This window comes from Vulpes vulpes, chromosome X (genome assembly GCF_048418805.1).
Source record: "Vulpes vulpes isolate BD-2025 chromosome X, VulVul3, whole genome shotgun sequence".
In the NCBI taxonomy this organism is placed as follows: domain Eukaryota; kingdom Metazoa; phylum Chordata; class Mammalia; order Carnivora; family Canidae; genus Vulpes; species Vulpes vulpes.
This window is the reverse complement of record NC_132796.1, coordinates 94,773,110-94,845,198: the sequence shown is the minus strand read 5'-3', so window position 1 is coordinate 94,845,198 and position 72,089 is coordinate 94,773,110. Positions and strand designations below refer to the sequence as shown.

The window sequence follows — 72,089 nt, the reverse complement described above, 5'->3', positions numbered from 1 at the left end:
TTTTTAAAAAAAGTATATTGTCATTGGGGCACCTGCATGGTTCAGCCAATTAGATGTCTGTCATCAGTTCGGGTCATGATCTCAGGGTCCTATGATTGAATCCCACAGTGGGCTCTCTGCTTGATGGAGAGTCTTCTTCTCCCTCTCACTCTCCCTCTGTACACCCCCCCCCCCAAATAATTAAATAAAATCCTAAAAAGAAAACATTGTCATCATTCATCTGAATTTCTACAATGCCTTCTTTTCTTTTTTTTTTTTTTCTACAATGCCTTCATAACTGATCTATCTCCATTCAGTCTGGCCTCCCTCCTCTACTGACATTGTCATACTACTCAGGGTAAATATAATCAGGTCACGTTACTCTCTTCAGTAACCCAAAATAATTATGTTTCCCATTGCATAGAGAATAAAATAAAACTGCTCACAACACTCTGTTGGCATTACATGATTTGGCCCTGCTTACCTCTCCAACAAATCTGAGATCACTTTCTTTTCTTTGGGCCGGAAACTTCAACTACAATCTCTATTTTCTTCAAATAACTAATCTCACAGTCATGCTACCTCAGTACCAATGCACTGTATGTTTTCTCTGTCAGTAATGCTCTTCCCTCCCACTGGGTCCTCTCTATGAAGAACATAGCTCAAGTATCAACACCTCAGTGGGTCCTTTCCTCACAACTTTATGTAAATTGGCTCTATAAACCTGAGAAGGTGACTGCCAGTCATTAGCACATAACCATGTTTAATTCCTTAATTACACTTGCCACTACCTGAAGTTATTAGTTTATTTTATATTTACTTGTTATCTGCCTTATTAATCAGTATATTTCCAACATATGGCTCATAGTAGGTCCTTTGTAAATACTTGATGCATGAATAAAATAAATGAGGGATTTGAAAAGTGATACTTATAATGTTTCCCCTATCCCTACTCTGTTCAATTCCTGTAATTTAAGTTTGCTTGAATTTTTCAGTTTTAATCCTATTATTAATTTACACACAGAAATCCATATGTGGGGGTAATTCCAAATATAATTTTCTTTTTTTTTTTAATTTTTTTATTTATTTATGATAGTCACACAGAGAGAGAGAGAGAGAGGCAGAGACACAGGCAGAGGGAGAAGCAGGCTCCATGCACCGGGAGCCCGACATGGGATTCGATCCCGGGTCTCCAGGATCGCGCCCTGGGCCAAAGGCAGGCGCTAAACCGCTGCGCCACCCAGGGTTCCCCAAATATAATTTTCTAAAATATTGTGCTAAGTCAAGAGAGAAAAGGATTGTAATTTTAATCCACTTTGAAATCATTCTGTTTACCTGTTGCATAAGGAGGATCAGGGAGATTGAATTGGTTCTGAACAAACACTAAACTAATTAGAGGTGATAGGAAAAATGTAATCTATCCTTTTATAATAACACTTTTAAGACTTCTATTATACACAAATTTGGCTAACATGGCAATATCTGATTTGGCGCTATGAGGGTAACATGAAATTTGAGCATTACTTTCCTTAAGTACTTTTTAATTTATTACTTAATCTGAAGGGATTGGAGCAGCTTTTATATAATGTTGAATTTTATTTCCTTATTTACACAGAACAGTTGTGACATACACAGCAATTAAATTTAATCTGTTCTCTGTTCTCATCTCATCAAGTGATATTCTCCAGCCCCAAATCAAAAAAAATATTGTGCGGTTTCTGGTATACTTTTTATTGGAGTTCATTTGCATAACATATAGTGTAACACCCACTGCTCATCCTGTCAAGTGCCCCCCGCAGTTCCCCACAGGCAGTCACCACATCGCCCCGCCAAACTCCCCCTTAAACTACCCCTTGCTTGTTTCCCAGAGTGAGGAGTCTCTCGTGTTCTGTCAGCCTCTCTGATTTTTCCCACTCATTTTCACTCCTTTCCCCTATAATTCCTTTCGCTATTTTATATATTCACCATATGAGTGAAACACCCTTTTTGAACTTGGCCACAGCAACTTCTTACAAGATACATCTATGAAAGCAAGGGAAACAAAAGCAAAAATGAATTACTGGGACTTAATCAAGATAAAAAGCTTCTGTACAGCAAAAGAAACAGTCAACAAAACTAGAAGACAACCTACAGAATGGGAGAAGATATTTGCAAATGACCTATCAGATAAAGACTAGTATCCAAGATGCATAAAGAACTTATTAAACTCAGCAGCAAAGAAATAAACAATCCAATCATGAAATGGGCAAAAGACATGAACAGAAATTTCACCAAAGAAGACATACACATGGCCAAGAAGCACATGAGAAAATGTTCTGTATCACTTGCCATCAGTGAAATAGAAATCAAAACCACAGTGAAGTACCACCTCACACTAGTGAGAATGGTGAATATTATCAAGAGAGGAAACACCAAATGTTGAAGAGGATGTAGGGAAAGGGGAACCCTCTTGCACTGTTGGAAATGTGAACTGATACAGCTATTATGGAAAACTGTGTGGAAGTTCCTTAAAGAGTTAAAAATAGAGCTACCCTACGACCCAGCAATTGCAATGCTGGGTATTTACCCCAAGGATACAGATGCAGTGAAACGCTGGGACACCTGCACCTTGATGTTTCTAGCAGCAATGTCCACAATAGCCAAACTGTGGAAGGAGCCTCGGTGTCCATCGAAAGATGAATGGATAAAGAAGATGTGGTCTATGTATACAATGGAATATTACTCAGCCATTAGAAACGACGAATACCCACCATTTGCTTCGATGTGGATGGGCCTGGAGGGTATTATGCTGAGTGAAATAAGTCAATCGGGGAAGGTAAACATTATATGGTCTCATTCATTTGGGGAATATAAAAAATAGTGAAAGGGAATAAAGCGGAAAGGAGACAAGTGGGTGGGAAATATCAGAGAGGGTGACAGAACACGAGAGACACCTAACTCTGGGAAACAAACAAGGGGTAATGGAAAGGGAGGGGGGCAGGGGGCTGGGGTGACTGGCTGATGGGCACCAAGCGGGGCACTTGACCGGATGAGCACTGGGTTTTATGCTGTATGTTAGCAAATTGAACTCCACTTAAAAAAAAAAAAAAAAAAAAAAGACAGACAGGTTCCATGAAAATGCAGTTTCCTTTTTCACAGCCACCTATGTAAGAGATTATCTATTCAAGGTAAAGTCAAATTACTAGTTTTCTGACTTCTACATAGCAAGAAAAATGGAAAAATACTTGCTTAAATAAAATTTCTGTGTATTTAATGGTGTATGTGCTATTATTCTTTCTATACTGCCTGTACTTGAAGAAGTAATGATGGTGCCTGCTAGTTTATTTGAAAGATTCTATAATGATATCTACCAATACCCCGTTTTCATAGGATCTATCAAAATGTATTTGTGCTTATAACTATCTGCTCGTGCTTTTTTCTAATATATGGGATTTATCTATTTTTAACATTTTCTTCAGCACAGAGCATTGTTCTCCACAGTGTGTGACTCCATGTGGAAATATTTCCTTATACTTTGTTTGCCTTTTTGAACCACACAATATGATAAAGTATACTGATAGCAAGCACAAAAATAATATATATATATATATATATATATATATATATTTAAAGTATCTCTGAATGTTATAGAAGGCCTGAAAAATATAATTTGTTGGGTAAAGTAGAAAATATTTATAAAATGAATGGGTAGAAACACAGCTGTTGAAATAAAATCTAGAGGGAAAAAATGCCCTCTGCATTTAGATTCATTACAAAATATTCCTTTTCCAGCTGAAATACACATTCATAACTAAATAAATGGTAATTTGTTTTTGTAATCATAAACTTGGAAAGTAAATATCCTAATGTAGAAACAACTGAAATAATTAGAAACCACATAACCAGAACCCTTCATTAACAATTACTCCAACTACTTTTTTTTTTTGCAGAAATGGTTAAATTTTAAAATATGTGAGTAAAGAGGTTTATCCACAAAACTTTTCCAGAGGAATGATATGAAATCAATAAGAATACAGCCTATTTTTTATACCTTCTGTATCCCCATCAATAGTGTTAGACAAACACATGCTCATTATTAAAATATTTGAAACAACAGAAAGAAGAAAACAATTACCTGACATTTCACCCATCCAAATTACAATTACTATCAATATATTCTTTGTATAATTACTTTCAATATTTTCTAAGTATATGTGTGTTTGTTTCTCCCTAGTTATCCACTGACCATAGCTAAATTTAAATTTAGCTTATCATATTTAGAATTAGTCAGGATTCATGTTTACAAGGAACAAAAACTGACTCTGAACAACAACAACAACAACAACAAAATACAGAAAAAACATATAACTGACAAAAGTCCTATCTCCAGAATGTATAAAATCTCCTACAAATCAATAAGAAAAAGGTAGACAATTCAATAGAAAAGTGAACAAAATACTGAATAGGCACTTCACAAAAGAAAAATCCAAATAGACAATAAAGATATGAAAAGTTTCTCAAAATCATTAGTAAATCATGACAATACAAGTCAAAACCATCCTCAGTAGATTGGCAAAATATTTTTAAAGTCATAAAAACATCAAAAAGTTAGTGCAGATGTGGAAGGAAAGAATATTTTTATACATTATTGGTGAGAATGTAAATTAGTTCCACCATTTTGGAAAATAATTTGTATTTACCTAATGATGTTGAAGAGATGTCTTGCCTTTGATCAGTGTTCCACTCTTAAATGTATACCTTGTAGAAATGCTTACATATGTACACCAAGATACATATATTATAATGTTCATAGCAGCAGCATTATTTGTAATGGTCCTGTACTAAAAACAACCAAATGTTCATAAACAATTGAATAAATACATATATTATAATATTTTTATGCAATGGAGTATTATAAGTCAATAACAATACATGAAGTATAGAGACAAACAACGTGCAGATAATTCTTATAAATAAATGTTAAACAAAAAAGGCACAAAATCATATGTAGATTCTTGTATCATTTTTGTAAAGTGTAAAACCAGACAAAATTAGACTATGCTATTAAGGATTCATATACAATGCTAATACTGCAGAATAAAGCAAATAACTGCTTATCATTAAAATGATGTTTCCTTCTGCAGAGTGTGGGATAGTTAAAGGAAACTGAGAAGGGATACACTGGCAGCTTCTGTAGTGCTGTCAATATTTTATCCATTCATTTGGATGGCTTTTATATGGGTGCTTGCTTTATAATCAATTACTGTATGTACAATTGTGTTTTATGCACTTTTCTCATACTATCTTACTGTAAGAGCAAAAACAAAAGAAAGATATATTTTTAAAAATTTTTTTTATTTATTTATGATAGTCACAGAGAGAGAGAGAGAGAGAGGCAGAGACACAGGTAGAGGGAGAAGTAGGCTCCACGCAGGGAGCCCCATGTGGGATTCGATCCCGGGTCTCCAGGATCGCGCCCTGGGTCAAAGGCAGGCGCCAAACCGCTGCACCACCCAGGGATCCCCGAAAGATAATTTTTAAAATGTAGAAAAGGCAACCCCCGTGGCGAAGCGGTTTAGCACCTCCTGCAGCCCAGGGCGTGATCCTGGAGACCCTGGATGGAGTCCCATGTCGGGCTCTCTGTATGATGCCTGCTTCTCCCTCTGCCTGGTATCTGCGTCTCTCTCTCTGTCTCTATGAATAAATGAATAAAATCTTTAAAAAATATAAATAAATAAATAAATAAATAAATAGGAGAAAGTAAATGGACAGGAAGCAAAGGAGGCTAAGCAATAAGTAATATGACCAAGCTCTCTTCATCAGTATTTTTTAAAAGCTACATAGGTGATTCCATCATACATTCAGAGTTGAGAATCAGTGTTGAGAAAAAAAAAAAAAACAATATCTTAAGTACAGTGCCTGACATATATATTAATGTCAATTAACATGTCTACACCTAAAAATGATTGACAATTCTTTCTGTTCATGTCTGAGCATTCAGGTTCTTGAGTAAATTACCAAAAATAACAGGGGTGCCTGGCTGGCTCAGCTGTTGGAGTGTATGACTCTTGATTTCAGGGTGACGAGTTTGAGCCCCATGTTGGCTATAGAGATCACTTTAAAAACAGGAAAAGACAATTATTTTAATGAGTTTATATCTATAATTAAACTTAATATAGACTTGGAAAGATGTATTTAAATATATTGTAGATGAGAGGGTTGTGGGAAATGAAAAATTATTTCTGATGGTGTATAATACATAAAGTCTCCAACAAAAAATAAAAATAAATATAAATGAATACATTCTAAAATCTTTCAAGTGGAGACTTTAAGATATAAATTGAAATTTTTAGAATTGTAAAAATTGTAATTACTAAGTCAAATATCAAGGGTTTTTTTATTAATCTTTGCAATGCTGACTGAAATGGCACTAAACTTTTGAAAGGCATGACAGTTTTTTTGACAAATGGTGAAGGGTGTCATGAGGTAATTCATCATGGTATTCTGTAATTAACATGTGATTACTTTTCCTAGACAACTTTTTTTTTTACTGTTATTGTTTTAAGGATATAGAAAAAAAAAAGATGAAATAAAAGCCACAGCATGTTCTTTAAAGCTATGAGGGTTTTTTTCCCCTTCATTTTGATGTCAAGAATTGTTTAAATATGGAAAGTTATGTTTAGCTGTGGCAAAGTTGAATTTTATGAGCAGAGACACAAGGAAGAAATTTCTGGAGAGCTTCATGAAGAAAAGCAAATGGAATCATGGGAGATATTGATTCAGCACCACACAATATCTCTTGTATTCAATAGGTCCATTATTTTCCAGCAGATGGGGCTGGTGAGGCAGGTGTGGAAGATCTGGGCCAAAAAATAAAATGGCCAATAATGACTGGTGAATCAGGGACATTATTTCTGCAAGGAGAACAGAAACTGGAGTATGCAGTGAATACTGTAGTGTACATTCCACCCCAGAAAGAAAAATGGCTATAGTAAATGATATTCCCATCGCAACTGTCATAGAGATTGACTCTTTTGTAACACATGCTTTATTCCAAAAGTGTTTGTATGAAGGTAAAACAAAATCACGATTGGTGCAGGGGTGGGAGTGAGATGTGGGTTCTCTATAAGCTGTATACAGGTAGTGAGAGACTCACTCTAGGAGATTTTTGGACATTTGTATCACAAACATTTATTTTGTGGGAAAAAGCAACTTATTATTTTTTAATATTTTTATTTATCTATTCATGAGAAATACACACAGAGAGGCAGAGACACAGGTAGAGGGAGAAGCAGGCTCCATGCGGGAAGCCCGATGTGGAACTCGATACTGGGACTCCAGAATCATGCCCTGGGCCAAAGGCAGGCACTCAACCACTAAGCCACCCAGGTGTCCCCATCTTAATTTTTTTTAATCAAGATTTCCACCAAATGCTTTTTATTATTAAACAGATGGTCTCCTATATGACTATAATAAATTGCCTTTCTATCTCCTTTTATAAATGAAAATTATTTACCAATACATCATTTTATCTGAACAAAGCTGTCTGAGATTTTGAAAACATCTATCTATAAATATTAGCTTATTGAATCTATAATATAAGTCTGGACAATGTCTACTACATTTTCTATACTATCAGTTCTAAACAATTAAAATACTACTTTAATGCTTAAAGACTCATTAAGAAGTAATTTGCTACAAAAGCACCCATGCACAAGAATTTATATTGCAGTATTTTTTATTGAAGTAAAAAACTATGAAAACTACACATTAATAAATGGATGCATTATTATACTGTGGAATCCTTTGCTGCTTAAAACTATGAAAATGAATGACTACAGCTTAATGTGTAAACATGATTACATGACAAAAATAATATACTGAGAAAGGCAAGTTCCAGAAGAAATCAGAGTGTAATTTTCTAATTCTTACTGAATACCTACTCTATACTTGGAATTGTGCTAAGGTCTTTAAATACATAATCTCACTTGATTATCTTCTTTGTTATTCTCATTTACAGATGATGAAATTGCAGTTCAATGACTTGTCCAATGTCACACAGTACCAGTTTGAGGAACCAGCATTTGAACCCATATTAGTCTGACACCAAAACGTGAACTCTTAAGCACTATAGAGTGAAAGCAATAATTAAGAGCTATTCCTCCCAGCATTCATGACAGACCTTCTTGTCTGGACCACCTAAGGTGTTTTCTTGGGGAGAATAGAACACCACAAGCCACATTAACTATATTCATATTCTAATAAGTCACGTGCATTTAAACTTACAAAAGATAACTTCTAATCTAGCTCTTCCAGGTTCAAGAAGAAATATTTATACTATATGAAGTCCAAGCATACCTGCAAAAATGGCCAAACACATTGCACAACTCCAGGAGAAATTTTTCTCACAAAATGCAGTGTGAATGGTGGCCTCGAGGTGGGATAGTGTAGAGGTCCTTCTGGCTTGCTCACAATATTTACTCACTACTGAATAAAGCACTCTATCATCAGGATACAAAGTCTACATTATACTACCATAAATAACATCTTCCTTGTATAAAATGTGCAGGTCTTTTTGGAATATATTTTGGTGTAATGCCATGGGCTTAAATTGAGGTAGTTTATAAAAAATATTTCTATGAAATTGATACGACTGTTTTATTAAGTAGCCATGATTTTATCACATTTTAAGTATTAAGTCAAGTGACTCTGGAGCTAGACTGATTAAGAATTCAGTTCTAACTGTTATTAGTTATATCTCAATGGTTAAGTTGTTTAACCTCTACCTGATTCCGTTTTCACATCTGTAAAATAGAATCTTTCTCATAAAGGTTTTGTAAGAATTAGGTGAGCTAATACTTGTAATGTTCCTAGACCAGTGCCAAGAAGATAGTAAGTACTACTTAATATTCTTTTTAGTGCTACCTAATTGATAGCCATTGTCTTTGTTGCTGTTAATATCATCGTTGTTCTTTTGTACCACTGAGCATCCTCTTTATGTAGAAGACATTGTTAGGACAAAGATTAGTATTACATGTCCTAAGGAATTGGTCAATATCAGAAGTGAGAGTCAAAACATTTAACAAGAAATCTGAAATGGGTCCTTACCCAATTAGAGGGGAGACCAGGTATGGTCTCTATGGCTATACTGGTGGACACTATTTTGAGTATCAACCCTGATTTATAATCTATGGACTCTACAAAGTGGAAAACTATCTTGGTTAGAAAGTGTATAAATTGTTGTGCTCAAACACAGCAAGTATCTAACACTTCAGGGTAGGAATACCCCTCATTTGTTTCTATTTATAAGCCACTTTTTAAATTCTGCCTTTGCAAGCTGTTGTAACCATTCTAGAAAAAGGTGTCAGAATGGTTTAGTTTTCCTAAGGTATTTCAGAAATATCCAAAATAGGTGAAATAGACCTCTGGCAACCCAAACCTTCATGTAATTAGAGAGAGAAGATGAAATATTTAAGCTGCATATTAATAACTTGCACTAAATTCTTCAGCTCAGATTGCATACATAAAAAAATTTATGGGTCGGTTGGAGAAGATGGCGAAGGAGTAAGGGTCCCCAACTCACCTGGCCCCACCAACTTACCTAGATTACTTTCAAATCATCCTGAAAACCTGTAGGTTTCATTCAATTCGACCTGAGATTTAAAGAGAGAACAGCTGGAACGCTCCAGAGAGAAGGGTTTTCGCTTCTAACAAGGTAGGAAGGCGGAAATAAATAAAATAGAATCAAGTGGGGGAAGGGCCCCACGAGGAGCCAGGCTAAGGCCAGTGGCAAGAGCCTCAGGGACAGGAAAGCCCAGCCCCAGAGAAGCAGGAACGTTCAAAAATTCTGCACCGGATTCGTCCTCAACGGAAAGGTGCTTAGCAAGGAAATTGAGCAGAATCTCAGGAGGGGCAATGGAGCCTCCAGTCTTCCAGAATCACTATTAGAGGAGGTGCGCCCTGGGGGAAAGTGAACCATAAACTGTGGGCTGATCTCTGTAAAGGGCTGGAGCGCAGGCCTGGTGGGGCCTCAGGGAGAAGCCAGTAGGTCAGGTGGGGGCTCCGGGTAGAGGGGGTTGCCCCCTGCTGCATTCAAGAGCCGCAGTCCCGGGAGCGCGATTCCAGCGCAGGCCCGGGATCCTAGGTCGCCAATAGGACACAGCCCAGGATCCTGTGTTCCACCCGGAACAGGCAGAGGCGTGGAGGGCACAGGACAAGGAGGACGCTTTTGCTGCCAGCGCCCCCAAGCTGTGCAGATCAGGGAACCTACGCCCTGGAAGCATCCAGGCCAGTGTGGAGTGGGACACTGCGGTAGTTACTTACAAGGAGCTGACTCCAGGGCTAGAGACCTGGCTGCCACCAGTGTTGTTGTTACTCTTTGTGTCACCTTGTGCCTGGGAGAGGCGGGGCCCCCAGGGAAGAGAGGCCTCATGGGGTAAACAGCTCCCACTGAGCCCAGCACCCGGTACTGGAGGGGGCATCTCCCCCAGGTGCACACACCTGAAAATCAGCACAGCAGCCTGACTCCCAGAAGACCAGCTGGAAGCACAGGGGAAGAGAAAGTTCTTGACCAAGCAGCGCTGGAAAGCCCCAGAATTCACTAGATTTACAGTATATACAACCAAAGGGGACCCCTCCTTTTTTTTTCTTCCCTTTTCCAGTACAACTCATTTATATATCAGCCTGTAAATTTCCAATTTTTTTTCCTTTCCAACCTTAACTACAATATTTTACCACCTCTTCGTTTTAAAGTTTCTTCCCTTTTGACTTTCATATTTCTACAATTACAGATCATAGATATATTTTCCACTTCTAGATTCCCTTAACATACTCAACTTAATTTTGGGAGATGTACAAGATGTGTTTTTTTGTTTTGTTTTGTGTTTTTTTGTTTGTTTCCTCTACTCATTTTGTTCTAAAATGGAGGAAGTTAATACCTTCTAAAACAAGACCAGCATGCACCAAGAACCATGTGGTATACCATGATGGTTCATTCTGTGAGATTATATTCTGTCTTCATTCCCACACTGCCCCCCTCTTTTATTCCATTTATGTTTTGGTGGTCAATGTTGGGGCTCTCTACAAGTATTTCTGTTTATATACATTTGGGACTGAGCATCTTCTAAAATACAGAATTTAACATACTCAGAACGAAGAGGATCACCCTCTATAGCCCATCAGGTAGACTACATTCTCCCTCCACTACAACTTCATCACCACTACCATCTCCCAGTCCCCAACCCCCTTGTTTTCTTCTCCTTTATTGTCCTCTTTCTTTATTCTGTTTTTTTTTTTTTTTTATTCACTTCTGCTGTGGGATTCTTGGCCTTTTATTTTTTACTACTTTGTTTTAAAATTGTTTTTTACTTCGTGGTACTTTTGTTTTATATTGTTCTAATTGTTGTTTTCCATTTCTGGTCGCTGACCTTGGCAAAATCATCTAGGGTGAAATTTACTTAGGTAGTGGTTGATATTCATGACTCAGACCACTCCTACAACCATTCAGCACTGAGAAAAATGAATACAAAGAAGAACTCACCACAAAAGAAATAATCAGAGAAAGTACTCTCTGCCACAAAGTTACAGAATATGGATTACAATTTGATGTCATAAAGCCAATTCAGAAGCACAATTATAAAGCTACTTGAGGCTCTAGAAAAAAGCAAAAGGAATAAAGATATTTCATGACTGCACAATTTAGATCTAATCAGGCTGAAATTAAAAATCAATTAAATGATATGCAATCCAAACTGAGGTCCTAACGACGAGGGTTAATGAGGTGGAAGAAAGAGTGAGCGACATAAAAGACGGTTCATGGCAAGGAAGGAAGCTGAGGAAAAAAAGAGAAAAACAATAAAAAGACCATGAGGAAAGGTTAAGGAAATAATTGATAGCCTCATAAGGAAAAGTCTACTTTTAATTGGGGTTCCAGAGAATGCTGAGAGGGACAGAGGGCTAGGAAGCATATTTGAACAAATCATAGTAGAGAACGTCCTTAATGCAGGGAGAAAAACAAGCATTCAGATCCAGGAAATAGCCCCCCACCAAATAAAAAAAAAAAAAAAAACACGTTCAACACCTCGACATTTAATATGAAACTTGCATATCCAAAGATAAAGAGAAAATCCTTAAAGAAGCGAGAGATGAGAGATCCCTAACATACATGGGGAGAAGTTTTAGATTAACAGCACATCTCTCCATAGAGACCTGGCAATCCAGTAAGGTCTGGCAATACATTCAGGGTACTAAATGAGAAACACATGAAGCCAAGAATACTTTACAGCAAGGCTCTCATTCAGAATTGAAGGAGAGATAAAGAGCTTCCAAGATAGGCAGAAACTGAAAGAATATGTGACCACCAAACAAGCTCTCATTAAGGGGGACTCTGTAAAAGAAAGAGAAAGCCCAAGGAAATAATCCACAAAAACAGGGACTGAATAGGTATTATGAAGACACTAAATTCATATCTTTCAATAGTAACTCTGAATGTGAATGTGCTAAATAAATGATCCCATCAAAAGACAAAGGGTTTCAGAGTGGATAAAAAAGCAAGACCCATCTATTTGCTGTCTGCAAAAGGTATTTTAGACCTAAGGACACCTACAGCCTGAAATTGAAAAGTTGGAGAACCATTTACCATTCAAATGGTCCTCAAAACGAACCTGAGGTATCAATCCTTATATCAGATGAATTAAAGTTTATCACAAGGATTGTAGTAAGAGATGAAGAAGGACACTATATCATACTTAAAGGATCTATCCAACAAGAGGATTTAACAATCATCAATATTTATGCCCCTAATGTGGGACCTGCCAAGCATATCAATCAATTAATAGACAATGTAAAGACATACTTAGATAATAATATACTAATATTGGGAGACTTCAACACGGCACTTTCTGCAAATGACAGATATTCTAAGCACAAGGTCTCCAAAGAAATAAGAGCTTCAAATGTAACACTGGACAACATGGATTTCACTGATACATACAAAACTTTGCATCCAAACACAACTGAATACACAAGAAAAACAAGAAACAATGTATTATGTTAAATAGCAGTGGTGAGAGTGAACATCCCTGTCATGTTACTGATCTTAGGGGAAAGGCTCCCAGTGTTTCTCCATTGAGAATGATATTTACTGTGGGCTTTTCATACATGGCTTTGTGGATTTCATACATGAGAAACATTCTTTTCAAGTGCATATAGAACTTTCTCCAGAATAGACCACATACTAGGTCATAAATCAGATCTTAACCAATACCAAAAGATTAGGATTGTATCCTGCATATTTTCAGACCATAACGCTTTGAAACTTGAACTCAATCACAAGAAGAAATTTGTAAGAAACTCAAACACGTGGAAGTTAAAAAGCATCCTGCTAAAAGATGAAAGGGTCAACCAGGAAATTAGGGAATAATTAAAAAGATTCATGGAAACTAATCAGAATGAAGATACAACCGTTCAAAATTTTTGGGATTCAGCAAAAGGTGTCCTGAGAGGGAAATACATCACAATACAAGCATCCCTCCAAAAATTGGAAAAACTGAAATACACAAAGTAACCTTGAACCTAAAGGAACTGGAGAAAGAACAGCAAATAAAACCTACACCCAGCAAAAGAGGAGAGTTAATAAAGATTCGAGCAGAACTCAATGAAATAGAGACCAGAAGAACTGTAGAGCAGATCAAGAAAACCAGGAGTTTGTTCTTCGAAAGAATTAATAAGATAGATAAACCATTAGCCAGCCTTATTAAAAACAAAAGAGAAAAGACTCTAATTAATAAAAAAGGAGAGATTATCACCAATAACAAGGAAATACAAACGATTTAAAAACATATTATGAGCAGCTATACGTCAATTAGGCAATCTAGAAGAAATGGACGCATTTCTGGAAAACCACAAACTATTAAAACTGGAACAAGAAGAAATAGAAAACCTGAACAGGCCCATAACCAGGGAGGAAATCAAAGCAGTCATCCAAAACATCCCAAGACACAAAAATCCAGGGCCAGATGGCTTCCCAAGGGAATTCTATCAAACGTTTCAAGAAGAAACAATACTTATTCTACTAAAGCTGTTCCAAAAGATAGAAAGGAATAGAATACTTCCAAACTCATTTTATGAGGCCAGCATCACCTTAATTCCAAAACCATATAAAGACTCCACCAAAAAGGAGAATTATAGACCAATATCCCTGATTAACACGGATGCAAAAATTCTCAACAAGATACTAGCCAATAGGATCCAACAGTACATTAAGAAGATTATTCACCATGACCAAATGCAATTTATCCCCGTGATCCAAGACGGGTTCAACACTTGTAAAGCCATCAACGCGATAGGTCATATCTACAAGAGAAAAACAAGAACCATATGATCCTCTCAATAGATGCAAAGAAAGCATGTGTAGGGATAGAGGGAACATTCCTCAGCATCTTAAAAGCCATCTACAAAAAACCCACAGCAAATATCATCCTCAAAGGGGAAACACTGGCAGCCTTTCCCCTAAGATCAGGAACAACACAGGGATGTCCCCTCTCACCACTGCTATTCAACATACTACTAGCAGTCCTAGCCTCAGCAATCAAACAACAACAAGAAAAAAATAAATAAAAGGCATTCAAATTAGCAAAGAAGTCAAACTCTCCTCTTTGCAGATGACATGATAGTGTACATAGAAAACTCAAAAGACTCCACCCCAAGATTGTTAGAAATCATATAGCAATTTGCCAGTGTGGTACAATATAAAATCAATCTCATAAATCAGTGGCATTCTCTACACTAACAATGAAACTGAAGAAAGAGTAATTAAGGAGTCAATCCCATTTACAATTGCACCCAAAATATAAGATGCCTAGGAATAAACCTCACCAAAGAGGTAAAGGAATTATTCCCTAAAAACTACAGACCACTTCTGAAAGAAATTGAGGAAGACACAAAGAGATTGAAAAACATTCCATGGCCATGGACTGGAAGAATTAACATTGTGAAAATGTCAATGCTACCCAGGTCAATTTACACATTTAATGCAATCCCTATCAAAATACCATGGACTTTCTTCAGAGAGTTGGAGCAAATCATCTTAAAATTTGTGTGGAGTCAGAAAAGACCCCGAATAGCCAGGGGAATATTGAAAAGAAAACCAGAGCTGGGACCATCAAAATGCCGGATTTCAAGTTATATTACAAAGCTGTGATTATCAAGACAGTTTGGTACTGGCACAAAAACAGACACATAGATCAATGGAACAGAATATAGAATCCAGAAATGGGCTCTCAACTCTATGGTCAACTAATATTTGAAAAAGCAGGAAAGACTATCCACTGGAAGAAAGACAGTCTCTTCAATAAATGGTGCTGGGAAAATTGGACAGCCACATGGAGAAGAATGTAACTAGACCATTCTCCTACACTATACACAAAGATAAACTCAAAATGGATGAAAGATCCAAATGTGAGACAAGATTCCATCAAAATCCTAGAGGAGAACACAAGCAACACCCTTTTTAAACTTGGCCACAGCAACTTCTTGCAAGATACATCTATGAAGGCAAGGGAAACAAAAGCAAAAATGAATTATTGGGACTTAATCAAGATAAAAAGCTTCTGCACAGCAAAAGAAACAATCAACAAAACTAAAAGACAACCTACAGAATGAGATATGGTATATGCAAATAACATATGAGATAAAGGGCTAGTATCCAAGATCTATAAAGAACTTATTAAACTGAACAGCAGAAAAACAAACAATCCAATCATGAAATGGGCAAAAGACATGAACAGAAATTTCACCAAAGAAGACATAGACATGGCCAACAAGCACATGAGAAAATGTTCTGCATCACTTGTCAGCAAGGAAATGCAAATCAAAACCACAATGAGATACGACCTCACACCAGTTAGAATGGTGAAACTTAACAAGACAGGAAACAACAAATGTTGGAGAAGATATGGAGAAAGGGAACCCATTACACTGTAGGTGGGAATGTGAACTGGTACAGTCACTCTGGAAAACTGTGTGGGAGTTCCTCAGAGTTAAAAATCGAGCCACCCTACCACCCAGCAATTGCACTGCTGTGGATTTACCCCAGATATAGATGCAGTGAAACGGCAGGTCACCTGCACCCCAATGTTTGTAGCAACAATGTCCACAATAACCAGACTGTGGAAGGAGCCTCGGTGTCCATCGAAAGATGAATGGATAAAGATGTGGTCTATATATACACTGGAATATTTCTCTGCCATTACGCACGATGAATACCCACCATTTGCTTCAAGGTGGATGGAACTGGAGGGTATTATGCTGAGTGAAGTTAGTCAATTGGAGAAGGACAAACATTATATGGTCTCATTCATTTGGGAAATATAAAAAATAGTGAAAGGGCTTATAGGGAAAAGGAGACAAATGAGTGGGAAATGTCAGAGAGGGTGACAGAACATGAGAGACTCCTAACTCTGGGAAATGAAAGGGGTGGTAGAAGGGGAGGTGGGCAGGGGGATAGGGTGACTGGTTGTCCGGCACCGAGGGCGTCACTTGATGGGATGAGCACTGGGTGTTATACTACAAGTTGACAAATCTAACTCCAATTAAAAAAAAATACAAAAAAAAGGACCCTGAGGAAAAATATTAAAAAAATAAAAGAATAAAAAATTTATGGATGTGTGTGTAGTTAAAAAAAAAAAAAGAGAAAACAAGTCAGTCAGTCAGTCCAAAATGTGTGGAAATATCAGAAACAAAAACAGGAAATCCCTACTCTTAAGATTCTCTCAGAGGAAAATAAAATGGGATTTGTAGTGAAATTATTATTCTTACATTTTAATGGAATAAAATTTTGTGCAGTATAAAACAAAGAAATGCTACTTCTGCCCTTTAAAATAAATGGGCTTTTAGTCTGGCACTCAAGCACATCCCTTTCATGGAAGTAGTTGTACTAAAGAGCGAGCAAGTACAGTTGCAAAAGCAGTCTAGTCTTTTAGCTTTTAGAGAAAAGAAGTGCAGAAAGCAGAAAGGATTCCAGTCAATTGTAACCAAATGATTGGCTCAATATTGTTTGAAAATGCTCTCTATCCCAAACATAGCTCAATCTCAAAATAGATCAATAAAGAGTTTCAACATGATAACTATACAAACATTAATCCAAATACACTAATGCAAAATCCAAAAATATAGAGCAGATTAAAAAAAGAGAGAAGAAAGAACAAATCATTTAATAAAGTATTATTAATTGAATAGGACTCAATATAGCTTTTGCTTTAAGTATTTTACAGAATTTTTGAAGCATAAGATGTCAAGTCATGGTGTGTGGGAAAGAACTATGACCAAAGAATCAGTCTGTGTTTTAATATCAGCTCTGGGACTAGCTTGGGTGTGAGACTTTAGATTACTCACTTCCACTCTCCAAATGTCAATCTTCTTATTTTATTTAAACCAGAGATACCCAGGGGCACCTGACTGGATCTAGAGCATGAAACTTTTGCTCTCAGGGTCATGATTTCAAGCCCCAAGTTGGGTGTGCAGCGTCCTTTAATTAATTAATTAATTAACTAATTAATTAATCAGAGATGTTCCAAAATGTTTTGATTGACACCCACAACAAGAAGTATATTTTATAATATATATTGTGTAAAACGAGCATAGTTTGAAAACACTATACTAGGTGATCCTTGGATTTATCCAGAGCTGATTCTCTGTGACTCAGATTAGATTGGTTTTGACACTGCAGGCATCTTTCAGTATCTGAATCAGATCACTTCTGAAATGCAGTGGAATATAAATTTTTAAAAAGCAGAATGCTATATTTCATTATTTTAGTGGAAAAATAATAATGTGTTCCCAGCTCATCTAGAAACACTAACCATTTCTCTGAAATATTTCTAAACTGTTGTTAAATATCTATGTAATTATCCATCAAGGATTTTGGCATAAAATAAAATGTTTAAAAGACTAGTTTTCCAATTAATTGACAATGAAGCTATTAGTGTTTTTGTGTACTGTGAGCAGCAGTATGCTCCAACAACTCACAAGAGCTGATTTTTTAAATTACAGAAAGTATCTGAGCCAGTTGTAAAACAGTAGCTTGAAATAGGCTACTGTGGGAGTATTTACCCCAAGGGAATCACCAAATGTTGCATATCAGGGCTTTCTCCCTCAAACCCAGAACTAGTTGTTCAAACATTTACCAGACTGTAATGTACAAAGGTCAAGAAAGGAAGTCATGACTCAGAGGGCTAGAGGTGGTGCTTTCATTCTATTTTGATGTATAGCAGCTTTGGTCATGTTTTCCTTCCAACAAAATCAATATCAAAAGTTGTTGTAGGGATGCCTGGGTGGCTTAGCAGTTGAGCATCTGCTTAGGACATGATCCTGGTCTTGGGATTGAGTCCCACATCGGGTTCCCTGCAGGGGAGCCTGCTTCTCCCTCTGCCTATGTCTCTGCGTCTTTCTCTCTCTGTGTCTCTCATGAATGAATAAATAAAATCTTTAAAAAAAGTTGTTGAATACTACCATTACAGGTACAGCTATATGTGCCAAGAATTGCACTAAGCACTTTAGTTTCTACAATCTTTACAACTCTGGTTGTAAACCAACTGAACATATGTATTATACCCATTTTTCGAAAATAGATTGAGTCTGAGAGATTAAGTATGTTATGCAGAGTGACACAGATAGTAAATGTTGGAACTAGAATTTAACATCAGAACCATGCATTTTTTTTTTTATTTTAGCAAATCCTTATCTCTATCTGGTGAAATTCCATCAATATTTCTATGTCCTATTCATTTTTTTTGTTTTCATATTTTAAAGTTTTTACTTATATTCCAGTTATTCAACATACATTACAATATCAGTCTCAGGTATAAATATAGCAATTCAACACTTCCAGGTAATACCAGGTACTCATCAAGACAGGTGCATGCCTTAGTCCTCACCACAGATTTAACCCTCCCATTGACCTCCCCTCTGGTAATGCTCAGTTCTTTATAGGTAAGTGACTCAGTTATTTTTATATTAAGTAATATATATTCTGTACACATGAGCAAGAGCAGAAATGCTCATATTTCACTAATTAATAAAACAAGCCTTGGCTTGCTCCTTTCCTAGTGGGGATTTATATGGAAAAATCTCTGGGTTGTAATCTTGAATTTCAATAATGATTCCGATTCAAAACATGCCATTGGCCCACTCATTCTGTACCTGGCCAGCAGCTTACACATATACCATCTCACCTAATAACACATCTCATTTTTTTTGTATATTTTTTATTGGAGTTCAATTTACCAACATATAGCTTAACACCCAGTGCTCATCCCATCAAGTGCCCCCTCAGTGCCCATCAAGGGCCCATCACCCAGTCACCCCATCCCCTTACCCACCTCACTTTCCACCACCCCTTGTTTGTTTCCCAGAGTTAGGAGTCTCTCATGTTCTGTCACCCTCTCTGATATTTCCCACTCATTTTCTCTCCTTCCTCTTTATTCCCTTTCACTATTTTTTATATTCCCCAAATGAATGAGACCATATAATGTTTGTCCTTATCCAATTGACTTACTTCACTCAGCATGACACCCTCCAGTTCCATCCACATTGAAGCAAATGGTGGGTATTTGTCGTTTCTAATGGCTGAGTAATATTCCATTGTATACATAAACCACATCTTCTTTATCCATTAATCTTCTGATGGACACCAGGGCTCCTTCCACAGTTTAGCTATTGTGGACATTCCTACTATAAACATCGGGGTACAGGTGTCCCAGCGTTTCACTGCATCTGTACTTTGGGGTAAATCCCAGCAGTACAATAGCTGGGTGGTAGAGTAGCTCTATTTTATTTATTTATTTAGTTATTTATTTATTTATTTATTTATTCTATTTTTAACTCTTTGAGGAACCTCCACACAGTTTTCCAGAGTGACTGTACCAGTTCACATTCCCACCAACAGTGCAAGTCCACATCCTCTCCAACATTTGTTGTTTCCTGTCTTGTTAATTTTCACCATTCTCACTCCTGTCATTTGCAAATATCTTCTTCCATTCTGTAGGTTGTCTTTTAGTTTTGTTGAGTGTTTCTTTTACTGTGCAGAAGCTTTTTTATCCTGAATAAGTCCCAATAGTCCATTTTTGCTTTTGTTTCCCTTGCCTTCATAGATGTATCTTGCAAGAAGTTGCTGCTGAGGCCAAGTTCAAAATGGGTGTTGCCTGTGTTCTCCTCTAGGATTTTGATGGAATCTTGTCTCACATTTGGATCTTTCATCCATTTTGAGTTTATCTTTGTGTATGGTGTAAGAGAATGGTCTAGTTTCATTCTTCTGCATGTGGCTGTCCAATTTTCCCAGCACCATTTATTGAAGAGATTGTCCTTTTTCCAGTGGATAGTCTTTCCTGCTTTGTCAAATATTAGTTGACCATATTGTTGAGGGCCCATTTCTGGGTTCTCTATTCTGTTCCATTGATCTATGTGTCTGTTTTTGTGCCAGTATCATCTATGTCCTATTCAAACACAGGTCACTTCTATGAATTCTTCTCCGACTTCATATATTAGAATTGGCTTGTCATCCTTTTAACTCATCACTACATCTGATTTTCTTATAGCATTTAGCATATGCTTCCATGTATCCAAGTTATTTCTGCTTCTTACTCTTCTCTTGTTTTGTGCTCATGAATATTTTATAAATCAATTCAAAAATGAATGAAGGTGGAGGCTAATGATCCTGAGGTTTATTTTATTTTATTATTTATTTTCTATTTTTTAAAGATTTTATTTATTTGTTCATGAGAGACACAGAGAGAAGCAAAGACATACGCAGAGGGAGAACCTGGCTCCATGCAGGAAGCCCAATGTGGGACTCTATCCCGGGACTCCAGAATCAGGCCCTGAGCCAAAGGCAGATGCTCAACCATTGAGCCACCCAGGCGTCCCTATGAAGTTTCTTTTAAAAGCAATGGAATGTTATGGAATTAGTAGTGATAGTTACACAATCTTGTGAAAAGAATCACTGAATTGTATGGGTTAAAGGGTGAGTTTTATGGCATATGAATTATATCTCAATTTAGAAAGTAAAATATGAAACTTAAAATTGCCATTTTTATCTATCAAAATTATTGAATTACCAATTTCATGTAGTTTATACTAATATAAGCAGGAAGTCCTTCCCAGTGATTTGATAAAAACAGGTATTTTTACTAATAACAGTAATAATTCTAATTGAAAGTTTTCTCAATTTCTCAATTCTCAAATAATCTCATTTGCTTTGTCCACATACCTCTCATAAATCTTCCTTTTCTTGAGCTAGTGGATCTTTCCTTGAGAGTTCATTACTGATGATAAGAAGACCAAATTTTGATTAAACCAAGAACCAGGTGGATGAAGTCTCCAAATTATCAAATATACAAGATTCTCAGAAATTCTGGAGTGTTGATCAGCTACAATGTTTATCACCACTGGTAAAAAATAAGGAGCACACAATATCTGGGTAGCAATGACCACATGCTCTGATGCACCTCTGAAGGCAATGTGGAACCTGGTAGCATTTCTAGGAAATTACAACAAAACTTATATACATTCAGGAAAGCAGCTTTCCTGGGTAAACATAAATAATGTGTTGCTCAAAGAAAGATTAGAAAAGTTTAAATTGCAAGAAATGGGGAAACAAAGGCAGAGGAAAGAAAATATCATAGCTGAGTTAGGGCAGTAGACAGAGTCATTCACTGAAGGTGTATTTAGTGTGTGAATATTTCCATTTCCATAAGTAAAATTACTTTTGGAAATTTTATTTCATTTGCTATCAGAGATATTTTCTTTTTTTATATAAATTTATTTTTTAGTGGTGTTCAGTTTGCCAACATATAGAATAACACCCAGTGCTCATCCCCTCAAGTGCCCCCCTCAGTGCCCATCACCCAGTCACCCCGACCACCCACCCACTTCCCCTTCCACCACCCCTAGTTTGTTCCCAGAGTTAGGAGTCTCTCATGTTCTGTCTCTCTTTCTAATATTTCCCAATCATTTTTTCACTATCAGAGATATTTTCAAGTTAATGTGGAAAGATGTCATTTCAACTTTCCACCATGTCTTTCTTTTTTTTTTAAGATTTTATTTATTCATTCATGAGAGACACAGAGAGAGAGAGGCAGGCACAGGCAGAGGGAGAAGCAGGCTCCATGCAGGGAGCCCGATGTGGGACTTGATCCCAGGACTCCAGGATCATGCCCTGGGCCAAAGGCAAGTGCTCAACCGCTGAGCCACCCAGGCGTCCCTTCACCATGGCTCTTGAGCAGGTGGTCACCTTATCAGTCTATTTCATTTACAGAGTGTAAAGTATGAACATTTAAGGAAGCATTGACAAGAGAGAAGGCACAAGCCAGAGGAGAAGCAGAGGAGCAGAGGACATTGAATTTTTTACTAAATATTTAGTAAGGGCTACAGAAGAAAACAAAAACTTGTAAAAAAAAAACTTGTAAAAGAAACTAAGGTGCAATAAGTTCAAAGATGGTACACTTGATTTTTCTCCTACTGTTCTCTTAGTCTCTCTTATATTGTATGAGTTTCTTTAGAATGTTCTACTTTATAAACATTCATAGAGTAGAACAGGAAGCATTAGCTTCCTGAGTACAGTTTGTTTGCATATTATATACTTACCTAAACTCACATATAAGTTGACTTACTGCTATGCTGATTCAGGCATGTGAATTTTTAAAATGTGCACCTTCCCCCATCATAAAAACTTAATTTACAAACCAAAAGTTAACTATATAAATGTTAGCTCTACTGCTAGACACAGCATTATCATTGCTTTCTATATGTAATAATGCTACTGGATTGTAAATTTTTTGAAGGCAATTGTCTTGTAATGTTTTATCTTCTTTAGTTCAGCAATGGTTAGGTGGTAGTGTCTGCACTGATACCCATAAAATGCTTTACTGTTTCTCTTCTTGAAAATACCCTAAGGGGCTCCTGGGTAGCTTAGTCAGTTGGGTGACAGGCTCTTGATTTCGGCTCAGGTCATGATCTCAGGGTTGTGGGATCCAGCCTCGTGTCAGGCCCCGCGTCAGGCCCCATACCAGGCCCCCATGTAGGTCTCTGTGTCAGGATCCAACTTCAGCAGGGAGTCTGCTTAAGGTTCTTTTTTTTTTTTTTCCTTTCTGAAGTTTTTTTTTGTTTATTTTTCCTTTGTTTTTTTTTTTAATTTTATTTATTTAAATTCAATTTGCCAACATATAGTATAACACCCAGTTTTCTTCCCATCACGCGTGCCCTCCTTATTGCTCATCACCCAGTTACCCCATCTTCTACCCTAGTCTCCTTCTGAAACCCTTTGTTTTTTTTCCCCCAGAATTAGGAGTCTCTCATAGCGTGTACTTGAGGTTCTCTCTCTTCCTTTCCCTCTGTGCTCCACCCGATCTCTGAGATTAATAAATAAATTCGCCCCAAAATAATAAAAATGAATAAATAAATCCTAAAAATAAATAAACAAATCCTAAAAGAAAGAAAGAAAGAAAGAGAAAGAAAGAAAGAAAGAAAGAAAGAAAGAAAGAAAGAAGAAAAAAAGAAAGAAAGAAAGAAAGAAAGAAGAAAGAAAGAAAGAAAGAAAGAAAGAAAGAAAGAAAGAAAGAAAGAAAGAAAAGAAAAGAAAACATCCTGAGGTGAAGAACCCAGGAATGCGAGTTAGGAAGCCTGAGTTCTTGATCTATGTACACATTGCATTTCTTAAATATATAATAAGATACCTAGACTAATTTATTTCTAAGTGTCTAATATGTATGCCAATTTTCCATTCAGATAAGTCCTCATCAAGTAATACTGTCCTTTCAATGTGTACAATTTCTTCTACCCTATAATATTCAGGAATATACATAGCTCATGAAAATAATGATATAAAAATGAAAGGTTTTGTTTCCCCTCTAAATGATATATTAATCATTATCTTGAGTGAACATTTAAATGTGATCTATTTAAAGGGGAAATGTCACATTCATAGTATGTCTTGATTACTAAAAGTCTTTGAACAAAATCTTTCATTACATGCTTCTGGGAAAAATAGGAAAATGGCTTATAGTGTAATTGAATGCATTCATAGCTGGTTAAATGGCCAGATACTCATAATATTCATTAATTGAGGACAGTCTCTAATGGAATGCCTCAGGACTCTGCATTGAACCAATTCCACATTTCTTGCTATCAATGATCTTCATGAAAATATTTAAAAACTGCATGCCATACCTTGACATGAGGGTAGAAGAATGTTAGTATCTTGAAGTAAACATTTTTCAAATAGCAGAAATTATAATATGGACTTAAATCAATAAAAGGGATTTTTAAAAAGATTTTATTTATGTATTCATGAGAGACACAGAGAGAGAGAGAGGCAAAGACACAAGCAGAGGGAGAAGGAGGCTCCATGCAGGGAGCCCGACATGGGACTCAATCCCAGGTCTCCAGGATCAGGCCCTGGGCTGAAGGTGGCGCTAAACTGCTGAGCCACCAGGGCTGCACGATATAAAAGGGATTTTAATTAAAGAAATATTAGGTAATGCCAGTGTCTAATTTTTGAATAATCAAATACATAAAGTAGATGAAGGGAATATTTAGCTTTCTAGCATCTTGAAAGTAAATAAGACTCAGGTGTTTCTGTTTACAACAAACTCAACAGAAGTCAAGACTGTGTTGGTAGCCAAACAACTAGTGAACGATGGGTGAATGTTCTGTCTAGACAATAGATATGTTTGATTCTGGATCCAGAGAGTCTCCCTTGGTTTCAGTTTATGGTCACAATTTAAAGGAATAAGGTCTTGTGTTTTCAGTGTCCTATTCAAAGGGAAAATAATTGAGATTATTAAATAAAAGTTTGTTCTCAGTGTTTGTAACAGTACAAAGAATAATAATAGTATATGTAGTTTTAGGAATATATGTATTCGATGTTACATTTCAAAGATTTTGTTTATTTGAGGGAGAGGAGAATCAGATTCTCCACTGAGCAGGGAATGCTATGTTAGCAGATCCCAGGACCCCAGGATCATGACCTGAGCTAAAATCAGACATTTAACCAACTAAGCTGCCCAGGCACCCTTGATGTTACATTTCAAATAAAAATAATTACATACTTTCCACTTAATAGTGGAATAATACCTAAGTACAGGGAGCAGCCTCTAATGCAATACCATACAGTGAATTTACTGTAGGTTCTATATAGAGACTTGAAAGGTAGTTGATACAGGGGATCCCTGGGTGGCTCAGTGGTTTAGCACCTGCCATTGGCTCAGAGCATGATCCTGGAGTCCTGGGATCAAGTCCTGCATCAGGCTTCCTGCATGGAGCCTGCTTCTCCCTCTGCTTCTCTCTCTCTCTCTCTCTCTCTCTCTCTCTCTCTCTCTCTCTGTCTCTCATGAATAAATAAATAAAATCTTTTTTTTTTTAAAGAAAGGTAGTTGATACAATCCATGACTTTACAGTACACAGAGACATTACTGAATAAGCTAAAAAGGAATTCAGAGGGATGCCTGGGTGGCTCAGCACTTGGGCCCAGAGTCCCAGGTCCTGCATGGGGCTCCCCATAGGGAGCCTGCTTCTCCCTCTGCCTGTGTCTCTGCCTCTCTATATTTCTCATGAATAAATAAATAAAATCATTAAAAAAAGAATTCAGAGAGAAAAGAAATAAAAGATACATTATTGTGGCATGGCTTGGATTAAAGTGAACAATTTCTGAGCTTTGTTGTTGACGAATCTTGCATATGGAAATTACAGTTGCTCTTAATCTGCTTTCAGAGGACTGATGCAAATATTAAAAAGTAATGAACTAACAAGATTGTTTGTTAATGCCACATAAAAGTGCTAATTATACATCATTTCCTGCCTACAGCTAAACCCAAGAGATATCTTCTAAGAAATTGTTAAATAAGCTTCTTCACTAGAAATGTGAATATAGTTGAGGCATGATGAATTTCCATTTAAGGATTCTGGTGTTATCTCATCCTTAAAAAAAAAAAAGAGAGAAAATAAATAGAAAAAATAGCATATTAAATGCATTCAGAGAGCAAAATTATTTTGCTCATGGAAAATGACTGATTAATCTATTTACATCTGATATTCAACATATACTTTATTCATTTTTTATTTATTCATGAGAGATATAGAAAGAGAGGCAGAGACACACAGGCAGGAGAAGCAGGCTCCATGCAAGGAGCCCAATATGGGATTCGATCTTGCAAATCCAGGATCATGTCCTGAGCCAAAAGCAGATGCTCAACCGCTGAGCCACACAGGCATCCCTCAACATATGCTTTAAAGAGTAGATTTCATACTGAACTATATTTAGAGTATATTTGAGGGCTCATTATATTGGATGATTCTTGTAAATTTCAGTGTTACTACTTCTAATATTTTAATAGTATCAGTGATAGCAGTCATTTTCCAAAATATATTTGAAATGACAGTCTGGTGATTGGTTCTAGCTATATTTCTACATTATTCCCATTAAAAGTATTCTTTATGCAAGCACCAAAGAGATGCTTTATGAGATTTTTTTCCTTCATGTAAATACCATTAAAGCAACTGTCTTTTGTCAATTTTAGTTTTAATTTGCTTTAAAAAATTTTTTTTAGACGTGGGAAAAAGGGGCAGAAGAAGAGAGAGAATTGTTAGCAGGCTCCACATCCAGCACAAAGCCTAACACAGGGATCATTCTCTCAACAATGAGATCATGATGTGAACCAAAATCAAGAGTCACTTAACTGACTGAGCCACCCAGGTGCCCTTAATTTACTTTTTTTTTTAAGATTTTGTTTATTTGACAAAGAAAGAGAGCACACAAGCAGAGAGAGCAGTAGTGGGAGAGGGAAAATCAGGCTCTCCCCTGAGCAGGGAGCCCAATGTGGAGCTTGATCCCAGGACCCTGGGATCATGATCTGAGCCTAAGGCAACCACTTAACCAACTGAGCCACCAGGGCATCCCCCAAATTTACTTTTTAATATGGATTATTTTTCTATGTCTAATGGTAACAGGTAATCTGCAGTTGAAAGCCTGCTGGTCTTTGATCATTTGTTGGGCATTTTGAATGGCAATTATTTTTTTAATTCTAACGACACTAAAATTGTGGTTTCTTTAAACTAGGATCATGCTCTTTAACAATTTTCTAGTTTTGTTAGATATGAAGTTGTTTGGACTCATTGTTATTTACGTGAACCACACTAGTATCTACTACTTCTATGCACAAATTGGAAGAGGGCACTCATTTTACGTGGATAAATTAGAAAAAGTTGATTCTCCTCAGGTATACTGTTTATCAAGCAGAAAGCAAACTGAATTTCAATCCCCACTTATATCCTTTTGGCTGGACACTTTTGTGCAGGGTACAAACTATACAATCATATTCTTGATGTGCTTACTTTCTACAGTATTCTAAAGTGTGAGTATCAGGATGCCTGGGTGGCTCAGCAGTTGAGTGTCTGCCTTCCACTCAGGGCATTATCCTGGAGTTCCAGGATCAAGTCCCATATCAGGCTCCCTGCAAGGAGCCTGCTTCTCTCTCTGCCTATGTCTCTGCCTTCTCTCTGAGTCTCTCATGAATAAATAAATAAAACCTTAAAAAAAATAAATTGTGGGTATCATAATGGGTTACAGAAAACAATTTTTTAGAAGTACACCCTACACCCAATGTGGGGCTTGAATTCATGACCCTGAGATCAGGAGTAGCATCTCCACTGAGTCTCCAGGTGCCCCTAGAAAATAATTTATGATTGGTACTCTACAGGCTGGGTTATATTTTATGCAGTTTTAAAATGTTTACATCATCCTTGGTTATTTTAACAATTTTTCAATTGTTCACATTCAACAGGAAATAGTGTAGAAGGGGAAGATACTGCATCAGTTTGATAATCTTAGCACCTTTGTTCCTTCCTACATCAAAAACATGACACCTACGTTTTTTTGGCTACAGTTAACATATGCTATTCCAGGTTGCTAGAATTAAAACTAAGATCACTGTAGGAATGCCTGGGTGGCTCAGTCAGTTAGGTTAAGTGTCCAACTCTTGATTTTAGCTCAGGTCATGATCTCAGGGTCATGGGATTGAGCCCTGTGTCAGGCTCTGTGCTCAGCATGGAGTCTCCTTATTCCTCTCCTTTTGCTCCTCCCCTCATTCTCTCTCTCTCTCTCTCAAGTAAATGCATACATACATACAAAAAATCTTAAAACAAATCTAGGATCATTGTAGTTCAATGGGAAATCAAGAAATTTCACGTTAAAAAGCATAGATATATTAAAGGGGCTGCCTGGCTGGCTCTGTCTGTAGAGCATGAGTCTCTTGATCTTGGGTTTGAGAATTCAAGCCCAACATTGGATATAAAGATTACTTTTTAAAAAGGCATAAATATATGAAAAAGTTGTTAAACTGAATTTATGCTTATTTTCACCATGCTGCTTCAGCTGACCTGTATGGATTTGACCCCTGCCTGCCTAAACCGATGGTAAAACCAGATTGTATTTTTTGCTCATTCTCCTGAGTCTTAGCCTGTATTGGCCAGTCCTAACTCACTGATGGTCAGTGACTTGTGGAAACAACCAAATATCAGATTTTCACTAACATAACTAATATAGGGCCTCATTCCACCAAGGATCAATAAACAAAATATTGCAAAGGCATTAGTGCTCCTGACTTTGCCTTACTCAAACTTTTTGACTAAATATAACTACTCTCATCACACTTGATTTTTTCTCTTTCTCTGAGTATTCATTTATTTAAGATTATAGTTACAAAATAACATAAAATAAAATAAAGGTTCCTACATAATATCTATAATGTTCTGTTTTGTGTTATGTTATTGTTTCATTGAAGGATAGAGTTGAAAGATACCTTAGAAATCATATACAGTTTCCTTAAAAAAAAAAGATTTCATCTATTTATTCATGAGAGACACAGAAAGAGAGGCAGAGACATAGGCAGACAGACAGAGAAGTAGGCTCCATGCAGGGACTCTGATGAGGGACTCAATCCCAGGACCCCAGGATCACGACCTGACCAAAGGCAGACGCTCAACCACTCAGCCACCCAGGTACCCATCTTTTTTTCTTACTTTGCACCCAACTTGGGGCTCCAACCCATAACCCCAAGACCAATAGTCATATGTTCTACTGACTGAGTCAGCCAGGTACACTTACACAATCTCTGTCCTATCATGACTCTTAATTTTCATTACAAAAGTAAAAATTTTCATTATAAAAATTCAAATTATAGCTAAGCAAAAAGAAAAGATCTTTCTATCATATACTTCTGAAACTTTTTTTCACTTAAAATGCATATAGAAGTTTGTATGTCTTTATTTTTAAGATTTTTTTTAAGTAACCTCCATACCCAAAATGGGGCTCAAACTCACAACCTTGAGATCAAGAGTCATATTCTCTGCAGAATCAGGCAGGTAGCCCTGATAATTTTTATTTTTATTTTTATTTTTTTTAATTTTTATTTTTAAAATTATAATTGTTATTATTCTGATGGTGGCATTATATGCTATCATTTGAATATACCACAATTTAAATAGATAATTGTCTACTTCAGAACATTTAGTTTACTTATTATTTTTTGCTGTTATAATGCTAAGATGAGCTTGATTGTAGCTACAGATTTATACATATCCATGATTATTTCCTTAGGGCAAACCCCAAGCAGGATTCTTAAATCAAATAACATTATAATTTTAAGGAATTTGTTTAATATAGCAAAATGCTTTCAATAAACGTTCTGCCATTTATACTCCTGCATAGTATATGAGGGTACACATATGCCTAAGCCATCTCTAACAATATATACAACTATGTAAAAAAAATGTACTAATTTGACAGATAAGAAACTGTATTTCTTATCTTAATTTACATTTATAAACTATTTTGTATGTTTATTAGTCATTATTATTTCTTCTTTTGTAAATTACTTGATAATGTCACTTATCCATGTTTTATATGGATCTGTACTTTTTTTTTCAAAAGATCTGTACTTTTTCTAATAGCATAAATTCATTTGATCAGTAAGTTTAGCAATATTATTATATTATTATTATATATTGTACAATTTGAGATGCATATAGATTGCAATTGATTTGTGAAAATGCCTAGCATTGCAGCAATACAGTTCATATAAACTCTGCAGAGATTTTTTTTTCTTTTTTTCAGAGATTTTTCTTAAAGCCATATCATTTGGTTAAATTGGGGCTTATCCATGATTTTACTAATAGTCTTTTATTTAAAGATTTTATTTATTTATTCATGAGATACACACAGAGAGAGAAGCAGAGACATAAGCAGAGGGAGAAGCAGGCTCCATACATAGAGCCCAATGTGGGACTCGATCCCAGAACCCTGGGATCACACCCTGAGCCAAAGGCAGATGCTCAACAGCTGAGCCACCCAGGCATCCCACTGATAATCTTTATAAGACTATCTCATAGGTGGTCTTTTTTTTAACTAGGAAATATTATATATATTTGATCTTTTTTGTCCAGATGAGACTTATTCGTAATACAGGATTTAAAAAAACAATGTTGTATTTATAGACAATCAACTTTTTTATTTAGGACATTAAACACTGTCCTCAACACATTTATGGTACAATATATCACTAACAACTGCTGAGCACCAGTGAGAATTAACACAATGTATAAGGATTTTATACCTGGGGACTCCTGGTGGCTCAGCAGTTGAGCATCTGCATTCTGTCCGGGGCGTGATCCTGGAGCCCAGGGATCAAGTCCCAGGATGGAGTCCCCACATCGGGCTTCCTGCATGGAGCCTGCTTCTCTCTCTGTCTATGTCTCTGCCTCTCTCTCTCTGTGTGTCTCTCATGAATAAATAAATAAAATCTTAAAAAAAATATTTTATACCTAAAGGAGGTACAAATATGCGCCCTAGGAAAAATAATAGATTACCTGATTATGGATGAAAATTATGATTTACTATGAGGAATGAAAAGGCAAAATTAGGAAATGATCAATGCACCTCATTAGAGGAAAAAAAGGATAGGAGTTTAAATTTAAAAAAAAGAAAAAAATGGTTCAGGCTCTTATTTGTCTCAGAACTTAAGCAGAAAATGTTCTTCTGTGAGTTTAATTCTTTGAATACCTACTTCACTAAGAGAGTTAACCTTGATGATGTGTCTGCTTGTCAAGGCCAGTTTGGGGGCTTAATGAAACCTCAAACAGAAAGTTTCCAGTTTCACATAGGGAATATGAGATTGGCTGCTATCTAAGGAGAGATGATATTTATAGGAAGGAATGAAGCTGTGGAGATAGATTCATTTTTAGGGAGGCTGGATAATGTTTCTCTAATCACCTCATCCCCACCCTCTTGAATGTGTGGCTCCTACATGGAACCTTTCTGTCATTAAATACTTAACCCATATAACTTTTTTCTTTTCAAATTGCCACCTTTCTACTTCCTCTGGGTTACATTCTCCTATATCCAAATTTATTACTTTTCCCACAGTACTTCCATTTTGCAGCTGCTTCCTGTTCTAAAGCACTTCATCTCTTCTCAACTGACAGTGGTCCTGCCCCTCTCTATTTTTAATCCTCTTTTTCCATCAGTTTTTTTTTTCTCATATGCACAAACACCATCCATCACCCCTGTACTCTGTGTGTTGCTTTGCCTCTGAGTCAAAACTTTTGTAATCAGAGTGTTGGATGAAGTCCTTTATAAATGAATATTTCCCCATCAATTAAATGATTAAACAATTAGATGGGCAAAGTCCTTTATGGTAGTGTTGACAGGTTTGTGTGCTTTATATTATCTTATTATGCTTGGGAAAAAAGATGTTCAGGGTTGGAAAAAATATAGTTTACCTCCATAAAGTCATATAGGATACTGGTCCATTCTCAAAAAACAGTGGTGGAGTCACTTCATGAAAATAAGTTTCACAGATAATTTTTTTAAGAAATTGAGATACTGAGTAAGCCTTTCTGAGTGGCAGTGAAGTTCCCAAAGGTGGGTGAAAAAGTATATGTATTTAATCAGTCTTAAGTAAGAGTAGTACCTTCTCAGGTACTTAATAGAAGGATTGCATGATGAAGCACAATTTCTCTGAATTCTCACATCTAGATTTGATTTGATAAATTTAATACATTTGCATTATTATAAGAAAAAATGAATATTACCACAGAGAAACAGATGGGTTATTTCACCTAATTTAGTCCCATTACTTGCTTTTTCTGTGGGAATATCACTCAGTCAAGCTTATTATAAGGAAGACACACAAAATTTTGTGATAGCTATGGAATCAATTTGTGACATGACATAGTGTTGTGTTTTGTTTGTTTTATTTTTAAAAGTAAACCCCACAGCATGGAGCTCAAACTCAGCAATCCCAAAATCAAGATTTGCATACTCTAGGGACTGATACAGCTAGGTGCCCCAACATAATGTTTTTATCTGTCTAAAATTTATTTTATCTCTGGGTTTGGTTTATTGATCTTGAAATAGAGTAATAGTTATGTAAGGATATAGTTCTCCCCCATTATATATATGCTACCTAATTATTTAGTGGCAACCACCAAAAAAAAAAAAGGCCCACTTATTCCATGGTAGATAAAGAACACAATGATCTCAACCTGAATACTCCAGTTAAAATAAATTATTTGGTGTTGCTTAGTATTTAATAATTCTGAGAAGAATGAGGTGTACTTTTAATATCATTATGACTTATGAAAGACTATAAACTTAAAAAATTTCATAACTTCGAACTTTAGCCTTTCACTATTCTGCAGTTTGATTGGCTCCATGCGTACTTCTTCCATCAGGCTACAGAAGTTGTAAACAATGGAAAATAGAAATGGCTAATGAATCATACTTTGTGACATGGAAAAGGTCAAAGTTGTACAGTTTATGATTATCTTCTAGAGAATATATAGGACATTAAAATTCCGATGCTACAGTCTTGTGACAAAGAATATAATGAGAACTATAAATAATAAACAGTCTGACATGAATCTTCTTGTGACAATGATTATAACTTTGAATAGGAAATACTTAACTCAATCCCATTACTAGCAGAAGAAAGGGCTACTTTGTTGATGTTTATCTTTTCCTTTTGCAGTAAAGAGCTATTTAAGCCATAGAAAAGAAAGGAAAATGTATATGTTCAAGAGTGTTGAATATATTGCACTATGAGCACTTTCTAAGATAGATAGGATATTGTGCTATAGGGTTAATATTGGCTTAAGTTACACTAGAACAATTTAAAAATAACAATGTTAAGGCAAATCGTATGTTTAAAATGAATGCTTTTTACTGTCATTGAGGATGCTGACACCTATGATAACAAAGTGATACATCATTTCCATACAGGTGTGAATAAACAAAAATATTTACATTTTACTTGCATTTAACAACAGGATCCCAGGTTTATTCTATACTTGCATTCACTGAAATTTGTTATATAGGCATAGAACTCTTCATAAACTAAAGAAAATGCTCATCCTACATCACAGGAATATAAATAAAGCTTCAATGCCTCGATTTGCAAATAGTTATTTTTTATTGAACACTATAGGTATTCAGTGTTTAGGGCCCCTCCGTTCAGTGTTTAGAAATGACATAGAAAATAACAAACACAGAGGGTGTTAGGAAAGACAACAGAAGGTTGAAAACCAGCAGATTGTGTTAGTGGCACTTTCTTGTTACGGAGAATTTGTCATGGACTGTTGTATTTGTGAGTAGTCTTTCTGAGCCTTTATCACACTACTTCCTTTGAGAAGGAAAATGTATCCTGTCCTGCTGTCACTTACCACACCTCTTGGCAACTCTCCAGTGATTCAGCACTACTGTTGACACAACAACTTGATTTTTTGTCAAAATATCTTTTAATATCTGGCTCAAAAGATATTTTTTATGACTATAAGCATGCCCAACTCCTCTGTTCATTAAGGCTGAAAATTCAGTAAGTGTTTGGTACACTGGGACTAAGCTACCTCATAGTGAGCAGCTGTCAAATGATTTGCTGAATATGTCTGCTCAACTCACCACAGTGAATTGATGGAATTGTGCCAGCTTTAGGACATACAGAGTGAGGAGAATTTTAGCAAGCACTATCCAGATGTTCCTTCTAAGCCTTGCACTACCATCTGTAAATTTAGAACAATCTAAACAATCTAATATTAAATAAATGGAGAAAAAAGAAATTTTATGGATCCACGTGTCCTTTTTGTCAGAGTAGCAACAAAGGTGCTATTGGTGCTAAAAACACATTAAACCTTTTTTAAAAAATAGAAACCTCTTTAGAGAATGATTCTTCAAATATGCAGTTTTCATGTCTACAGCTGATGGTGTAGGTGACATAAGCAGTTAAAGGCTGATGAAACCTGCAGATACAAAAGACATCTAGCCTATAAACAAATCGAGCTGGGGGGAGGAAAATCTTAAGCAGGCTCTATGCCCAACATTGTTCTGGGGCTCCATCTCACCCCAGAGATCATGAGCTCAGCCCAAATCAAGAGTCAGAGGCCTCCCTCCCTTGCCCCTTTTGTTTCCTCATCTTTCAGCCTGGTTCTTCCTCTAACTGACTGTTGAGTGTTGGCTAGTACTTTCAGGAGTCTTGTCCTATTTTTACTCATTGTGCGTTGTCCTGATTATCTAGACTTTGGTCTACTTTATCGACTTTAATTTTCCTATCCTGCTTTGAGCAACTCCCATAGCCTTAGGTAGGTATAATTCCCCACCCTAGATTTCATCTAGCAAGAACCCAATGGATATTAGCACACACACACCCATTTCCTGCCCCTGCCCTAGCTGCAAGCCAAGGCTAGGGATTTAACTAAACTACTTAGAAAACACTAACACGTTACTGCTTTAATTTCCTTAAAGTCAGAAAACAAAAGCTAGTGTTTAGGGTCCCAAGGTGGAGTTTTTAAAAATAATTGACAGTATTTCAAACTTTAGAATTTTTATTGAATCTTCAATCATGTAAGGCACATCAGTGCTAAACAAAGTTTAAGAGGGTAGGGGGTTTCAAATATAAAAACGTAAATGAGTAATTTTCACCTTTTCCCTCCAACCCTTTTTCCCTCTCCAGTTATTGTCCTCAGTTGTTTTCTCTGTTTGAGGGCGCAGGAGCCGGCATACCCCAGGAAGGAAAATTGGCAAAATAAGAAGGCAACGGAGGACCAAATATCGGGGGTGGAGCAAAAGCAATAGGCATAGCAAGAAATGGACTGAAACTCGGAGGTCGAGGAGATATAAAGCAATGAGCAGTAGGACGAGAAGGTAAACCGGGAGTACTGGAAGACAAGGGGAGAGACCTTGGCCAATTTTCCACTGGGTGCCGCGGGCCTCCCTGTGGGAAAGAAACATGAGCCAGCCTTTCCTTGCTAGCCATTCTTGTATTTCCTAGAGGCAGCTCCATCATTACCCCTGATCTAATTGTGGGGATATGTGGGGGGGCTCTTATTTGTGGACCCCTGGGTGGAAAGAACCCCTGACCTCGTGGCAAAGCCATGTATAACCTTGCATTATTGCCACCTCTCTCGGTGCCCCCACTGCTGACCCTTGCCCCCCCTATCATCAGTGCGGGAGGGCTGCCAGAGAATTCCTGGGACACATTAATAGAATCCTGTCCCCTAAGCCTCCAGCCTGCCAGCCCCTCGGAGCTATTTACTTCTGCTGTTGCTAGGGACTCTTCCGCAACAGCAGGTGGTGGCCCATAGGGGTGTTTGTGAGCTCTGGAACTGTCGACAGGAATGCAGGCTCCTGCGGTCTCAGAGGGGCGCTCCAGCTGCTCTCTCGCCAGGTCAGTCAGCACATTGAGGGGGGGTCTCAGCAGGACGCGATGGTGGCCCCAAGGCTCCACATCGCCTTTCGGCATGGAACTGGAACACTGGAGAGACATGTCGTCGGGGTGCGGCTCCCGGATCCCACACTCATTTGCAACTACTCCACTGGGTGAAGGGGCGTGCCCACCAAGGCTTGCAAAAAATAGAAATAAGTAAGTCAACAAATATGGAAATGCAGGGACCTGGGAGTATCTGAAATATGTGATTGGTTAAACTCTCAGGAATATACCCGGGGAAAGGGAGAGACCTATTTCCTCCCTCGTGTAGTCTCTCCAAGCACTTTTTTAGCCCACTTTCACAGTACCAGGTGGCTTTTTAAAACAGACTTTCCCATTCCCCTTTACGACTTTCTTGTGGCTCCACCCTAGTCCCCATTTCTCCACCTCCTCAAGGCAGCAAGAAAGAGAAGACCCAGAAAGCCCAGAGAGCTTCCTTAAAGGTTGCCTGTGCAGGCTTGCGATAGAAAACAGCAACTCTTTCCAGTCCCAGTAGGACCTATGATCCACTAAAGCACAGCATTCAGATTCTGGCAGGAGTGTTCTGAAAAGCCTTGTGAAGAAAGACTTTCTTTCCTCTACAGAACTAAAAGGAAAGGCTATTTGTGTGAACAAACACTCCAGTTTTTGAAGCATCATTAAACATTTGCACCAAGTTTTGTTAAAATTTTCTTTCTTGGGATCCCTGGGTGGCGCAGTGGTTTGGCGCTTGCCTTTGGCCCAGGGCGCGATCCTGGAGACCCGGGATCGAGTCCCACATCAGGCTCCCGGTGCATGGAGCCTGCTTCTCCCTCTGCCTATGTCTCTGCCTCTCTCTCTCTCTCTCTGTGACTATCATAAATAAATAAAAATTTTAAAAAAAAAAAAAAAATTTTCTTTCTTTCAACCCGTACCACACTCTAGAGAACAAATTTCCTCAAGTTTAACCCCAACTATTTAGACTAAGGATTTGCACTTTTGTTGCAAAATTACATTTAAAAATTGCTGCCCTTAAATCCAGTATTTTTAGTACCGGAGTTTGTGTCCTGCAAGGTTTTTGTCTGTGATCCTCTCCTGCACTCCCTCCAACCCACTCCTCCCTGTCCAGGTTACACAGAAAAACAATCCAAACTGCCTTTTGCCTTCAAAATTAAACAGGTCTACTGAGTTCTGTACTTACACATTTTCAATACAAGCCATGGAGAAAGTTGATCAGGAAAACCTTCGTGAGATAATGTAGAAAACCAGCTGAATGCCCACGTAGGCCAGCTCAGTCTGGAGAGAGGACTTGTGCTTCTGCTTTAGAGCAGCTTGGCTACTGGAATGAAGTCAGGGACCAACTGCTTCTTTCTAGATTTGGAGTTCTCTTTCTGAGGTTACCAGTTGCTAGAGAAGGGAGGGAGAAAAGGACTTAGGAGGGGGAGGGGATAAATCTGTGACACTCCTTTCAAGCTAAATGTAGGACTCCTTTTTGCATAGTAGTAGATGGATGTGTAAGGGCTTTAGGTAAATTAACCCTGTTGCAGGCCAGATGGAAAGACAAATCATTTCAAGATTTTAGAACGATCATGGAAGCATGGTACTTTATTAAGAGTTATTTTTGAAGTTTCGGTTAGGAAAGGTAGTTACCATATCTCTTCCTTGAGTTTGGAAATGCAAATTTTGAGTACTGTACCATGTGTAGTCTTGTAATTTAAAATTCCAGTTTTGAAGATGCATACTTCATGAATAGAAATTTGTGGGTTAAATAGGTTTTCAATCAGAGTCTCTCTTGTGAAGATGAAACAAAAATAGCGTTATAGAAAAATCACCCTAAAAATCATACTGGCTTTTGTTTTTTAACCCCTCAATTTGTGTTTTTTTTCCTACCTTCTAGTTTATTGGCTCTGTATGTTGGTGTTTGTGTGTGCATCTGTGTGTGTGTGTGTGTGTGTGTGCTATATACATATTTCCTGTAATAGAGCTCTGTAAATATACATTTTTTCTTATAACAGAGCTTGGTAAACTTCTCTACAAGTGGGAGGGTAATAAAAGGCATAACAGGTATCATAAATGTATGAATATTAGCTCAGACTTCACCTTGTAACTTCTTTGCATAAGACACTTTCTATTCTTCCAGCCTAAATTTCATCCTCCTCCTCCACTTTAAACAAGTATATTCCCCAGATTTTATTTTCTGCCATTGGTATACAAATTGATTACTCTAAAATTTCAATGGTCATCCCTTCATCTAAGATTACTAATCTTGCTCTAGGATAAAGCCACAAACTTGGCTCACTTTCTTAAATTTACCTGAGATTTGTGCTTTTCTGACTATACCTTAAAGACCTTAAAATATTTTTTATTCCCAATACCAGAATATGCTGTCATATTTCAACAGTTATATATTTTTTTCTTAAAGAAAGATAATAGACTTAAATACCATGAGTTTCAATTTATATATGGAATGTGTGTGTATGTGTGTGTACATGTATGTGTGCAGTGGAGAAGTATAAAATTCTAATGCAAAGGAATGGTGAGTGCTAAGAAGCAATACAATTCATGATAGAAATAATCTTTTGTGTCTCTAAATCCACATCTTCCTGACAAGGTGCCTTGTCCCTTTCGGTACTCTACTGAGGGTTTTGTTTTTTTTTTAAATCTCATTGCAAGATGAAAGCAGCATGTTTCCAACACTTCTCCCAGAAGAATGTTTACTTGTCTAGCATAGTTCACTATTAAGAAATTTCTTGATCCCCAACTTCTTTTATATTCTCCTCTAGTTTATTATTTCCTTGTCCTTTTATATAAGAAAACTTTTATTAGCAATATAATTGTGGTGGAGCATTAAAGCTTTCTTAACACATGCTATGTCAGAGGGATGAATCAACTTGGATGCCTAATAGGTGGTGAGTTATATTTACATAGTTAACACAATTTTTCCTGAATAATGGCAAGGAAACACCAGGAAACCTTTTTATGCCTATCAAACTATTGCAATCATAGGCTGGTTTACCTAGAAATGCTGTTTAGTAAAAATATCTTAACTGGATTACATGAGAGTGAAGTGTAATATAGACACCAAATAGCTGGGCACAGTGACAAAACTGTTGGTACCAGAGAATTTTCCAAAACCATAATAGGGGGCAGCCCGGGTGGCTCAGTGGTTTAGTGCTGCCTTCAGCCCAGAATGTGATCCTGGGATTCTGGGATCAAGTCCCATGTCAGGCTTCCTGCATGGAGCCTGTGTCTCTGCCTCTCTCTGTGTGTCTCTCCTGAATAAATGGAATCTTTAAAAAAAACATAATAGGTATTATAAGTTTTGGATACTAGCTCAGATGTTGCCTTGCAACTTGTTAGCTTTTGTGCAATGAGTGTTTATTGAATGCCTACTCAACTGATATTTAGTTCAGTGTGCATTATATCAAAGAGTTAAATATGCAATTAATGGAGACCTCAAGGAATATTCAAACTTTCTGGGGAGACAAAATAACATCTTTAAGAGATGTTTTATACCAAAGAATGGTATATAAAAAGAATAAACAGACAACTCGCTGCATGGTGTAAACGAATACCGCAATTGAAATTCAGAAGAAGAATTATAATTTCAGGTTAAAGTACCTGTGAAATATTTTATGTGGAAGAATCAATGTGATGTACAAGGCAGAGGAGGAGATGGTATCCTGTGTCAAGAACAGGTATAGAGGTAGGAATGAAGGAAATATTTTGGAATTTTTAATCCTTTCTAGGGCTCATATTTGACAGAAATGGAAATATAAAGAATAAATTGCAGATAGTAAGATCGCCAAGATAATTAGTCAAGTTGTACCAATCAAGTAATATTTGAAGGCACTCACATATTTTAAAGGGGAAACTAGAATAATCTCAAAACCTAACTTTTAAAAAAAAGCAGTTGGGCTACCTCAATTATTTATTGAGCTCTGAAAATGAAGTAGTAAAATGTGTACCTTTTTTGTTTGTTTGAATGACTGCTTTGGGCAGGGAAAATAGGTAATGGAAGTTAAGGATTTGCCAAAACGTAGCTTAGTTGTGAAAGCAGCTAAGCTATAAATGCCTTTCATTACCCATGGCCTCTTATTTCATGAGGCCAGCTCCAGATATAACATATCTCTCAAAAGTTTTTGAAGATTTCATTGAAATGCTAAGTAAGGACCATAGAAGGATATATTTACTTTTGCACAACAATTACAATGTCATTAAAAATGTGGTTGTACTGCCAAAATCATGTTGTTGTTTTTTTCAAAGAAATTTTGCAGATGTGTACCTATACAAGCAAAGTTTCATTTAAAATGCATCCTTTCTCTTTTGCTTAGAAGAAGAATCCAGGGAATAGAGACATAAGAATGGCTTTCTCTGTTTCCATCAGGGTAATCAGGAAGTGATGAGGAGATTATCATGCTGATCATTGGGGGACTGTTGTCAAAAGATTCCATCCATTAACTCACTTTCAAAATGTAATGTAGCTATTCTTGTGGAAAGTTCTGCAAGTTTAAGATATCAAAAAGTAGTTCTCAAAGACAGACCAGATATTTTTAAGAGTCTGTTGCTACTTGATTCAGTGTATTAAAAAAAAACATGAGGTTAATGAAAGCATGATATTATCCCAGAATGGGTCAGACATTATTCAGTTGCACAACTATAGGCAGTACTCCTATCCTCTCTGCGACAGCTGACCTGCAAACTCTGTGTGGTAAGTGATGAGGATGAACAGGTGAGAGTATGGTTATTTCACCACCAGCACATGCAAAAACAACTAGCAATATATGCCTCACTGTTGGACCTGTTTGTATGAAATTGAAAAGGTTGTCATTGTTTTTCTAAAGTTCTTCGCTGCAGACTTTTAAACATTTTTTTTTTTTTTTGGTTTCAAATCAAGTACTTATGGTAGTTCCTCCGAAACAGGTTATTTGTTTGTATAAATCAAAAGCTATCAGTTCCTTGATCTTTTATCTGTCTATTTTTTCTAGATCTCCTGAAAGTGAAAACTGGAAATTAAGTAGCAGTGGAGCAAACCAGATGAGAAAAAAGAAAGAAGGAAAAAGAAACAGAGGTATTTTTTTTATCACTTACTCTGTACTAGACAAATATATTTGGTCTCATTTAATATTCACAGAATACTTTTAAGGCAGTTCCTATTATTATTACGGCTATTTTATAGATGATCATAAAGAGAGTTGGAGAAGTTAAGTATATTTTTTCTGAGGCCCCACAGCTAGTAAGTGTCAGAAAATATTCAGATACAGTCAGTCTGACACCAAAGCCCATATTTTTTCCATTTGCCCACATGGCTTCCTAATTGTAGCTCTAGGTGAATCACGTAAGTGGCTCAGATCAAAATATGTGTCCCAGATCTGAATTTAGTTTAATTCATGGATTCACTGACTCATCTTAAGGTAGTTCTGTAATAAAGAAATCATCCCAGCTGCAAAGCATCCCAGAATGTCTCCCTATGCAGGGATGCAGCAGGTGAAGATTAGGCATTTGGTGGTACTACTGCAAGAAGGTAAGGACTACAATCCCTGTCATGGAACAACTGGGGTTGGTGACAGAAAAAATAAATTAGTCATAAAAAAGCACTATTACTAAAACACTAATTTTAATATATGCCCAATATTACCAATATTAAGCTTAAATTAATATTGAACTTCTGAGCTTCAGATATGCCTCATATTTTTTCCATGGCACTAAGATGAAACTGAGCCCTTAATTGTGGTTAGGTCATGCACCTTGCAGCATTGGAGCAACTGGAAGAACTTAGAGTTAACTGTGTGTGTGTGTGTGTGTGTGTGTACGCGCGTGCGCATGTGCAAAAGAGAGAGAGAGAGAGAGAGAGAATGTGTTGGGTTGAAATGAGTAGGGTTGAGTTGTCCAAGTAAGCTATTAATGATAACTCTAAAGAATATCTTTCAGAATTAGAAAGATGTATTAATTTAAAAATAAAAGCACTCTATGTTCACATTGTATATATTATTATAAATTAAGATAGGAACATGTACTAATAAGTAAAACAAGGAAAGTTAATGAAAAATACTACTTTACAGTAGCCCATTAGACTATAAATCTATAATGATGACATATACATAGATGTATATTCCCCATGTTAGAATTAATTGGTAAACAAAGGAATGAAGGCATACTTAACTTCTTGAGCATTTGGTTTGAAAAATAAAAACTATTTTAGATTAGTTTCTTCTTGCTTGTAATTAAGACATTGTAATTTCATGTTGAAAATATTTTATCAAACTTTATTAAAATGAGTCATATGTGCCAAGTTGTTAAGAGCTTTGGTTCTGGAATCAGAGGAACAATGACCTGCATTGAAGTCTCAGCTTCATTACTCAACTGAGTTTGTGACCTTGGACAGGTTTTTTGACTTCGCTGAAGCTCACTCTCTTCATTTGTAAAGTAAGATTATAGAGAGAATTATAATAAATCGTGAAAAGTAACTGTTATATACTAGGTGATTAAAATATAGTCCCTTGCCTTGTACATGTTAGACTCAGTTTTCCTATATGTAAAATGGGGATGATGATACCTCTATTAACCAGTTTCAGGGCAGTTGAGAAATTTAAATATGATAATTATGTGAAACCGCTTGGCAATCTGTAAATCACTTTACATATATTAGGCTAATGTAACCCTGGGTGATATTTTCAGAGGCAAGAAGACTTTAGGGCACATTTTAAATAGCACTGTGTGGGTGGTCACCTATTCCACCTACACCTAAGGCCGTTTTTCATTTCCTGAATCATTAAGGTGGGGAGGATTAGCTACACTATTTTAAAAGCTGCATGATGTAAATACTTTAAACTTTTCAATTGATACTACATAATCTCACCCATTGTTGTATTTAATGCAGTAACTGTGTTAGAATAAAACGTCTGCATTTTTGTATTTGACTATATATTTAATTGGGCTTCAGAATCTTGTGTTTCACAGCAGGAAATCTTGTATCACAGAAAGCTCCTGTGATGATTAGAATGTAAAGCCTGAAAAAGGTTGCTTTGGCTTCCTGATAGTGAAGATTTGATTGATTCTCCGAATGATTCCTTACAAAAAGAAAAGATAATAATTTTCTTATCTCAGTTGCCCCCAACCCTATATCCCTCTCAAGTGGTCAAATAAATAGGCTGCTGAAGAAAGTCTAACATTTTTATAGACTGACTGTAATTCAGTGTTCAAGAAAATCTGTTCATGAAGCTCATAATTAAAATAATAATAATGATTATGATAATAATGAAGCCCATCCAAACCATTCTTAATTCTTATCTGAATTATGCTGTATGCCTATGTTGTTTTGCTTGTTCAGAGGTCCTGGATAATCACAAGTACTGTAGAGTCATCTATTTGCTTTATTTTTGCAATGTTTCAGATCTTGCGCTTTTCATTTTTTATGTTATGAATTGATATGTGTGTTTATTTAGGGAAAAAACTCATCAGAAGAAAATATCAGACTGTGGGCCTGGCAATGGGAAAGTGCCTCTTGGAAGATTATTAGCAGATAACAGGAATCTTACTCAGATATTGAAGTCTCAACAGCCCTAGAGTAATATCTGAACCAAGGTGATGAACCCTTCTAGAGGCACTGGGTCATTCTGTATATAGGTAAACCAGAACAAGTGGTGCTGTGGGCTATTGTGCTATTTCTGGTAACCTATACTTCTATTTATGCCTGTGGTTCCCAAATTTTACTTAGTAACAGATTCACTTGGGGATCTTACTAAAATAGAGGATTCCTGGGCTCCATCTCCAAGAATCTTACTTAATTGATCTGTAGTGGGATCCAGTTATCTGTAGGTGAAATATTTACTAATTCTGATGTGGTCTTCAGATCACAACAGAGAAATACTGGCTATATGGTCTAATGGCTTTGAAGCCTAGCCTTCTGGGGATGAACCCAGGCTTCTAGTGGATACTCTTATTCTCTAGGTCTAACCTATGGACCAGATATTGGAGCACTAAAACATAAAATCTTTTTGACCATAACCAATGTCTCCAGTTCTTTTTGTTCCATAAATGATTACTTTTGAACAGATGTGTTGAGTAGTTCATCGAAAGCAGCAATTCAGAAAGTGTGGTCTGGATAAAACTACTGTCAAGATCCTTTTGGGAAGCCCACAAGATCAAAATATTTTCACTATTACATGAAGACGTTATTTGCTTTTTTTCACTCCCTCAAGAGTATATAGTGGCTTGAATTCAGAGGCTATATGATATGAAATGTCACTGCTTTGATAACTAATGCATATATGCTTCTATATTCTTGCGTGTTCAAATTTTCGCAGTTTTAATTTCTAATATGATAAATATTGATAGATATAACCTTCCCAAACAAAAATTCATTGTAGAGATTTGAATAATATTTTTAAGAGTGTAAAATGGCCCACGGGGCACCTGACTGGCTCAGTCAGTAGAGCCTGAGACTTTTAATCTTGAGGTTGTGGGTTCAAGCCCCACATTAGGTGTAGAGATAACTCATTTAAAAAAAAATCTGTTTTAAAAAAGGAGTGTAAAGTGGTCCTGAAGCTAGCATCCATCTTTTAGTTCAGATGAAAGAATAAACACCAGAGGTCATATTGGACCAGTTAAAGAACCTAAAGGAATGCAACCCCACTAGCTTACAAGTAGTTAATCAGCACTACCCTAAAGATAAAATTATTAGATGTACTTAATTAAATCCATAACATAAAGATATTTTTCAGATTACAAGTCTCTTGAAATGGAAAAGACCTCCAGGGAACCAAATGAAGGGGCACCAGAACACTTGCTAGAATGACTTCATGGGCCTCCAATTAGCAGCATCCACCTACTCAGGAGACTCCTACCCCAAATTTTGCCCTTAAAAAATCCTCACTTGCAAGCCATCAAAGAGTTTGAAACGTTTGAGCATTCTCCCCCCACCCCGGCCCCCCTAATTCCCTTGGGGGCACCACACAAATAAATAGCCTATCTTTTTCTCACTGCAAAAGCTCAATATCAATTATTATTTGCTTACTGTGCATCAGGTGGATGAATTCTTGTTTGGATCAGTTATAGCATCAAATCGAAGAGTTTTAAAATTTATGTTTTATTTAACCAAGCATAATTTTAAACATGCATCATTTAATCTGAATTGATGAAATTGCTCCCAATCTCAAGGAAATTTCAAGCCTTGTTAAAATACTCAGATTCTTAATTTTTCATCCTTTTATAAATCCTTAAGATAGAAATGAGTAGTACAATACAAGTCAACAATTATTGACTTATTGGATGTCTCCTGTATCAATGCTATGTAAGCCACTATATATGAGATAAAAATACATTTTGGCTTAAGTAACTTACATTCATTTGGGAAAATAAAAATAAATCATATTAAATAAATGTCCAATTGTAGAATGTTTACATTATTTTCCTTAAAATTAATCAAAAGCAAAGATGAGTGGAAGCTAAGCAATCTAATCACAGAGGTTTTCTCAGGAGAGGTAAAACTGCAGCCCTACTTCAAAAGATGTAAAGGATTTGAATAGGAAAAAACAGTTCTCTAATTAAATCTTTTCCTAAGAAATACTACAAATAGACTTTAAGGGGATTTTAGTATTCATTCTGAATCTTTCTATATCGTTTGATACTTTTAGTTACCATCACTTTACTAAACAATAACATTATTTTTATTTTTTAAAAATATTTTATTTATTTATTCATGAGAGACACAGAGAGAAGCAGAGACACAGGCAGAGGGAGGAGAAGCAGGTTCCATGCAGGAGCCTGATGCGGGACTCCATCCCGGAACTCTAGGATCATGACTTGAGCCAAAGGCAGATGCTCAGCTGCTTGAGCCACCCAGGTGTCCCAATAACATTATTTTTAAGCAACACAAAATATAATATCAGAGATCTAAAATAATAACTAGACTATTTGAGCCTAAAACATGCTAAAACACTTGCCTCAGTGTCTTAGAAATTAAAAGAAACTATTTTTCCAGTGGAATTAAGTCAAATAGTTATCACAGACTTTTTTTTTTTTTTCCATCTTTGGCCTTTGAGCAGAGCCACATAGAAAATTGTTATCAGGGCAGCCCGGGTGGCTCAGCAGTTGAACGGGTCCTTCAGCCCAGGGTGTGATCTTGGAGACCCCGGATCAAGTCCCACATCGGGCTCCCTGCATGGAGCCTCTTTCTCCTTCCACCCGTGTCTCTGCCTCTCTCTTTCTGTCTCTCTCTCTCTCTCTCTCTCTGTGTGTGTCTCTCATGAATAAATAAATAAATAATCTTTAAAAAAAAAAGAAAATTGTTACCAAAGTCTGGATTCAAAATCAGATATTCCCTTTGTTTTTGCTCTATGTAGCTACCTCATTTTTACGCACCACTGGGTAAATTAGCTTATTTTTTGACCCTGTTTTATGTATTTTTAACTGGTCAGATTATTTTGGACTGAAGGCATGTGGTGAGGTTCAAGCACTCTTTAGGGAGTTCTCTAGGGAGCTCCAGCTAACATTATATATGGAGTGTCCAGTTGCGAGATTGCTTGCTCCCAGAGTTCTGAAATGGCTATTGGGAACTTTTCCAACTGCTCCAGAGAAAGAACCAATGTCTTTTCTCTGTTCAGTGCTGACAATGGCTTGCAATTTGTTTTAAAATCTCCTCATGATGACCCCTTTCTACTATATCAGCAGTAAATGAAAGCAGTAGTTCTTGTTTTTTGCTAAATTCATCAGACTTTATTATTATACTGTAGAAAAAAGTCACCTTTATTATTACATTTGAGACCTTTAAGCTCTGTTGTGAAGGTCCCTGAAAAACTTTCCCAAGGGTATCTGGGTATCCAGTTGAAAGAAGACCATTTGTATGTTTACAGTGCATTATACTGCACAATTGTTTGGCTTCCATAAGATTAAAAAAAAAAAAAAAAACAAGAAAAAAATTGGTTTCTTTCCCTTTCCATGCTGTATTTCCAAGAAAATTTCACCATGTTTTCATTAGACTTGAGAAAACAGCAGAAGAAAAAAAGTTTTAATTATGCAAATATAAAAATCATCAAAAGAGGGGTGCACACCAGATAGATTTGATGAAAGCTCAGCCTCCTTTTCAATATTTACTGCTTGTCACCAAATTAAATTTCAGATTATATTTAGTAAGAGGATTACAACATTTAAACAAATAATAACTTTATGCAGCAAAACCTAATTATATTTGTTTAGTCTTGTGCTTTGGATCACTCACAGGAAACAGATTTGGAATTGCCAATATAAAGTTCTTAGTATTCATTATTTACACACCCTTGTAGGGGCTCAGAACCAATTGCCCTAAAATGTGCTATTTCAGCTTGCAGATTATTTCAAGCTGAAAACATCAAGGCCAAAAAGATTTAGGAAGAAACTGACTTTCCCACAAACTGCTTAAAAGAATTTAGATTAAAGGGATCCCTGGGTGGCGCAGCGGTTTGGCGCCTGCCTTTGGCCCAGGGCGCGATCCTGGAGACCCGGGATCGAATCCCACATCGGGCTCCCGGTGCATGGAGCCTGCTTCTCCCTCCGCCTGTGTCTCTGCCTCTCTCTCTCTCTCTGTGACTATCATAAATAAATAAAAAATTAAAAAAAAATTAAAAAAAAAAGAATTTAGATTAAAAAAAAAAAGAATTTAGATCAAGGACTAAATGCTCCAGGAAGAGAGCTATCACTATAGAGAAATACATTATAAGAAGAAGTAAGGGTGGCCGGCAGGAATTTAGCAAAATATGTTTGTTAAAATTCCTCTCTATGCCCCATTGTCTCTGTGTAGCAGAAAACATTTGTTTGCCAAAAACTTATTCTTTTTTTTTGCCTTCCTGTGGATTGCTTTCCTTCCCTTTGAAGTCTCAGACCTTTCCTACTTCTCCTTAGTTCAGAATGACTATACCTCTTTGAAAAGAGGTATAAAATTGACTATACCTTTGAAAATTGTCTATACCTTTGACTATACCTTTGAAATCTCTAATGTTTATGTGGATTCCCCATACATACACAATACAATTAAATTTGATTTTCTCCTGTTAATCTGTCTCATGTTAATTTAACTCATATCAGCCAGAAGACTCTTAAAGGGTATAGGAAAAGTTTTCCTCTTCTACATCTTATTAATTGCTAACAGAAGTTACATTTTATTTTTTAAGGTTTGTTTGCTTGTTTATTTGTTTGTTTATTTATTTATTTGATCTCTACACCCAGTGAGGGGCTTGAACTCATAACCCAGAGATCAAAAGTCACAGGCTCTTCCAACTGAGCTAGCCAGGAGCCCCCAGAAGCTGCATTTTAGATTCCACTACCTTCTATATCCAAGCTAAGGGATACCTGGCTGGCTCAGCAGTTGAGCAGTTGAGTTTGGCCCAGGGAGTGATCCTGGACTCTCAGTATCGAGTCCCACATAGGGCTCCCTGAATGGAATCTACTTTTCTCTTTGTCTGTCTCTGTATGTCTCTCACGAACAAATAAATAAAATGTTAAAAAAAAAATAAATCCAAACTAAGGTATGATACAATTACAAAATCATTATCCTCCATGGCTTAGGTGAATTCATAGTTAATGCTACTCAATGTTCTGTTATTAAAAAAATACAGTACAAAATTAACTTAGAGATTTTGAAATGTAATATGGCTTAAATATAAATTCATTTCATAGCAGCATACCAGAATATACTACTATGTAATAAGAAATTGTAGTAAAAGGAAAATTGATGCTATACAGTCTTTAAAACTTAAAGGTGTAAAGAGAACTTATCAGCCAAATGTGGCATTATATTTTACCTGTGAACTTAATATATGCATTAATATAAGCATAAACAAATTCCATATATCTGTCAAACATTTAAAGGGTCCAAATATTAAATACCTCACTATTGGGTGGTTTGTTCTTAGACATACTAAAACATTTTATCTAGAGTTTACAATCCAGGGACACCTGGGTGGCTCAGCAGTCGAGCATCTGCCTTTGGCTCAGGGCATGATCCTGGGATCTGGGATTGAGTCCCACATTGGGCTCCCATGGGGAGCCTGCTTCTCACTCTGTCTATGCCTCTACCTCTCTCTCTCTCTCTGTGTCTCTCATGAATAAATAAATAAAATCTTTAAAAAAATAGTTTATGATCCAGAAGCAGTGATGGCAAAGAAAAATTTATAAACATCTATTGTTTAGAAAGTTAAACATACTAAAAAAGATTATGCCAAAATTATTACCGAAGTGAACAATAAACATCTTAAGAAATCTTTGTGGAAAAAATAAAAATAAGTAAATAAATAAATAAATAAATAAGTAAATAAATAAATATCTTTGGGGAATATGAACTAATGTAAAGTATACCATTAATAGGGCTATAACCAAATTCTTGAGAGTTGTAAACCATGCTGATAAAGACCTTCCAAGCTTGTAAGTCAGGGAACAAAAATGTATAGCAATTTTTGCTAAAAACTTACTTTTAACTTGTCTCTGAAATTACCCATATCTCATGCACATCTATTGAAAATTAGCTTGAAAATCATGCCACTGATCTCTTAAATAGCTCATACTACTTTAAGTACAAGTGAATGAAATGAACTACTGAGGTTAAAGGGAATACTCGGTAAAAAGCTTTTGACTCTTTCTAATCCTTCTGCTCTAGACATGCACCCATCTTTTGCTCTTTGGTATGTAAGATCAGATAGGACCTAAAAAACAGTGAGAGAAGATGGTAAAAAGAAACACAGAGAAAAGTAGGCCTTGTGCAAAGACAAAAATGTCAAATGCCTAATTCTTCCCAAGATTTTGAAGGAGGTAAAGCATAAATGTCTGGTCAGGAGTTAACAGGCCAAGTTCCACAAATGTTTATCTTGTTGTTTATTTTCTTATTGTTGTTGCCAGTGTTCTGGAATTTAAAGTAACTCTGAAAAAGCTACTGAATCAAACAAAGGGAGAATGGACAACTGCTAGAAGGTCAAAACTGATGATAAGTACTATTGCTAGCAAGCCCTCTTACTCAACTATAGACCGCCCCCCCCAGTCAAAACCAGAAATAGACAAGATTGCTTAACTCTTGCTCTAACTAAAACCCATCATGCTTGTTTCTTACTGCATCTTCTTGAGGCTTTGGTGAAGGTGTTTTACAATAACCTGGAACGTCCCAACAGCCAGAGCAGAATAACCCTGATAGCAACAGAATGCCTAGAAGACCACACTTACATATCCCTTTCCCACATACCAACCCCAACCCATAATTATGTGCTCTTTGTCTGCTCTTCTGCAGGTTACCCGCCCCCACCCCCCCCCCCCCCCCCGCCGCCCCAACCTCTTTATAAGACACTAGGTGTCCATCTAGTGGATGGAGAAGTCACTCGTCTTCTTGAAGTCTTGAGCCTGCCACCTCCCCTCACTGCTGGCACCTGAAACAAATTTCTCCTTTCTTTTTACTGAACCCACTTTTCTGGAGTTATTGGCTTCTTTTGTGACAAGTTTATCCAAATTTGTTCTGCAATATTTTTAGGAAACCCAACTAGGAGCTATGCTTTTGATTTGTCCAGTCCCCTAGGGATGGGGCAGTTGGCTACAGCAGCACACCAGGGCTCAGCATTTGTTTCCTGATGTTCAGCATTTGTTTCCTGAGTTAGTGGCTGTGATAGATCTCTTGGTAACACTAGAGAGAAATTAATTTACAATCACCTATATTTTTCCTCCCAATTTCTGACCTAATTACTTTTGTTTATAATGGAACTCCATCTAATACTATGGAGTTCGGTTTTACTAATTGTGAATTTGGGATGTGACTTTTGATAAAATTTAGTGTTTACAAAAACCTTTAAAAATTTATTTATTTATTTATTTATTTATTTGAGAGATAGGGAAAACATGAGCCAGGGGACAGGCAGAGTAAGAAGGTTAAGCAGATTCCCCACTGAGCTTAGAGCCCCACTCCAGGGATGGAGCTGAGCTGAAGTCCCTGGCTTAATCAACTAAGCCATGTAGGTGCTCCCAAAACCATCTTTAATGCTACTTTTCAATTCTTCCCTCTTTTAAAGAGGCAAGTAGAAAATAAAAGCACACATAACTAAATAACCAGAATCATAGGAAATGGCAATTGTAATTAATACTCTAGTGAACTAACGATAAAAGGAGAAATGTTCTAATTTATCTAGGTAGGAAGCTACTAAAAGTTTCCTTTAGTGTATCTTTGAATATAACAGTTAGTAGTAATGGCTCAAGAATTACCGGTGTGACCTTGGATAAGTTATTTACTTTCCCCTAACTTTAGTTTCTTTACTTGTAAAATAAAAATAATAATATTACCAATCTTATAGGGTTGTTGTGAGAATTAAATAAAATAGTGCACAGAAAACACTTAGCACTATTGCCTGGTAAATAATCATTATTCAATAAACTTGTTACATCATTTAGGCAGAAATTTCCCAGATTTATAATATAGCTTTTGGAAATACTAAAATGTTCACTCTTGTAATCACCCTGTGCTTCCAAAATAGGCATCCCTCTGTATTTGATCTCTATTTATTTGTACTCCCCCTATGAAAACTCACAAAACAAATACTTGGATAGCTAGGTCTACCTGAAATTAAATATTCTCTTACCTTGGTTAATATATGTACCCTAGTTGGCATGGAAATGCTTATTGTCAGAGGGAGGGTCTTTCTTGGTAATTCATAAGTGTTTCCAGAGTTGTCAGATTTGAAAAACTGAAGTAAAGAAAATTTCTTGGTTGGAGGTATGCTTACACGTGGTATCATTGCAGATTGATTTATACTCATCAAATATTTATTGAGGACAGCCTATGAGCCAGGCATTTTTCCTAGTACTGTATGGAGGAGCAAGAATTCCTGCTCCATCAAAGATCCTTCTAACTGGACTAGAAATCAAATTGACATGAGACAGATTAACAAGAGTTCATACAAGGAATCTACACAGACATGGAAATTCCAAAGATAATTGGAAAAATGAGGTATATATGTCATTCTGGACAAAGGAAATGGGGGTAGAACTCTGGAATGTCAGAGAAAAAGAATGCATTTTACAAGGTGATAAGAGCAATTGTTAATTAGATGTTTGCCCTACCATAACAAATGGGTCTCTCAGATAAAATTTGTCTCTGTTAATAACTCTTGTTATGGGAAAGACCCTCAATTTAGATTCTTCTGTATTAAGGGAGGGACAAAATTTCCTTTTGAGACCACAGAGTCTCAAGTGCCTTCAGTGCAAAAAAATCCACATTTAAGTGACACTTTCGATGGGGAGGGATTGTGCCCTAAAACCTTTCAACTGAGGTGGTGGATAAGTCTAGTGAAGTCTCAGTCTTCTTGAAGTTGAAAGTATATGAATATGGATATAATTATGAGTAGGAAGAAGGACCAGTGTAGATTCCCTTCCTGGCTTCTTTCCAGCTTCTTACAAACACAGGGCTTCCACAGGGAGACTTGTAAGGGTTAAACCCAGGCTCATCGTTGGTGTTGGGAGACAGGGCTCTACTGTAGAGTCCAGGAAACTCTATGCTGCCTAGTGATGGTGTACACACTGAATAAATACCATGCTTTACAAATAATTATCTACAAATTTTTAAACATATGCAAATGATGTTATTAAGACAATACAAATTCGGGGGCACGTGACTGGTTCAGTTGGTAGCGCATGCAACCCGGGATCTCAAGATCACAAGTTTGAGCTCCACATTGGGTGTAGAGATTACTTAAAAAATAAAACTTTTGAAAACCCCCAAAACAAAACAAAAACCCAAACAACAACAAAATAAATTCATTTAGAGTGTTAATGAATGAATGTTGGAGTTTAAAGACTTTATCAATCAACAACTATTAAGAAGTAACTGTTATGTGGGATCTATACAATTTTTAGAAATTAAAAGTTGTCTTCATTATTAAAAATTTGGGAGCAACTGCTGTTAAAATCTATGGATACCGTAAGGAGGAAACCTTAGAGCATTTGGGCACATAAAGGAGTGACACAAATGCCACATCTACATGTCCCCAATCCTAAAGAAATGAAATGTGTGGGATAGAGAATATGAATATAAAAAAAATCAGAGAAAATTATCTATCAAAAAAGGACATTTGACGGGGTAAAACCTTTACAAAGTGAAGTTGAAGATATTGTTTTGCTTATAAAATGTCTTTTTTTTCTTTTCTGAATATTTCTCATTGGACATACAGATTACTTTATAGAGTAAGAAATAATAGGAGATCCTTGGGTGGCTCAGTGGTTTATCACCTGCCTTTGGACCAGGGCGTGATTCTGGAGTCTCAGGACCGAATCCCACATCAGTTTCCCTGCATGGAGCCTGCTTCTCCCTCTGCCTATGTCTCTGCCTCTCTCTCTGTGTGTCTCTCAAGAATTAATAAAATCTTTTAAAAAAAGAATCATTCAGATATAATGATGAGAATGAGATAGTATCTAACTTGATCTGTTTGAAAAGAATTCACAGGGTGCCTATGTGACACAGTTGGTGACTGTGTTTTTTGAATTTCAACTTGTTTTCAACAAGTGACTCTTGTTTTTTGCTCAGGTTGTGACCTCGGGGTTGTGATATTGAGCCTTGCACAGGGCTCCACACTCAGTACAGAGCCTGCTTAAGACTTTCTTTCCCTCTGCCTCTTCTCCCATATTCATGTGTACTCTCTCTTTCTCAAATAAATAAATAAATCTTTAAAATAAAAGGTTTTCATTATTTTTCATTTTATTGTAATTAGCTTTTTATGTTCTTCTAAACTTCTTTTCCCCTCAACAGGATTGACCTACTCTTTCTTCTCTCTAGTTAACAACAGTTGATTTCTCAACATTAAGTCATCATTTGGTGTGTTTTGTAAATTGAAGTATGTGAAAAATACAGTATATTAATTTGAGTTGTGATAGGAATTGATTAGAAAAAATGGGCTTGGAGTAGAAATATGTTCTAGTCCTGACTATGCCACTAACTAATTTGTGGAAATTGAGAATGTTGGGGAGGAAGAATTTTCTCTACCCTTCATGATCCTTCTATCTGGACTAAGAATCAAATTGACAGGAGACAGATTTGCAAGAGAAAATAAAATTTAATAGAGGGTGTATGTATGGGAAATGCACATAGACATGGAAATTCCAAAGACAGTGAGACAACAGGATGCTCATATGAGCTAAGGAGATGGGAAGGCATCTAAAGCTATGCAGATGAGAAAGACCATCAGCAGGTAGGGGAAAGGAGATATTTAGAAAACAAAGATTGCCCTATTATGTGGGTAAGTTTCTTAGGTAAAGAAAGTCTCTGTTAATAACTTTCTTCTTGGTACAAGAAAGAAGTTGAGGGAGAGCTAAATAGTTTTTCCTGAATTCGCTGGTTTTGTATTGCTTTTAACTGAAAATAACATTTATGCAAAAGTGGCCCATCTTGGGGCAGCCTGCCTGTGACCCTACAGGGATAAAATTGAGACATTTCATCTCTCTAAACTTAATTTTCCCATTTGTAAATTGAATGAATTTAATAATCTTTCTGGCTATATGCTACTAGAAGAAGAACCTGGAATTGGTAGGGCTAATTGTTAGATGGATTTAGGTATACTACTGTTCAAACTAGTTGGTTTTAAGTCTAATAACTATTCTATTGAAGTTATATTTAATAAAGACTATTGATATAGACTTTTGTTCTGTTTCCAAAATAGTAAAATACTATGGTATAAATGTTTGTGTCCTTCCCAAATTCATATGTTGAAAACATAATGCCCAGGATGATGACATTAGGTTATGAGGGCTTTGAGATGTGATTAAGTAAAGAGGGTGGAGCACTCACAATAGTGCCCTTACAAAAAAAAAAAAAAAGGCCCCAGAGAGGAGACTCTTCCCTTCTACCATGGGAAGACACAGCAAGAAGTTGGCAGTCTGTCACCTGGCAGAAAACTTTCACTACACCCCTATCATGCTGGTATCCTGATCTTGGACTTCTAGCCCCTAGATATTTGAGAAATAATTTTCCGCTGTTTATAAGCCACACAATCTGTGGTATTTTGTTATAGCAGCCTAAACAGGCTAAGACAGAAAATTGGTACTGTAAATGGAGTGCTGCTGTAACAAATACCTAAAAATGTAGAAGTGGATTTGGAACCATGTAATGGGTATAGACTAGAGGAGTTTTGAGGTGTATGCTTGAAAAAGCCTACATTGCAATGAAGGGATTGTTAAGAGTTTGGAAACTCTCATCCTATATCATATTGCAAAAAAATATTATAAATGATAAAGCATGGTCAGAAGAGAACATTCTGTGGCTAAGTGGCTTTTTTGATAAGGATATTAGAATGGATGTGAACCACAGGCTAAATCAGTCACTCTACCAGGAAAACAGTCAGTTTGAATTGATCAAGAAGGAGACAGAAAAGAATGAAAGAAGGTTCTCTTACTTCTTAGACTTTATAGGGCAGGACCATGGAACTATTTGGCTGAGAATGTGTGCTATTCTGTAGGACAAGGGAAGAAGATCCTCAAAGGTGATTCAATTCATAGATCATCAAGGTTTCCTCCTGAGTTTCAAAGGTGGGGAGGGGCATCTCCTGGGTTTAAACAAGACAGGTGATCCTTGCCCATTCTATGGGGACCAGACCCAAGTCATGACCCAAGTCATGAGAAACCACTGCCTAGATTTGGAATGATGGGACCTTCTGGAACCCAGGGCACAGAACCCAAGCATAAAGCCTCTGCAAAAGCATGGCTGCTATAGAGAGCTTTGACTAGGTAGAACAATGACCAGCAGACCTATGGGGGTGGGGCTTCCCCTGTGATCCCAGACTAGTAAAGACACATTTGTCTGATTCCAGGCTAGGACAGCCACAGACACACAACTAGAATCTGAGTTGCTGCATAGGCAGCAAAATAGTAGGGTTGGAGAATACCCTGATGTATCTGGAAGCAGAATCTCCAGACTAGAGGATAGGTAAGGAAGGGCATCAAGCCAAGGAGAACTGTTCTCAAGACTTGAGGTTTAGTGATTACCCTTTTATGTCTTGGACTTGTTATTACATTTTTATTTTCTACTTCTCATTTTTGGATTGGGAATGTCTACCCCGTGCCTATGGCACCATTATATTTTATTTTATTTATTTTATTTTATTTTTTTACTTTTGCCTTTGAAATTTCCTTTGCTTTATTTAGCAGAAGTCCTGAATGTGCTTGAATCTGTTTTTGTTCTGTTTGTTTTGTTTTTTTTTAAATTTCTTTTAATTGGAGATCAATTTGCTAACATATAGCATAACATCCAGCGCTCATTCCATCAAGTGCCCCCTCAGTGCCTGTCACCCAGTCACCCCAACCCCCGCCCACCTCCCTTTCCACCACCCCTTGTTCCTTTCCCAGAATTAGAAGTCTCTCATGTTCTGTCTCCCTCTCTGATATTTCCCACTCATTTTCTCTCCTTTGCCCTTTATTTCCTTTCACTATTTTTTATTTCCCAAATAAATGAAACCATATGATGTTTGTTCTTCTCTGATTGACTTTTTCACTCAGCATCATACCCTCCAGTTCCATCCATGTCAAAGCAAATGGTGGGTATTTGTCATTTCTAATGGCTGAGTAATATTCCATTGTATACATGGACCACATCTTCTTCATCCATTCATCTTTCGATGGACACCGAGGCTCCTTCCACAGTTTGGCTATTGTGGACATTGCTGCTAGAAACATCGGGGGGCAGGTGTCCCGACGTTTCACTGCATCTGTATCCTTGGGGTAAATCCCCAACAGTGCAATTGCTGGGTCTTAGGGCACATCTATTTTTAACTCTTTGAGGACCCTCCACACAGTTTTCCAGAGTGGCTGTACCAGTTCACATTCCCACCAACAGTGCAAGAGGGTTCCCCTTTCTGCACATCCTCTCCAACATTTGTGGTTTCCTGCCTTGTTAATTTTCCCCATTCTCACTGGTGTGAGGTGGTGTCTCATTGTGGTTTTGATTTGTATTTCCCTGATGGCCAGTGATGCGGAGCATTTTCTCATGTGCTTGTTGGCCATGTCTTCCTCTGTGACATTTTTGTCCCCTAATGCCCATTTAATGATTGGATTCCTTGTTTCTTTGCTGGTGAGTTTAATGAGTTCTTTATAGCTCTTGGATACTAGCCCTTTATCTGATAGGTCATTTGCAAATATCTTCTCCCATTCTGTAGGTTGTCTTTTAGTTTTGTTGACTGTTTCTTTTGCTGTGCAGAAGCTTCTTATCTTGATGAAGTCCCAATAATTCATTTTTGCTTTTGTTTCTTTTACCTTTATGGACGTATCTTGCAAGAAGATACTGTTTGTTCAAAAAGGGTGTTGCCTGTGTTCTCCACTAGGATTTTGATGGATTCTTGTCTTACATTTCGATCTTTCATCCATTTTGAGTTTATCTTTGTGTATGGTGTAAGAGAATGGTCCAGTTTCATTTTCTGCATATGGCTGTCCAATTTTCCCAGCACCACCTATTGAAGAGACTGTCTTTTTTCCAGTGGATAGTCCTTCCTGATATTTCCTAAATATCCTCCTTTGTCGAATATTATTTGAACATAGAGTTGAGGGTCCACTTCTGGGTTCTCTATTCTGTTCCATTGATCTATGTGTCTGTTTTTGTGCCAGGACCACACTGTCTTGATGAACACAGCTTTGTAGTACAACCTGAAATCTGGCATTGTGATGCCCTAGCTAAGGTTTTCCTTTTTAATATTCCAATGGCTATTCCAAGTCTTTTCTGCTTCCACACAAATCTTACGATGATTTGTTCCAACTCTCTGAAGAAAATCCATGGTATTTTAATAGGGATTGCATTAAATGTGTAAATTGCCCTGGGTAGCATTCACATTTTCACAAGGATAATTCTTCCAATCCATGAGCATGGAAAATTTTTCCATCTCTTTGTGTCTTCCTCAATTTCTTTCAGAAGTGGTGTGTAGTTTTCAGGGTATAGATCTTTTACCTCTTTGGTTAGGTTTATTCCTAGGTATCGTATGATTTTTGGTGCAATAGTAAGTGGGATTGACTCCTTAATTTCTCTTTCTTCAGTCTCATTGTTAGTGTATAGAAGTGTATAGAAATGCAACTGACTTCTTGGCATTGAGTTTGTATCCTGCCACACTGCTGAATTGCTGTATGAGTTCTAGCAATCTTGGGGTGGAGGCTTTTGGGTTTTCTATGTACAGTATCATGTCATCTGCGAAGAGGGAGAGTTTGACTCCTTCTTTGCCAATTTGAATGCCTTTTATTTCTCTTTGTTGCCTGATTGCTGAGGCTAGGCCTTCTAATACTATGTTGAATAGCAGTGGTGAGAGTGGACATCCCTATCTTGTTCCTGATCTTAGGGGAAAGGCTCCCAGTGTTTCCCCATTGAGAATGATATTTGCTGTGGGCTTTTCGTAGGTGGCTTTTAAGATGCTGAGGAATGTTCCCTCTATTCCTACACTCTCAAGAATTTTGATCAGGAATGGATGCTGTGTTTTGTCAAATGCTTTTCTGCATCTATTGAGAGGATCATATGGTTCTTGTTTTTTCTCTTGCTGATATGATCAATCACATTGATTGCTTTACGAGTGTTGAACTAGCCTTGCATCCCAGAGATAAAGCCCACTTGGTCATGGTGACTAATCTTCTTAATGTATTGTTGGATCCTATTGGCTAGTATCTTGTTTGAATTTTTGCATCCGTGTTAATCAGGGATTTTGGTCTATAATTCTCCTTTTAGTGGGGTCTTTATATGGTTTCAGAATTAAGGTGATGCTGGCCTCATAGAATGAGTTTGGAAGTACTCCATCTCTTTTGATCTTTTCAAACAGCTTTAGTAGAATAGATATGGTTCCTTCTTTAAACGTTTGATAGAATTCCCCTGGGAAGCCATCTGGGCCTGGACTTTTGTGTCTTGGGATGTTTTTGATGACTGCTTCAATTCCCTCCCTGGTTATTGGCCTGTTCAGGTTTTCTATTTCTTCCTGTTCCAGTTTTGGTAATTTGTGGTTTTCCAGAAATGCATCCATTTCTTCTAAATTACCTAATTTATTGGCGTGTAGCTGCTCATAATAAGTTTTTAAGATCGTTTGTATTTCCTTGGTATTAGTGGTGATCTCTCCTTTCTCATTCAGGATTTTATTAATTTGAGTCTTTTCTCTCTTCTTTTTAACAAAGTTGGCTAATGGTTTATCTATCTTATTAATTACTTCAAAGAACCAACTCCTGGTTTTGTTGATCTGTTCCCCAGTTCTTCTGGTCTCGATTTCATTGAGTTCTGCTTGAATCATTATTAATTTTCTTCTTCTGCCGAGTGTAGGATCTATTTGATGTTTTTTCTCCAGCTCCTTTAGGTGGAAGGTTATCTTTTGTATTTGAGTTCTTTCCAGTTTTTGGAGGGATGCTTGTATTGTGATGTATTTCCCCCTCAAGACTGCTTTTGCTGTATCCCAAAGATTTTGAATGGTTGTATCTTCATTCTCATTAGTTTCCATGAATCTTTTTAATTCTTCCCTAATTTCCTGGTTGGCCCTTTCATCTTTTAGCAGGATGGTCCTTAACCTCCACATGTTCAAATCCTTCCAAACTTCTTCTTGTGGTTTAGTTCTAATTTCAAATCATTATGGTCTGAGAATATGCAGGGGACGATCCCAATCTTTTGGTATCAGTTAATACCTGATTTGTGCCCCAGTATGTGGTCTATTCTGGAGAAAATTCCTTGTGCACTTGAGAAGAATGTGTATTCAGTTGCCTTTGGATGTAAAGTTCTGTAAATATCTGTGATTTGTAAAGTTCTGTAAATATCTGTGATATCCATCTGGTCCAGTGTATCATTTAAAGCTCTTGTTTCTTTGGAGATGTTGTGCTTAGAAGATCTGTCGATGGTAGAAAGTGCTACATTCAAGTCACCAAGTGTAAGTGTATTATTATCTAAGTATGTTTTAACTTTGGTTATTAATTGATTATATACTTGGTAGCTCCCACATTCGGGGCATAAATATTCATGATTATTAGGTCCTCTTTTTGTATAGTTCCTTTATGTATTATATAGTGTCCCTCTTCATCTCTTAGTACAGTCTTTGGGATAAAGTGTAATTTATCTGATATGAGGATGGCTACCCCTGCTTTCTTTTGAGGACAATTTGAATGGTATATGGTTCTCCAACCTTTTATTTTCAGGCTGTAGGTGTCCTTATTTCTTTTTTTTTTAATTTTTTTTTTATTATTTATTTATGAGAGTCATACAGAGAGAGAGAGAGAGAGGCAGAGACATAGGTAGAGGGAGAAGCAGGCTCCATGCACCGGGAGCCTGACGTGGGATTCGATCCCGGGTCTCCAGGATCGCGCCTTGGGCCAAAGGCAGGCGCCAAACCGCTGTGCCACCCAGGGATCCCGGTGTCCTTATTTCTTAAATGAGTCTCTTGTAGACAGCAAATAGATGGGTCTTACTTTTTTATCCACTCTGAAACCCTACGCCTTTTGATGGGGTCATTAAGCTCATTCACGTTCAGAGTTACTATTGAAAGATGTGAATTCAGTGTCAACATGATACCTATTCAGTCCCTGTTTTTGTGGATTGTTTCCTTGGACTTCTTTTTTCTATTATAGAGTCCCCCTACGTATTTGTTGCAGAGCCGGGTTGGTGGTCACATATTCTCTCAGTTTCTGCCTATCTTGGAAGCTCTTTATCTCTCCTTCTATTCTGAATGAGAGCCTTGCTGGGTAAAGTATTCTTGGCTGCAGGTTCTTCTCATTTAGGACCCTGAACATATCCTGCCAGCCCTTTCTCGCCTGCCAGGTCTCTGTGGAGAGAGGTCTGCTGTTATCCTAATGCTTCTCCCCATAAAAGTTAGAGATTTCTTGTCTCTTGCTGTTTTAAGGATCCTCTCTTTATCTTTGGAATTTGCAAGTTTCACTATTAAATGTCGAGGTTTTGAGTGGTTTTTATTGATTTTAGGGGGAGATCTCTCTGTTTCCTGGATCTGAATTCCTGTTTCCCTTCCCAAGTTAGAGAAGTTCTCAGCTATGATTTGTTCAAATACAGTTTCTGGACCTCTGTCCCTTTCGGCACTCTCAGGAACCCCAATTAAAGATAGATTTTTCCTTCTGAGGCTGTCATTTATTTCCCTTAACATATACTTTTTTTTTGTTTTTCTCTTTTTTCCTCAGTTTACTTCCTTGCCATCAACTTGTCTTCTATGTCACTTACTCGTTCTTCTACCTTGTTAACCCTTGTCATTAGGACCTCCAGTTTGGATTGCATCTCATTTAATTGATTTTTAATTTCAGCCTGATTAGATCTAAATTCTGCAGTCATGAAGTCTCTTGAATCCTTTTGCTTTTTTCTAGAGCCACCAGTAGCTTTATAATTGTGCTTCTGAATTGGCTTTCTGACATTGAATGGTAATCCATATTTTGTAACTCTGTGGGAGGGAGGACTGTTTCTGATTCCTTTATTTGAGAAGAGTTTTTCCGTCTAGTCATTTTGCTCAGTGCAGAGTGGCCAAAAACAAGTTGTACTGGAAAAAGGAGAAAAAGAAAAGAAAAAAAAAAGAAGAAAAAAAGAGAAAATGTGGAGGGGGGAAGCAAACAGAAAACAAAAAACAAGGGGGAGTATCCTCTGATTCTATATACTGTAAATCCCTTGACTTCTTCTGGAATTTTCCAGTGCTGCTTGGTCAATAACTTGTTTTTCCCCTGTCCTTCTAGGTGGTCTCTGGGGGAGGGGCCTGCTGTGCTGTTTCTCAGGTGTGTGCACCTGGTGTAGCTGCTCAGCCCCCTGCCAGGTGCAGGGCTCAGTGGGAGTTGTTTATCCTGTGAGGCCCCTGCTTAGTCCCAGGTACAAGGTAACACCAGGAGGAACAACAACAGTGGCAGTGGCAATCTCTCCAGCCCTGGAGTTAGCTCCCGCAGTAACTACCACAGCTCTCCGTTTGCACGGGTCTGGATGGTCCGCGGCCAGGGCGGGGGGGTTGTGGGGGCGATGATGTGCACAGCTCGGGGCCGCCAGGAGCAGGAGCGTTCTCGCTGTCCTGTGCCCTCCCGGCCTCTGCCTGTCACGGGGGAGCGTGGATCTTGGGCTGTGTACCCCAGCGCCCTGGGATCTGGGGCCTGCACCACTGGAATCGTGCTCCCAGGGCCGCTCAGCCGCCTCCAACGTGGAACTGCCTCTGGAGCAGCTGCGGAGCTGCTCCTGCCCCCACCCCCACCCCTGCCGGGCACACACTCTAGGCCTTTAGGGAGCTCGGCTGGTGGTGTGTGGCGCCCTCTTCCCCAGGGCGCAGGTGCTCTGTTAGCGCCCCTGGGAGCCTGGGGGCATCCCCGCCCCTCCTGGGATCCTGCTCCAACTCCCTGTGAGCGCCTTTCCATCCGGAAAGATTGGTGAAGCTCCTGCTTCTCTGGCCCTGGGCTTTCCTGTCTTGGGGGCACTCGCCACGCAGCCTTAGCCCGGCTTCTCAGGGGGCCCCTCCCCCTTGGCTGCCTTTTTATTTTTTTATTATTATTTTTTCCCATCTTCCTGCCTTGATAGAAGAGCAAACTCTTCTCACTGTAGCATTCCAGCTGTTCTCTCTTTAAATCTCAGACTGAATTTGTATGTTTTCAGGATGATTTGAAAGTTATCGAGGTAAGTTGGTAGGGACAGGTGACTTGGGGACCTTACTCTTCAGCCATCTTTTCCACCATTATATTTTATAAGCATCTAACTTGTTATATGTCACACGTTCTTGGGGGAGAGGAATTTTAAGAGTTCAGGGGTAAAATGCTGTGGTCTGAATGTTTGTGTAGCCCCACAAATTTGTATGTTGAAAACCTGATGCCCAAGATGATAGTATCAGGAGGTGGGGCCCTTAGGAGTTTATTAGTTCTTCATAGATGGGGTTAGTGCCCTTATTAAAGAAGCCTCAGGGTTAGCTTGTCTCTTATATCATGTGAGGATATAGTAAAAAGTTGGCAGTCTGCAACTTGGAAGGGAGGTTTTACCAGAACCATATCATTCTTGGCACCCTATTCTTGGACTCTCAGACTCTACAGCTGTGAGAAATAAGTGTCTGTTGTTTATAAACCACACAGTCTATGATATTTTGTTATAGCAGCCTGAACAGAATAAAACAAAAATATAAGACATGTTAGTCTTATCCAGAGAGAAAAATAAAGAGCTAATTACAGTCTTAGTTGTATGAACATAGGCTTTTATCTTCCCCATAACCTTCTCATATGAAACATTTGATGAATATATGTAAACTAAATATAGTACCTGGTGAATAATTTTTTGTGAATGTAACTACTAATAGACCACTCTAATAGGGAAGACTTGATTCATGCCACTAAGTTAATTCTTTCTAACTCCATGTATATAGTCATCTCAATGGATTCAGACAACAGGTTAAATGCTTCCCTCACAAAGAGACAATCCTCTGGTTCCCACAAAATTGAAGAATCATTTTACTAGACATCCCACCAAAAATATGTCTGTCTATTCCCTGACAAATTGCTTGCCTCTTTCTTTGGTTAATGTCTTATATGAGAAACATGCAACTTAACTCCCTTTCTTCTTTCCTTTCTTCCTTCCCCCCCTCTCTTTTCTTTTATCTTACAGAATGCTTATTTCACTATTGACCTTACACATTTACGCTATACACACATATATTTACTTATATACACTGGAAGCATCAATGAATGGAATGAACTCCTGAGAGATCACCTAATGGTTTTTACCAAGGTTAATAAATTTATCACCCTTCCTTCTTTTTACTTTGTTGCTCTTTAATTTGTGAATATAAACATTTTTGATATCTAACTCATTTATAATAAAACATATTTTTGGTATTGCATTTGAGTTTTGACAGTTGCATCAATACATGTATCACTATATAAAACAAAATGCAGATGAACATTTCCATCATCCCAGAAGTTTCTTTCCAGTCAATTCTCCCTCCACTCAGAGGCAATTGCTTTCTAATTTTTATAGCTACAGAATAGTTTTGCCAGTTCTAAAATAATATTTAAATGTTATTAAGCGCATATTTAAATAATGCGCTTTCTTATGCCTAACTTCTTTGTTTTTGATATTTATCCAAGCTAGTGCTTCCTTCAGTAGTTTGTTTTCTATTGCTGAGTGATATCTCATTCTATGAATGTGCCAATGTTTGTTTACCTTTTCTCCCGTTCATGGACCTTAGAGTTGCTTCCAGATTGAAACTGCTATTAATAAATGCATATGAAACCTGTCGTCAAGGTCTGTGATATGTACATATGCATATGTATTTGTTTTAGTAGACTTGTAACTGCTGCTGTTGGATGAGAAGGAAGTATGGCTTATATTATGTATAATGCTTGCAATAATAGACAGCAGGACTACCTGTATTAATTTCAGACAAAACAAACTTCAAGAACTGGAAAATTATTAGGAATGAAGGTGGAATTACATAATGATAAAGTGTCAGTTTGTCTTAAACATAACCATCCTTAATGTATCACATCTAACAACAGAGTGTCAAAATATATAAAACAAAAATTCAAGAAAAAATATCATATGATTGCATTCATATGTGGAATTTAAGAAACAAAGCAAATGAACAAAGAAAAAAAAGGGAGAAAGAGACAAACCAAAAAACAGACACTTAATTATAGAGAACAAACTGATGATTATCAGAGAGGAAGTGATCAATTAGCTTGATCATATTGATATTTATAGAACGGTCTGTCTAACAACAGAAAAATAAACATTATTTTCAGGCAAGGAACATTCTCCAAGATAGATCACATTCTGGACAATAATACTTTAATAAATCTAGGGAAATGTAAATCATAAGAAGTTCTCAGAGTCCAATAGAATTAAACCAGAAATTTATAACAGAATGATAAAAGGAATATTACCAAATCTTTAGAGATTAAACAGCACATTAATTAAATATTTCAATTAATTAATTAAATGACTACGACTTATCAAAACTTGTGGCATGAAGCAAAGATATTGCTTGGATAAATTTATAGCATTAAATGCATAAATTAGAAAATAAGAAATACCTAAGATCAGTGATTTCAGCATCTACCTTATGAGGAAAGAGAAAGAAGAATAATTTGAAATTAAAGCAATCAGAAGGAAAGCAATAATAAAAATTAGGACAGAAATCAATGACATCGAATGCAGGAAAACAATAGAGGAAATCTGTAAAACCAAATACTGGTTCTTTGAAAACATCAATATAATTGATAAACCTCTAACCTGGCTAACCAAGGGGAAAAAAAGCCACAAAACAACAATATCTGAATGTACTGTTATCATACTGCCTTAAAAATGGTAAGAAGTGCTATAAGCAACTTATGCCTACAAGTTATAATTTTGATGAATAATCAATTTATTACTCATAAGATACAAAATGCCAATATTCACAAATAAGAAATGGGTAATCAAAATAGGTGTATGTCTATAAAAAGTTGAATAAGTAATTAATAAATTACCAAAAAGGAAAGCCTCAGTTTTGGATGGCTTCACTGAGAAATTCTACCAAATATGGAAAGAATGATACCAATTCTACACAACCTCTTTCAGAAGATAGGAAAGGAAATTATTTCCTAGCTTACTTGATGTAGGAGGCCAGCATTACCCTATACTAAAACCAGATGAAAATATTACATAAAGAAAATATATAGATCATCATCTATCATGAACATAGATGCAAAAATCTTTAACAATTAGGAAATTTAATCCAACTGTGTATACAAATACTTTTATACCACATCCAAGTGATATTTGTTTGAGTTTTTCAAGTCTGTTTTAACATTTGAGCAACAATTAACGTAAACCAGAGGAACCATGTTATCATACACTTGACACAGAAAAAGCATTTGACAAAATAACAACATCCATTCTTGATTTAAAAAAAGTCTCAACATACTAAGAATAGAGAGCAACTTCATTAATTTGATAACAAAATTAACAGAAAATCTATAGCTATCATCATACTTAATGGTGAAAAACTTATCTCTTAACCCTGAAATTAAGGACAGAGCAAGTATGCCCTAACTCGCCACTTTTATTGGACATTATGCTGGAATTCTAGCTAGTGCATTAAGACAAGTAAAATAAATAAAAGAAATATATATTGGGAAGGAAGGGATAAATTATATTTTTTCACAGATAATATGAGTACACATACATACAGAAAAGCCCAAAAGGTTGACAAAAAACTCCTAAAACTATATTTGAGTGTAGCAAGGTCACAGGATACAAGGCTAAAATGCAAAAGTTTATTGTTTTTTAATTATTTGGTCAAAATAATATTCCATTAGTAAATTTCAATGTGAATTTTTTTAAAAAAATCATCATTTACAATAGCCTCACAAAAATGAAATGCTTAAATAAAGTCTATGATATGTCCAGAATATATATGCAGCAAACTACAGTCCTCCAATAAAAGAAATCAAAGATCTAAATAATTGGAGAAGTATTCTGGTTTATGAATTAGAAGACTCAATACTGGTAAGATGTCTATTCTTTCCAACTGATCTATAGATTGAAAGTAGTCTAAACCAAAATCTCAACAAATTATTTTTTTATATATCAACAATATTATTTATAGTTTATATGGAAATGCAAAATACTTAGAGCAAACAAAATGACAGTCACAATAACAGATTATATGACTTCCTCTAGAGCGACAGGAATCAATCAGTACCAAGACAGTAATCAAGAAAGCATGGTATTGGGGGCACCTGGCTGGCTCTTGATCTTGGGATTGTGAGGCTGAATCCCACACTGGGGGGTCAAGATTACTTAAAAATAAAAAAAATATTTAAAAAAGAGACAGCACGGTATTGGCAAAAGAAAAGACCTCTGTATTAATGGTTCGGAATAACCCAGAAATACACTTGTACAAATAAATTCAACTGAGTTTTGACAATGGAGCAAAAGCAATTCAACGGAGAAAGGCTTCCTGTTTCATATTCTTTCATGAGATGACCAGTCAGGTGCAGTTATAATAGAAGACAGATGTGAAACTCAAGAAATAAACAAGGTTTACTATACTCACACATGTTAGAGACAGGAGGCACAGCACACCGCATAGGGCCACATGATAAAGACACCAGGATGGTCAGGAGGCCATAGACAGCAGTGTGCGGAAGGTTGAGGTCATGATCATTATTGAAATTTTTTTCAGGAAAGGCAAAAGAGGACAAGATAAACAGCTTAGAATTGGCTAGTTTGAATAATTTTGACAGGCTTTGGACTATAGAGTTGTTCCTTAGTTATTTGGCATCTGGATCTGGAATATTTAAGGGAAAAAATATTATCTTCTGGAGTATACACACCAGATAGAGGAGATATGGCACTTTACTAACTCTAACAATTGGCTAGCCCAGGGAGAGACAGTCTCTCCTCGACATGAAAGGTTTTTTAAGGTATCAAAACATTTTAATATACAGAAAACATAGAACACACTTTTAAACAAGTGGTGCTGGAAAAATTGGATATCCATAAAAATGAACAAAAAACACAACACCTTTCAAAAACTGATATCAAAATAGAGCACAAAGTACAAAAAACAAAAACAAAAACGAAACAAAACAAAAAAACGAACCTACAAAACTCTGAGAAAAAAAGTAGAATAAAATGTAAACAAACTGTGTGTGGTGCTGTGTTTTCAGAACCAACATCAGAAGCATAATCAAGAACAAATTGATAAATCAGACTTTCTTAAAATTAAAATCTGTTTTGCAAAAGAATACTATTAGGGGAATGAAAAGACAAGCCAAAGCCTGGAGAAAAAATTTGGAAAATGTATTTGATAAAGGACTTGTATAAAAATATACAAAGAACACAAAATATACAATGCTCAAATATGAGAAAACAAGCAAACCAATTAAAATTTTTAAACCAGTTAAACCAGAGAACGTTACATATGATATGATTTCTATTATATGACAGACTGTAAAAGTCAAAACTATAAAGATAATAAAAATCAGGGGTTATCAGAGGATTGCAGGGAATTGAAGAGGCTTGAACAGGTGAAGCACAGGGAATTGTTGAGAATGGAAGAACTACTGGATATGATATTCTTTGTTTAAAAAAAAGGTTTATTTATTTATTCATGAGAGACACAGAGAGAGGGGTAGAGACACAGGCAGAGGGAGAAGCAGGCTCCCCTCAGGGCTCACACCCTGAGCCAAAGGCAGACGCTCAACCACTGAGCCACCCAGGCATCCCTGGATATGATATTCTTAAGTGTGGGTACATAGCACTATCTTTTTGTCAAAATCCATTAAATTCTAGAGCACAAGGAGGTGATTTTAAAGTATGAAAATTTAAAAACATCCTTTGTGATTTCAGGGGAATCCCAGGATGGAACGCAAAATGTGGCAAAACCAGATAACTATATTACTACTGTACAAAACAATCTCACTATAAGAGGTGGAGGAATAAGTTTCAGACCTAAGTAGCTTTGGAAATGAGTGGATTCTGTAAGACTAAAGGCAAAAGGACCTGAACAGAAACACTAAGCTGTAATTGATAAATTACTTTCCCATGGTTGTATGGGTTAATAATTCTGATATTTTTATGCACATACACGGGAATTGAACAGTTAAGTAAATAGATGGCAAATGGTGGGAACCAGGTTTGTCACTATCAGAGAGGGAGTTGACAGTTAAGCACAGGAAGGAGGCTAAAATGATGCATGTGGTAAAGGATTAGAATAGGAGATATCAGCATGAACTGATGTTAAATTAACAATACAGATAAATGGTTGCATATAGAAATATTTTAAATATTTATATACACATTCTTTATTATACACATATATATCCCCTTGCTTTGTCAACTGAGGGGGCCAAGAAGGAACAATACCCCAGTATCGATGATCACATGTAGTATCTAGATCTTGTTTTTTAAAGTCATTCTCCAGTAAGGGAAACAGGGCTCCTTGGAGATACAGCTGACTGGAGACTCAAACAGGAAATGTACATGATGAAACTAGAGCACCTTATACTGCCAGAATGAAATGAAGTACAAAAAAAAAAAAAAAAAAAAAAAAAAAGAAGAAGAAGAAGAAGAAAAGTAAAAAAATAAATAAATAAATAAGAAAGAAAGAAAAAGAAAAAGAAAAAGAAAAAGGGACAGTAATGGAAGTATGCCAAAGGAACATAGTATTCCATTGAAAGAGTTCCCAATGAACAAAGTTGGAAAAATTTAAACAATAATTAATTAATTAAAACAATTGGGCAACAAGGTTGGCTCAGCGGTTTAGTACTGCCTTTGGCCCAGGTTGTGATCCTGGAGACCCGGGATCGAGTCCCACGTCGGGCTCCATCTTGGGACTCTGAAATTGTTACCTAAGATGAAATCAAAAGTTCAAAGCTTAACTGACTGAGCCACCCAGACACCCCTGCTTCATGCTATTTTTAAAAATCATCACAGATACATACTTTTACTATACTATTATTTTATGACATAACAAAGTTATATTATGCCATCATAATAGCTTTTATTTTCCCTCTCATGGTAATAATAGCAAGAGCATAGCTTCAGTCTTAGTTTGCAAGAATTAGTTTCAACTTATTTTCCTGAGTACTTCTCTACTGCATAGAAAGAATATTAAGAAGGAAGTGTGTTGTAACTTTTTACTTAGAAGCTAATCCAACATTTTGCTAAGTATGAATGGGTCAGTAATGACATTGAGGGTTTATTGTCATCATGCTATTTGTAATTGCATTATTATCTTCACTTTAACACTTACGAATAAATATTGTTAAAATTTTAGTATGGGATGTCAAACATCTTGACTATGAAGAAAAAATCTGAGAAAAGGAAAAAAAGCCAAAGATATATTCAAATATAATATCTTAAGAATACCAAGAATTTCTTCTATCTTACTCTTGGTCCCAGAGGAGTAGCAAGAATTGGTAAAGGATGACAAGGCTTTAAGCATGAGCTGCAAAAGCAGGTGGCAATCAGAAAATAGTCCTATGTCAAGAAGCTGAAAGCAGATGGCAAAGGTGAACAGATGTTTAGGCATGACTGTGATACCTGCTGGAGAAAAACTGTGCCTTATTCAGGCAAAGTTCCTTGATATACTCCACTTAAAGTTTTCATAAGATTTTTTTCTTTTTTTTTTTTCAAAATGGAACTTTATTTTTTTATTTTTATTTTTTAAAATATTTTATTTATTTATTCATGAGAGACACACACAGAGAGAGGCAGAGACATAGGCAGAGAGAGAAGCAGGCTCCATTCAGGGAGCCTGATGTGGGACTCGATCCTATGACTCCAGGATCACATCCCAGGCCGAAGGCAGGTGCTCAACTGCTGAGCCACCCAGGCATCCCATCCAAAATGGAACTTTAACATACGAGTACTATTATAGGCATGCTGGCACTTTTACTTATTTTTAATGATTTATTTCTTTAAGAGATAGAGGGAGAGAGAGAGCAGGGAGAGGGGCAGAGGAAGAGGAAGAGAAATAGACTCCCCTGGGGTAAGCATGGAGACTGAGGAAAGGCTCCATCTCACGACTCTGAGATCATGACTGGAGTGGAAATCAAGAGTCAGATACTCAACCAACTGAGCCACCTAGGTGCCCAGGCATGCTGACACTTTTAAAGACAGAGCCTGAAATAAGGTTAGGCAAGTGAGGCAGCTTGGGTGCAAAATTTGAGAGGGTGTTATAACAGGTCTCAGAATCACAAAAGTGCCATACCTTTACTGAGAATGCTAGTCTCCTTGAACCTGCATCCGATATGCCTCCTTTGTCTCACTTTAGTCTGGGTCTGGTTTAAAGAATTGATCTTTATATGCTAGATGTTATGTGACTACTTAAGAAAAGCAATATAACAGGGAACCCTGGGTGGCGCAGCGGTTTAGCGCCTGCCTTTGGCCCAGGGCGCGATCCTGGAGACCCGGGATCGAATCCCACGTCGGGCTTCCAGTGTATGGAGCCTGCTTCTCCCTCTGCCTATGTCTCTGTCTCTCTCTCTCTGTGTGACTATAATAAATAAAAAAAAGATTAAAAAAGAAAAGCAATATAACATTACTTGATATTTCAAAATCATTCTGTGCAGTTTTTGGTAATACGCTAAGTGTTTCTAAAGTGTTATAAAAGAAGGAAAATATATATATTCTCCCTCAAGGGGAACAAAACATATATGTGAAGTGTAAAGGCAACATGCAGGAAGAAACATCTAATATCATATGAAACAAATAAAAAGCAATTGTGGAGAAGGACAAGCAGTGTATGTTCTCATTCATTTGGGGAATATAAATAATAGTGAAAGGGAATATAAAGGAAGGGAGAAGAAATGTTGGGAAATATCAGGAAGGGAGACAGAACATAAAGACTCCTAACTCGGGGAAACGAACTAGGGGTGGTGGAAGGGGGGAGGAGGGCGGGTGTTGGAGGGGAATGGGTGACGGGCACTGAGGTGGACACTTGACGGGATGAGCACTGGGTGTTTTTCTGTATGTTGGTAAATTGAACACCAATAAAAATTAATTAAAAAAAAAAAAGCAATTGTAAATTTATGTCTGGATATGGGCAAACTAAAATTTCACACAACAATACTTTATAACAGAGATTCACTAAGTGAATGGGCATTTTTTTTGCGTGTGAATCTGCATTTTAAATTTGCGTATCAGCTCAAAATTTTGTGCATTTTACTTCTACAGCAGTTCATAAATGTGCATAAAACTTCAAGTGAACTTTTTTTAAAGAAGCTTTCTTTAAAAGCTGTTTGGTTTTTTGCCATTTAAAAATTCTAACTTTAATATGTGTATGGATTTGATTTGCTTTAGATAGGATTGAATATTTTAACTATGTCCCCATGAGAAATAGTAATACTAGACATAGAATAGAGAAGCATTTATATTAGTTTCACTTGAGATGATACTCCTTTATTTGGTAAGTAAAACCTTGGATCCAAATCTTTTTTAGGCATTGCTTCCTGAGGATTTCAGTTACATCATTTTATGGTTCTAAGGCCATGCTCTAAAAAAATATTGTTAAAATTCAAAAAGAATGTTAAGAACATTGAGATGTATTTCTAGTAAAATACATATAGAAACTGAAGTAACATACTGAAGAAACAACGAACTATTGAACAGTAGAAGGAAAAGAGGAGTTAGAAACGTGTGAGAGAAAGAAATGGCCAGAGACAGAGACACACACATTTAACAAAATTGCCAAGTCATGTTGTTAATCAAAAACACCATTTGAAAAAAAAAAACATTAAATAGCTTTAATAAAAGCAAGCAAGCAAACAAACACATTGTTTTCCTTTCCCCTAAAGTCAGAAACTTCTTGTGTTGTAACATTTTTGGGAACCCAGGTTTCTAAATGCTCATTCTTTTTCTCCTGCTCTTTATTTATGGATAATCTCAAGCAATATTTAGCCCTTGGAGACTTGGAGTTGTTTATATTTCTGAGTTGTTATCACTAT

At 36.8% G+C, this 72,089-nt stretch overlaps 1 protein-coding gene and 1 non-coding gene across 2 annotated transcripts; one reads left to right on the top strand and one right to left on the bottom strand.

Moving 5' to 3' along the window:
- Positions 1 to 34,860: 34,860 nt before the first annotated feature.
- On the bottom strand, positions 34,861 to 37,125 carry PRR32 (proline rich 32). Its single transcript, XM_026018135.2, has 2 exons — positions 36,919 to 37,125; positions 34,861 to 35,895 (listed from the first exon to the last, which is right to left on the bottom strand). Exons 1-2 carry the CDS (start codon positions 36,936 to 36,938, stop codon positions 35,016 to 35,018), a joined length of 900 nt encoding a protein of 299 aa, XP_025873920.2. The 5' UTR covers positions 36,939 to 37,125; the 3' UTR covers positions 34,861 to 35,015.
- A 7,005-nt stretch (positions 37,126 to 44,130) lies between these two features.
- TRNAK-UUU (transfer RNA lysine (anticodon UUU)) lies at positions 44,131 to 44,203 on the top strand. Its single transcript has one exon. It is a non-coding gene; the product is annotated as a tRNA-Lys (tRNA).
- The last annotated feature ends 27,886 nt before the right edge of the window (positions 44,204 to 72,089 follow it).

Coding starts and splice junctions, on each gene's coding strand:
- PRR32 (XM_026018135.2), bottom strand. CDS start 36,938: ATGGCTTGTATTGAAAATGT. Junction 35,896..36,918: donor ATGGCTTGTATTGAAAATGT/GTAAGTACAGAA, acceptor ATTTTTTGCAAG/CCTTGGTGGGCACGCCCCTT.